This window comes from Mobula hypostoma, chromosome 27 (assembly GCF_963921235.1).
Source record: "Mobula hypostoma chromosome 27, sMobHyp1.1, whole genome shotgun sequence".
NCBI classification, from domain to species: domain Eukaryota; kingdom Metazoa; phylum Chordata; class Chondrichthyes; order Myliobatiformes; family Myliobatidae; genus Mobula; species Mobula hypostoma.
Window position 1 is genome coordinate 26,036,542 of NC_086123.1, and position 72,089 is coordinate 26,108,630.

General features: G+C 43.6%; 1 protein-coding gene across 2 annotated transcripts; it reads right to left on the reverse strand.

Annotated features, from left to right (window-relative positions):
• Window positions 1–6,927: 6,927 nt before the first annotated feature.
• Window positions 6,928–53,120, reverse strand: LOC134338315 (proline dehydrogenase 1, mitochondrial-like). Of its 2 annotated transcripts, XM_063034057.1 has the most exons (15): window positions 52,432–53,060; window positions 49,260–49,468; window positions 44,609–44,638; window positions 34,111–34,145; window positions 28,873–29,022; window positions 26,844–26,908; window positions 25,252–25,368; window positions 24,296–24,375; window positions 22,286–22,367; window positions 20,287–20,379; window positions 13,944–14,090; window positions 11,722–11,897; window positions 10,717–10,815; window positions 7,830–7,918; window positions 6,928–7,300 (listed from the first exon to the last, which is right to left on the reverse strand). In XM_063034057.1, exons 1-15 carry the CDS (start codon window positions 52,762–52,764, stop codon window positions 7,113–7,115), a joined length of 1,893 nt encoding a protein of 630 aa, XP_062890127.1. In that variant the 5' UTR covers window positions 52,765–53,060; the 3' UTR covers window positions 6,928–7,112. The 2 variants fall into 2 exon arrangements, with proteins under 2 accessions (XP_062890127.1, XP_062890128.1); XM_063034058.1 differs by lacking the exon at window positions 44,609–44,638 and having other exon boundaries at window positions 52,432–53,120.
• Window positions 53,121–72,089: the final 18,969 nt, after the last annotated feature.

Here is a 72,089-nt window from a genome sequence, read left to right on the forward strand (position 1 = left end):
TGTGTGTGTGTGTATATATAAAAAAAATGTTTTGTAACTTCAAACTATTACACTAATTCAAAGGAAGACACGGGGAGTCCAAAAAGCAGGTGTAACTTCCAGTTTTCTTTAAGCGAGGCACTCACACGTAATGTATTCATACACACACACACACACACACACACACACACACACAAAGGGTGAGGCCCACTCTGGCACAAACAAGGCAAGAAACTGCAGTGTATGTTGGCGATAGTACACCAAACAGTCTAAACTGCAGTGTTACCATCACAAGGATAAAGATTAACTCTATCTCAAACCTACTTGAAAATAGGAAATTGTTGCATGATAAAGAGTGACATCATTGAGGGAAAAAATAAATATTTGTATTATACTGTCTTTTACAACTCCTTGTAAAACAGGTTTTTACATTGAATTGTCCATAGAGCACAATCCTGTCAATAGAAATATGATAACAACCTGATAATCTGCCTCAATGATGTTGGCTGAGATAAACACTGGCCAGAACAGGAGGAAGCTCTCCTAGAAATAAACATAAATGCTGGAAATCTGAAAAAAGTGCAGTACACACTCTCGTCAGATAAAAATCACTCTGGGGAAAGCAGAGGTAAGCATTTAGGGAAAATATCTTTGCTGAGGATTTTCCCAGTTCTGGCAAAAGGCCTTCAATTTGAAACATTAACTCTGCTTCTCATTCCTCAGATACGGCACGACTTACAGAGTTTCCAAGAATGAGCTTGTATTTCAGTAACTCTCAAGTTCTATGTTGGCGTCATGTACACAACCGCGACATTTACAATCTATGCCTGTATACAGAAATTGTTGGAGTGGAATACACAAGATGCATGCGTTTGAGCAGTTCTCCTCATCCCCTGGTGGCCTTTTTCATCCTAGAATAAGCACCAACATACATAATTGGTATGAAAAGCACAGACAAATACAATCCATAGAATTATTGTTCTGCAAGTTTAAATCTCCTCCTTGACTTCTCAATATTCTGAATTTAGTTTAAAATACTAAATTAGTTTAGTTTAGTTAAAGTCTTAAAAGCATTATTAAAACCTAACATTAATACTTGAAGGAGATTAGGGTGACTGAAATCTTTCCTTCCCATCCACAAGGTGCTGGTGGAAGAGATAGGAGGTCATTGAGTTGGTGCCCCCCCAAAGATGACCTCCTTGGAGAATACCTTAGACAGCAGGCAGGGGATATGGAAATAGATTAGGGTGAAACAGAGCCAGAGGACCAGAGGCCATGGCAGGACAAGCCACTGTACCGTCACCAGACATCAGAGGTGGCTAACATAAGAACGTCCTCCCAATGGCTGGAAACGGCAGGGCTGAGGGACAGCACAGAGGCACTGCTCGTGGCTGCACAAGAACAGATGCTGAGCACAAAAGCAAGAGAAGCAGGGGTCTATCACACCAGACAAGACCCAAGGCGCAGACTGCGTAAGGAATCCACTAAAACTATCCAGCAAGGAGTAGCAGGGTGCAAGATGCAGGCAGGAACAGCATACACTGAACAGCACAAGCAAGTTGCAGGAATTGTGTACAGGAATATCTGCACATAATATAAATATTATATATATGGATTGGACACTCCCAAGTCCAAATGGGAAACACCGAGAAGGTAGTGGAGAACGACAGAGTGAAGATACTGTGGGATTTTCAAATGGAGATCGATAAGCAGGTACTGGCCAACCAACCGACAAAGTAATACAGCACAAGGAACGGAAGAAAGCGATAGTAATAGATGTGGCAATGCCGAATGACGGTAACATCAGGAGGAAAGAGTATGAGGAGCTGGAGGAATAGCAGGGCTTGAAAGAGCAGATGGAAAGGCTGCGGAAGGTTAAAACTGGAGTAATCCCGGTGGTGATAGGAGCACTCGGAGCTGTGACACCTGGACTGGGAGAGTGGCTCCAGCAAATTGCAGGAACAACATTTGATACCTCAGTCCAGTAGAGGAAAATACACATACACATCACCCATAAGGGGTGAGGAAAAGAAGAAAAATCTTATATATACATACATACATACACACACACGAGAGAGAGAGAGAGAGAGAGAGAGAGAGAGAGAACGAGAACACGAACGAACATAGAATAGTACAGCACATTACAGGCCCTTCGGCCCACAATGTTGTGCCAACCCTCAAACCCTGCCTCCCATATAACCCCCCACCTTAAATTCCTCCATATACCTGTCTAGTAGTCTCTTAAATTTCACTAGTGTATCTGCCTCCACCACTGACTCAGACAATGCATTCCACTCAGCAACCACTGAGTAAAAAACCTTCCTCTAATATCCCCCTTGAACTTCCCACCCCTTACCTTAAAGCCATGTCCTCTTGTATTGAGCAGTGGTGCCCTGGGGAAGAGGCACTGGATATCCACTCTATCTATTCTTCTTATCATCTGTACACCTCTGTCATGTCTCCTCTCATCCTCCTTCTCTCCAAAGAGTAAAGCCCTAGCTCCCTTAATCTCTTATTATAATCCATACTCTCTAAACCAGGCAGCATCCTGGTAAATCTCCTCTGTACCCTTTCCAATGCTTCCACATTCTTCCTATTATGAGGCGACCAGAACTGGACACAGTACACCAAGTGTGGCCTAACCAGAGTTTCAAGAGCTGCATCATTACATCACGACTCTTAAACTCTATCCCTCGACTTATGAAAGCTAACACCCCATAAGCTTTCTTAACTACCCTATCCACCTGTGAGGTAGCTTTCAGGGATTTGTGGACATGTACCCCCAGATCCCTCTGCTCCTCCACACGACCAAGTATCCTGCCATTTACTTTGTACTCTGCCTTGGAGTTTGTCCTTCCAAAGTGTACCACCTCACACTTCTCCAGGTTGAACTCCATCTGCCACTTCTCAGCCCACTTCTGCATCGTATCAATGTCTCTCTGCAATCTTTGACAATCCTCTACACTATCTACAACACACCAACCTTTGTGTCGTCTGCAAACTGGCCAACCCACCCTTCTACCCCCACATCCATATATATTTAAATGTACAATCTCGATTCTGATTCAAGTCCTAGAGAAATATAGCATGAAGACCATCTCCTCCATGCTGACCAAAATGTCCATCCAAACTAGTCCCATTTGCCTGTGTTTGACTCCTATCCCTTTAAAGTTTACGCCATGGACCCCTAACATTAACTGAGGAGTCCACGAACTCTAGTTTGGGAACACTTGCTAAACTTTTCCTATCCATAGAGTAATAATATTCAACATTATGCCTCCATGGAGAGTATCCAGTCAACATTTCGGGCCAAGACTCTTCATCATGATCAAGAAAGATCTCAGCCCGAAACATCATCTATTTATTCTCCGCCATGGATGCTATCTGACTTTCTCAGTTCCTCCAGCATCGGCAGAATCTCCTGCTTGACATGGGATTTGCACTGTAAGGATCAGGAGATGGTGTGTGAAAGACAACTCCATCACTTCCTGAACTCTAAGCACTGGGTTGGGAGGGATGCAGAATGCTGTTCATAGACTGCCCAGAGGCTTCTTACAACTGGCACAATGCCACCTTTCACTTCTATGCCCACTGAACTGCAAGCAAAATGAATGATAGGCTGATATGTGCCGGGCTGTATTGTATTTAACATTCCCAGAGAGGAAATGCTTTTAAGCAAGTTGATTTTCATGTCAAAGATTAAGATTTACTGCAACAGAATTGATAACTGATAATATGCTCATTTTAGATCAGTGGTTCCTAACCTTTTTTTATGCTATGGACCAATACCATAAGAAAGGGGTTTATGGACCACTTATGTCTTGTAGTCTAAAAAAAGCAGAATCAGGCAATCTGCCCACTGAGCCTGCTTTGCCATTTCATCCATTTCCCTCTCAACCCCATCCTCCTGCCTTCTTCCCGTAACCTTTCACGCTCTGACTAATCCAGAACCCATCAACCTCCGCGCTACACACCCAAAGGCCTGCCCTCCATGGCCACCTGTGACAACAGATTCCAGATTGACCACCTTCTAGCTAAAGAAATTCCTCTTCAGCTCTGTTCCAAATTGACTCCACTCCTCCCCCCCAGCCCCGCCACCATTCTGATGCTGTGTCCTCTGGTCCTAGACTTCCCCCAACACAGGAAACATTCTCTTCACATCCACTCTATCCAGGCCAATAGGTTTCAATGAGATCCCTCCTCAGTCTTCTAAATTCCTGCCAGTAAAGGCTCGAAGCCAAATGATCCTCATGCAATACGGCTTTCATTCTAGAATCATTCTCAGGAACCTCCTCTGAACTCTGTCCAATGTTAACAGATCCTTTCTTAAATAAGGGGCCCAAAAGTACTCATAATACTCCAACTGAGGCCTCACCAGTGCCTTATAAAGCCTCAGCATTACATCCTTGCTTTTATATTCTAGTCCTCGCAAAATGAATGCAATTCAGATTGAGGACTCCCAAGACGTTTTGCACATCAGATTTTCGAATTTTCTTTCCATTTAGAAAACATGCATGTTGACAGAATAAAAGTAGACTGACCATACACTTCCCACACTATATTCCATCTGCCACTTCTTCCCCCATTCTCCTAATCTGTCCAAGACCTCCTGCAGCCTCCCTGTTTCAACACCACCTGCCCCTCCATCCATCTTCATTATTATCCAAAACCCCAGCTACAAAGCCATCACACCAGCTCTGGGTTTTCCCCATTGGGATTTACTCCTGAAACCTCCCCCACGAATGGGTACAGCCTCAGGTAGCGGAGGTTTGAAATTAAGAGTTTTCCTTCTCCTAGATGAGGGGCTAACCACGACTGACGAGCCCCATCTCCCCGGAGCGACTGGTTTTAAGGTTCCAGTCACCTGCATTTGCCCCTTCTCCTGTCAGTAGAAACAGTTCTGCCGGGCTTAGTAACTAAGCTACACGTGAAGGCCAGAAGCAGGACATAATTGTCACAGGCTATTTGAGATGCACACTAGTGGGTGTTCAATAGGTAGTGGGAGCTTATCCCAACTAACACCCACCCCCCACCCAAGCTATGACAACCAGATTGTAAAACAGATTGAAGTTTTTAAAATGTATGTAGCATCTCACTTGTCATGGACACCAGGGAATTTGCAGCACCTTTTCATAATTAACTTGCAGACGGCTTAACAGATGTTCTTCTTATCTAGGAATGGGGAAAAAAAGACATCCTGCGACTAATACATACACAAATAAAATTTATTGAAAACATTTCTGGGGAAGACATACAGGATGGAACACCAAAGAAGACAAAAACAAAAACAGTGGAAGTAAGTAATTCTGCATGGGCTACACTGAAACCCCAAGCACTGGGTTCCTTACAAAGAAACTGCTTCCATGAACCACCGTTCGCAAACTAACCCCAGCGAGAGCCAGCAAAGCTACTCAGTTAATCGAAGCCCTTGGGTATCCAGTGATAGCTCCGGTTGTACCTTGTTATCAGATGACAGTACAACATTGGATCCACATTTCTGGCTGATAGTCGACACCTTGCTCCTGATAGTACCAGCCCTCAGCATCTCCCTGGATTTACAGAAAGGACCACTTCTTCTCCACCTCCCTCCCCCGCCCAATATACTAATCCGATCCAGCCCTTTTTATCCTCATGTCTCAATTTCACCCCAATCCCAAAAAGGTAAAGGACAATTTAACACCTTCCTCGGCTAGCAGGAAGAAAATTACTGTAACAGTACAGCAGATGAGACAACTGCTTAAGTGGTCCTGTCATGATCAGGCCTAGCCCCAGACTTTTAAAGAATCAGTTATCCTGCTGCCGGTATTAAAATTCCCCTATATAACCTGGTGACTGAACACACTTCTTAGAGAAAAGGTGAGCCATTTCACTGAGGTAGATCAAGAGGAACCTCCAAAGCACTGCTAAGCAGTCCACAATGCTTTATCAATTCAGATACATGAACCCTACTTCAACATGACAGTCAAGAGATAAGAACAGCAGGTGCACTGTTTACAGTAGGTATCTGAGATGGGAACGGTTGCTTCCCCACCATGACCATCACCGTAGCCTACCTGCTTCTATACTAAATTACAGCATTCAAGAGCTGAAAATTAAAATAAAAGTTGAGGTTGGAATTTTGCTTCTCCCTCCACAGATGCTACATAACCGGCTTAATGCTCTCAGCACTTGATTGTCCTCCACATCTGAAGAACCTTGCAAATCGTCACACAGAGCTGGCAAGTCAGGATGTGAATTAAACCAAGTGATCTACTCTTTTCTTGGGTTAGCTCTGCTTACGTCACATGACAAGTCCTCTGGTGTTTACTTTTGCAGTACGTGCTCCAAGTTAACGGAAAGGATTCATGCATTTGTGATTCAAGTGCAGCAAAGTGCTTTAATTCTGCCAGCCTGGGAGAGAAGCTGCACAGAACTAGTTCACAGGTCAGAATTGGCTGTGATCCTTTTGTGCACAATGCAAGGCCTTAACTTTTGAGTACAGAATGCAAGCCTGATTTGTGCAGAATGCAGGCCCGATTCTGCTTGCAGTTACATCTTTATTCAAAATTCAAACATTTCACGTAATAGAATCTGAGGAAATAGCAATTACTTAGTCCATTACCAATGCTGACAACTGGTGCTTGTTTATACAGTAATTATATACTGTATAAACAAATGTATACTTTATACTTCGGTCAAGTACATTTCAAATGGAGAATGCTGTTTGCATGGCTTTGCACACAGCAAACAGCTTGTGAAATGCCCTTGGCACTCAGTCCATGATCTACATCTCGTTGTAGAAACCACTGCTGCTTATAGAAGAATTATGAAAGGTCCCCTCCCGGCAAACAGTGGAGCCTCTTGCTTTCCCTGACAAGTATAATACATTAGAGAATGGGGGCTACCTGCACAAGACCAAGATGGCAAACAGCCATAGTCAACTTCTCTCATATTTAAAAGAAAACCCTGAAAAGTGATTAAATTTATTTTTTTTAAACCAGAAACTTTGTTTGAGGGGTGACCCAATACTTTGAATAACCCGAATCGAGTCACAGAACCGCACTCCCTTCCCCACACCTTCGAAGTGTCACATGCAGAGATCACATAAACTCCTCGCCAGCGGCCGCCCTGGAAACCCGATTCCACGGGTCCCTCTAAGAGACGGGGCTGAACAGTTCTCCCTTCACGATCCTGCGTTTCAGTTCATTCCACAGGAGCTGCCGTTCCCGCTGGGTTCCCGCCACCATGCCCTTGTTTTCCTGGGCGCGCCTGGACAGGTAGGGAATAACTTCCTCCACTGGACCGTAGGGAACGTACTTGTACACAGGGTATCCAGCATGGCCTGTGAGGGAGAGATAGAGGGTTAGCCTATAATACGGTTCCAAAGCCACAGTTTAACACTTCTCACATTATTGGCAGCACTTCATTCAGAATCAACTAAACCTGGCAAAGGAAATGCCTTAAGTTTTTCAACGTATCAATCCTGGATGCTGGAACAGGCCCCTGCAAATATCACGGACACACAGACCCAACAGGAAATCTGGCCAAAACTGAAATTAAAAGAGACCCTATATGGTGTTGTGTGACACTGAAGAGACTTGGGGTATCTGTTACGAGAATATTACCTGGACTGAGGAAAAAAAGATTTGCATAACATCATTCTCGCCCTCAGGCCTGCATTGGAATATCAGGCTAGATCTAATGGATCCATGTTATCAGCTTAGGTCCATGTGCACAAGTTTCTAGGGTAGGTGTTGAACCGACAACCTACAGAGTTACAGTAGGAGGCCAGGTCATTAACATCTGAGCTATACGAAAGTTTGCATTACCCAATAGTGGGTTGTAGGTTCACAGATTTACAGCTTACATACCAAGAGGGAAACTGATCTGATCAGACATGCCCAGCAACTGGCCGAAGTAGATTTTCCTCTCTGATGGATGAAGGCCCAGATCATGCATCCTAGGAGGAAAACAACTTGGAATTAGGAACTAACGGATGGGTACACACCAGCATAGCGAGCTCCAGTTTCTGGAGAAGCTGCATGCACTGTGGCTTTACAATCTCCAAAGATTCCCTCCAACCACTGACACTTTGATTATAGATTCCATTAGCCAAAATCATGGGTGCACTGCCAATTTTACATCACAGCCTAAAGCATCACACACAATGTGAACACACAGCAACAAGAATGGCAACACGAGGAAGTGCAAGCTGAAAATATATATTTTTCACATTTACCCAGGGAGAAGTACCAAGGAACGGCAATGAAAGATAAATCTCCAGCAATAACTACGCTGCCCAAAGCAAACACCACGAAGGTCTCGCTCCAGGCAAGAGCTGGAATTCCATTGGAAACAAGGTGGGGCAGCGGAAACCTGATTGGAAGAGGACTAACCAATCAGGAGGGATGGACGATGGGGGTATAATACCATCGGACTAGACATGCCCAGGCATCGTCCCTGATAAAGATGGCAGAGTTTGCCAGCAAGAAGTCAATTATAAATCAATACCTGTACCTGACTGGAAGCCTGAGAATTTTTATTTGTCAAACACTACTTGTTCTTGAAAGCTCCTGTAGAATTGTGTAAAGGTTAGCGGGGGAAAAAAAACTATATTTAGAGATAGAGTACAGTTACAGGCCCTTCCAGCCCAACAAGTCTGCGCCACCCAATTACACCCATGTGACCAATTAACCCAATAACTCTGATATCTTTGGAATGTGGGAGGAAACACACATAGTCATGGGAGAGATTGTACAAATCCCTCACAGAGAGTGGCGGAATTGAAACCGTGTCAGGGGCTCTACAATAGGGTTACGCTAACAGCTATGCTACTGAGCCGGCCGAATTTTAATCACGTCACCACAGCACATGAAGAATGAGACTGCACAAAGGGAGAGGGTGGGTACAGTGCTTTCAATGGAAAAAGAAAGCATGCGGGTTGTTCTTTTAAACAAAAGAGGCAGAGTGGAGATCCTTTGGATGTTTATAATTGTAAAAACGAGCTGAGAGGATCAACAACCACGGAACACAACTTTTGTCTCAGAAAACAGATGCAACAAGTTGAAAGGAGTTGAACAAAGGTCTTGGCACTGTGGGAGTGGTAAGGGTCTGGCAGAGATTGTGTTGCCCTTAAGGCATTTATTTGACTTTGTTGGGTCTACGCTTTAAAGGATTTGATTGTAACTATTTCCTAGTTAAAGTTAAAGGTTGATTATTAAATGACAGTATCACAAAGGTAAATTCATTGTCTGCGGTATATCGCGGCCGGTGATGATGTCACCTCCGGTTTCGCCGCGTCCCGGTTCGGAGAGGGTGCAAAGGTGGGTGCCATGCGTGCAGCATGATCGTGAAGAGCTCCGTTTCTACCCACAAAGAAACATTATAGAAGTAACGCCGTAAGTTCTTAAGAATATATTTGAAGTAAAAATATTAATGCGGTTTCTGTTAAGGAAGCAGCGGTTGGGGCGGGGCGCGTGCCGGCTTTTCAATTTCAAACGTGGGGTGGGCTCGGTCCCAGCGGCGGTTTGACGGGACCCCCTTGCCCGCTACTCGGGGTGGCTGCAGACACTCGCTAAAAGAAAAGAGCGCGCCTGGTCTCCAGAATGAAACAGACGCTGTATATGTTTGTATTTTTTTATCAACAGTTTTCACCATACAATGTTAATGTGGAAGAGTGAACAGTAAATGGTTAACCTTACTACGACTCTGTCTTCATTGGCTCCGGTTTAACTTGGTGTTTGGTCAGAGTTTCAACACACTGCACGAGAACACTATAGAGATATCAAAAGGTAGCCCTCACCACAATTCAAGTATTTGAAGGGATAATCTGCACAGACCAGCAGTGAATTGGGTCTAACTAGCTCTCTTTCACAGCTGGCATGGGCACGAGGGGAAGAACAGCCAAAACTTGATGCATAAGCTGTGATGATCCAATGGCCAATATCTGCGATCTGTAGTGAGGTGTCCAGAGAGAACACACCCTGAAAAAGCCAATGTCAATGTGGCTGAAATGCCAAGAATCTCCCGTTCCACTGGAGGTCAAATCATGTTGGGCACAGATAAAAATAATCCCACTCCGTTTGCATGTTATGAATGCAAGTCGTGTTACTTAAAGACAGGATGCCCACAAGGGTCTGTAGCAGAATAAAGGTTGGGATTCCTTGCCTAGAGGCAAAGGAACCAGAAGGGGTGGGGGTGGGGATACAGGCAGATCAAATTTTTCAGCCATCAAGTCTTCAATTCATGTTGTATGTGATTCTGGGTTCTGATTACTCCTTTTTTAAAATTGCTCTTTTGCGCAATTTTGATTGGGTTGGACAGGCTCTATGGCCTACACTCAATGAATGACACAGCACTAAACTGAATTGAACTGAACATTCCTGGACAGCTTCTGTGGTTTGAAAATTAATATTCTGCATGCCATTCTCTTGTTTTTTTTTTGCAGTTTGCCTGATTCGTTCGGTGCTCTTTTTTTGCAATTTGGGTGTTTGGTGTTTCCACGGTGGTTCTTTGTTTCGTGGCTGTCTGGGGGAAGACAAATCTCAGGGTTTTATATTGCATATATATTTTGATAATAAATGTGCTTTGAATCTTCAAACTTGCCTCAGCGAAGAACGGAAAAGAAGAGGGCACAATATATCAATCACATATTTTACACGATCGCCAGAACAGAGGGGTGTTAGCTCAGCAGCAAAGCAATGGAGGAGGATTTATTGCACGATGAAGTTAGAGCACCTGCGTGGCTCACAGCCATACCTCTGCAGCGTGTAGGTGACCGTCTGCTCATTGTGGGACGCCACCATCACACTGGCCTGTCTGCTCCCTTTAATTTCATCCAGGATGTAATCCAGGCACCTGCAATGCGAGAAGAGCAGGAGCCTCAGAAAACCGGGAGACACGGACACACGGGCAACAGAAGTTACATCACCACCCCAAAACTTCAGTTGGTGGCGGGCTACAGTGAAGTTTGATTCTACCCGTTCGAGATGGAAACCTGTGTTTTTTTTTTTTGGATCGCCAGCTTGCAGCCCACACTGTGAAAGCATGAAGGGGGAGGCATGGAAGCTAGGCAGAGGGATGTCAGCCCTTTACTGTGCTCCATTTATAACCCCATGGACACCCGGCACTGCCTTTCTGGTTAATGATTTTTATTTTTTATTTAGAGATACAGGTGGAACATGCCCCTCTGGTCCAATGAGCTACAGGCCTATTTAACACTAGCCTAATCACCCAACAACTTACAGTGACTACACAACCTACTAACCTGCATGTCCATGGTCTGTAGGAGGAGATCGGAGCACCCAGAGGAAACCCACGAGGCCACAGGGAGCACGTACAAATTCGTTACAGGTAGTGCTGGAATTGAACTCCGAACTCTGACCCCCCCCCCACCAAAGCTGCAACAGCGTCGTGCTGACCGCTACGTCACCATGGCGCCACGATGATGGAATTCGGTTTCCAGCCCGAAAGCTGGGCGGTACGGATGAACCCGCCAAAGGGGCTGCAGTTACCACCCCAGCTTCAGCTGACAGTTTCTTTGAATCTGAGAGTACAACAGCATTGTCAGGAGAGGCAGGACATATGCCACCAGCTAAGGAAATTCATGAACTAGCCTGACTGCCTGTTAGTGATTACGGAGAATTTCTAAAAAAGAAATGGCACTATCACCCATCGATTTACCCAGAGGATCTTCTCTCTGTGGGGCCAAAAGCAATTTCAGCTCTCCTCCTCCTCTGATTAATGAACATACACAGACAATACCTGTGGTACATAGCATTCGTTGTCTCGTAGTTTTCGTTGATGGGATCTTCGTATCCTATCTCTTTAGCACGCTTTCGTTCCTGGTCCATGTATGCTCCCCTCACCAGCTTTGCCCCAAAGTGCCAGGCTTCTCGGCGAGACAACTCCACGTCCACTGTCACATTATCATAAGCATCCTGGGAGCAGGCGGGAAAACAAGGACAGTGGATAAAGCATCACGGCCGGCCCTTTTCGCACAGTCAGTATGGATTAAATAAGGCACTGGATGTTAATTCAGTGACACAATTAGTCCTGTGCAGTGAGTTTCTCAACTGCTCCCCCGCCAACCCCTGTGATCTCTGCAACCTTCCCTTCCACCATGTGCTCATCCAGTCCAACCTATCCTTCCTGGGGGAACACGTCTTTGCCATCATCTTGTGCCACATGGCTTCCACGTCAGTTCTCAAGCTTCCCTCTGAGGACCCCACTTACTCGCTTCTCCCGCCACACCATGCTTTCCCCAATGACCATCTCGTCTAACAATCAAATTCCCAGCTCTTTACTTCACTCTCTCCTGGTTTCACCCTTCACCTACTACCTTGTACTTCTTCCCCCCAGTCCTGATGAAGGATCGCGGCCTGGAACATCGACTGTTACTCCATAGGTGCTGCCTGACCTACAGAGCCCCTCCAGCGTTTTGTGTGTGGTGCTTTGGATTCCCTGCAACTGCAGATTTTCTCGTGTTTGTGAACCTCTCTATCTATTTCAGTGACTCAAGGGATTATGCAGATGCTGGAAATCCAAAGCAACGCGCACACGAATTGCTGGAGGACCTCAGCAAGTCAGGCAGTGTCTATGGAGGGGAACAGACAGTCAGTGTTTCGGGCTGAGACCCACTGCCAGTCTCGAAGGGTCCTGGCCCGAAATGTCAACTTTTTAATTCCTCTCCATTGACGCTGCCTGCCCTGCTGAGTTTCTCCAGCATTTTGTGCATGTTGTTCATTTCATTGGGCAGTTAGCAGCCAATCACATTGATCCATCAGGGAGTCACACGTCGCTAAACCAGGCAGAGCTATCTCTCAGGTTTCGTCCCCTTAAAACCATTAGTGAACAAAATCGCTCTTTATAACAGCACAGTAGTTCATGTTCTGGAACGCTATTCCAGGTATTTTAATTAAACTCCCAGCTACAGTGAAGGGATTAGAATACCCTCCCCAGATCAAAGCCGATAATTTAACCATTGCAGCACTGTACCCCTACAATGACCATGCTGGATAGGTATGGGGGATGGCTTCCTTCTGTCAATCTCTTTTGTGCATGTATGTAATGATGAAAGTATAAGCCATCAGCATATTGTGCTGTGCAGTACCGTACCCACAAATTAATCCACACACCCAACAATTCTCTGGATGCTTCCATCTCCACCACTGTCGATTGCCTCCATGGTTCACATCCCTAGCCGGTGTCCTGATGCTGTAAGCTGTAGTCACACCCTAGCGCTAGGTAACTTCATGCAGACTGGCACAGCTCCCAGAAGTTGATACATTGAAGAGGCCTCAGAAGTCCTATCTGAAGCTGACCGCCTGTCTCCTAGGGGTCTTGGGGTGTTGAAGGTCGGAGTTTAATTCAGTCTGAAAGGAATCTTTGAACATCCGCCCTGTGCAATGCGTGGGTTTTGCCCGGGTGCTCTGGTTTCCTCCCACAGACCAAAGATGTATTGGGTAGGATAACCGGTCATTGTGAATTGTCCCATGATTATGTTAGAGTTAATCGGGGTTGCTGGGGCGGTGTGGCTTGAAGGGCAGGAAGGACATTTTCCAAGCTGTATTGCTAAAGTAAAATAAAAATTTAAGATTTCATAATGTGGACGGGGAGCCGGGAGTTGCTGGCCGACGCTTATCGCTGTTTGAGGCAGCTGCCGGAGAGCGACCCGACTGTCACGTTTCTCACGGTACAAACACGTTTGTGATTCACATGTACATTGGCTGTAGAGCTCGCAAGGTACACTGCAGTCACAAAAGGTACGAGATAAGGACAAGTCGCCATTCTGCTCCCCTCAAGTCTTGCCCATTGCCAAGCTGGGCATTTTACTATTGTCGATCAACATGATCGTCACCGCACAAGAACCAGGCAGTTCCTTTGGACATCAGAAAGGCCTGCACCAGAGGCCTTGGAGAGGGTCAGGAAACAGAAGGTTCTGAACAGTAGGAAAGGGAAACCTGGGATGCAGCTTCTGAGCCTACCTTCAGGTAGCACTGGTAGGTGTTGAAGATGACGGGTTTCTCCGTGTTGAACTTGCGTTGCATCTCCAGGGTCAGCCTGCTGATCGCTGGCTGGAAATAGGTCTGCTCGGCGTCAACCATGAGGCACACACCCATCTCCATGGCTTTCTGTAGTAGGCACAAAAGGTTCATTATTGTTGACCCTGTCCCAAAGTGCTGCTACATTTCCAACTGACTCCTGAGCCCAACTTTACCGGTGCCACAGCAAGGGTTGCCGACTGTCCCGTATTAGCCGGGACATCCTGTATCCATACGGGACCACCCTTGTCCCGTATTTCCCCCGCTAACGTAGAGCATTCCTATGAAACCTTTCACGCCGAAATGGCGTAAAGCAAAGAACCAGTTACCATTAATTTATATGGGAAATATTTTTCAGCATTCGTAGACCCAAAAAATGACCTACCAAATCATACCAAATAACAAATAAAACCTAAAATAACACTAACATACAGTAAAAGCAGGAATGATATGGTAAATACACAGCCTATATAAAGTAGAAATAATGTATGTACAGTGTAGTTGGGAAGATTAAGCCAAAACCGATTTGTGGAAAAAAAATTGGCACGTCACACATGCGCACACAGGTGCCCGCGCAAGGCTTCATGGTCATGGTAGTCTTTTTCGGGGTAAACACAAGTGTCCTGTATTTGACTGCTACTTTTCTCCCTTATTTGGGAATGAGAAAGTTGGCAACCCTAGCCACAGGGCCTTTTAGTGTCTTCTCTCACTAATCGTAGCAATTGGTTTACTGAGATCAGGTACAAGCTTCGTGAAAATGAACATTTCCGGGCATCAGAAATATAGTCACATGTCCAGGGATTTATAAAGTCAAAGGGACCTGTATAAGGATGGCCACAGGCAAGTTCCCCAGCATATGATAGTCCAAAAAACTATAGTCTGCCACAAGCAAGACTGCCCAGCGGCCAAACATTTTAATTCCCATTCCAACTTGGCAGTCAATGGCCTCCCCCTTGGGCCAAAATGAGGCCACTTTCAGGATGGATAAGTAACAGGTTCTCTCTGGCTGGTCTCCAACCTAATGGCATGAATATTGATTTCTCCTTCTGGCAAACAGACTTCCCCCCCCACCCCCTCCTCTGTTCCCCATTCTGCCCTTCTACTTCTTCTCACCTGCCTATTACTTTCCCCCTCTCCCCAGATCCACCCCTCCTTCCCTTTTCTCCTATGGTCTACTCAATCTCCCATCAGATTCCCTCTTCTCCAGCCCTTGATCTTGCCCACCCACCTGGCTTCGCCTATTACCTTCTAGCCAACCTCCTTCCCTTCCACACATCCCCAATCTTTTTTATTCTGGCATCTTCCCCCTTCCTTCCAAGTCCTAAAGAAGGGTCTCAGCCCAAAACGGTGACTGTTTATTCATGTCCATAGATGCTGCCTGACCTGCTGAGTTCCTCCAGCATTTTGTGCGTTACAATAGGACATACATTTAAAATATGAATGGAAAGGGTGTTGCCCTTAAGGCATTTATTTGACTTTGTAACTATTTTCTAGTTAAAGTTAAAGATTGGTAATTAAGTTACAGTATCACAAAGGTAAATTCATTGTCTATGGTATATTGCGGCATGTGATGACGTCACCTCCAGTTTTGCCGCGTCTTATGTGTAACCTCCGGTTCAGAGAGGGTGTGAAGGCGGGTGCCATGCGTGCAGCATGATTGTGAAGAGCTCCGTGTCCACACACAAAGAAACATTATAGAAGCAATGCCGTAAATTCATAAGAGTGTATTTTAGGTAAAAATATTAACGCGGTTTCTGTTAAGGAAGCGGCGGTTGGGGCGGGGCGCGTGCCGGGTTTTCAATTTCAAACGTGGGGTTGGCTCGAGCCTGATGGTGGTTTGACACGACCCCCTCGCCTGCTACTCGGGGCAGCTGGAGCCACTCGCTAAGAGAGCACGCCTGGTCTCCAGAATGAAACAGACGCTGTATATGTTTGTATTTTTTTTATCAACAGCTTTCACCATACGACGTTAATGTGGATGAGTGAACAGTAAATGGTTAACCTTACTGCGACTCTGTCTTCATTGGCTCTGGTTTAACTTGGTGTTTAGTCAGAGTTTCAACACACTGCACGAGAACACTACAGTGAAAAGGTGAAATCATTAGATGTTTCGACAAGTGGTACGATGGTTTCGCGATCAAGCATCAAGTCACTTGCACTCAGCGCCAAGAGCAGTAGGATGTCAACAAGTGTGGCTGCCTCGCAGGAGCTAAAGCAGAAGCCGCCAAGGTGCGAGCGTCATACGCTAACCAAGAAGCAAAACTGAAAATGGAAAAAGCTGCCAGAGAAGCAGAAAACCAGTTGGAAAAGGCAAGGGTAGATACAGAGTTAGAAGTGCTGACACTACAACGAGAAGCTGATGCTGCCGCGGTGGAAGCACAAGTGTTAGAAAACCCTGAAGAAATGCACGTTCCAGACGAAACAGGAAAATCTGTGTCAGAAAGAGACAAATTGGAATGCACCAGTGAACATGTCCAATCTCAAACTGACCTGCAGGTTCATTGCCCCTCTCCATACTTGCCTGTTGGCGTCCCATCTCATGTGAAATCACAGAGAAGCTTCGTTGCATCGCGTCCACCTGGGGAAGACAACTCACAATTGCACCTTGCCACAAATTCAAGTATGAAAGGGCTGACTACGAATACTTCCCGACACCAAACTTACCAGATCCGGCGAGATCAGCGACAAAGGCTGAAGTCAGAACATCAAGTCACATCATGAACGTACACACTCGGTCATATGTCCCCCAGCTAGCACACCACCTGCAGCAGAACCCTTGGCACAGTACTGAGCACGACGAGACCTCGTCAATTCAGGACTGTACCAGTTTGACGATAAGCCTGAAAATTACCGTGCATGGTACTCCTTATTCACCAGTGCCAGCGGCGGAGTCCAGCTCACAGCAACCCAAGAGTTGGACCTTATGACTAAATGGCTGGGAAAGGAATCAAGTGAACAGGTGAAACGCATACGCTCAGTGTACGTCAACAACCCCAAGCTAGCCTTACACAAAGCATGGGAGAGACTACGGGACTGCTATGCGGCCCCTGAAATTATTGAGAAGGCACTGTTTCAACGGCCGCACAATTTTCCTCGGGTGTCAGCCAAGGACCACACTAAATTACGAGGACTCGGAGATTTACTCATGGAGATTCAAAGTGCTAAAGAAGACGGCTATTTAACTGGCCTGTGGTATCTGGATACCTCACGCGGAGTTGGACCAATTGTGGACAAGCTTCCATTTGGGCTGCAGGAAAGATGGGTGTCTATTGGCTCAGAGTACAAGGAAGAGAACGGTGGTCGATTCCCTCCCTTTGAGTATTTTAGTAGGCTTGTGTGCAAGGACGTGAAGAGGCGAAATGACCCTAGCTTCATGAATCAAGGCAGCACCACCACTCACACCAACCCAGTCAAACCCATTTCGAACAATTTTGTCATCATTAAACTCGTCTCTGTGCATAAAACGGAAGTCTTTGCAATCAATGATGACTCTTGCAAGAATTGTCCATTGCACAACAAACCCCACTTCCTCAAAAAATGCAGAATGTTTCCAAACAAACCCTTTGACGAAAGAAAGGTCCTTCTCAAGGATAAAAGAATATGTTTTAAGTGCTCTTCCTCTACCTCCCACCTCGCTAAAGAGTGTACATTCTCCGTAAAGTGCTCGGAATGTAACAGCACTAATCACGATGGAGCCATGCATCCCGGCCCGTCACCGCAAACTGCCAAGGCTCCTCCACTCCCACAAGAGGATGGCGGACTGGGAGATACAATTATTGTCAGCTTGAGCTGCACAGAAGTTTGCAGTCCAGGTCCGTCGAGCCATTCGTACTCAAAGATCTGCCTCACTAAGGTATACCCTAAGGGAGGCAAAGACAAGGGCATCGAAGCCTATGTAATTCTGGACGGCCACAGCAACCACTCACTAGCGAGACCATAGTTCTTCGAGTTGTTCAGCGTAAAGGGTAATCCATTCCCATACTACCTCAGTACTTGCTCTGGCATCGCAGAAACCTATGACAGGAAGGCCAAAGGCTTCCAGCTCGAGTCGCTGGATGGCAAAGTCGTCATCAGTCTCCCTCCACTCATAGAGTGCAATGAGATCTTGAATAACCGATCCGAGATTCCAACGCCAAGCGCAGTGCTGCAACAGCCCCATCTCCACCACATTGCCAAGCACATCCCAGAACTGCATCCAGAAGCAGAAATACTCCTGCTACTCGGAAGAGATGTTCTTAAGGTGCACAAAGTCAGGCAGCAGGTCAATGGACCACACAACGCCCCCTTCGCCCAACGTCTGGATCTGGGCTGGGTGGTGATAGGAGAGGTAATTAAGTTACAGTATAACAAAGGTAAATTCATTGTTTATGGTATATCGCGGCATATGATGACGTCACCTCCGGTTTCACCGCGTGCTATGTGTAACCTCCAGTTCGGAGAGGGTGTGAAGGTGGGTGCCATGCGTGCAGCGTGATCGTGAAGAGCTCCGTTTCTACCCACAAAGAAACATTATAGAAGCAACGTCGTAAGTTCATAAATAGTAAAAACATTAACGCGGTTTCTGTTAAGGAAGCGGCGGCTGGGGCGGCGTGCGTGCCGGCTTTTCAATTTCAAGCACGGGGTCGGCTCGAGCCCGGTGGCGGTTTGACGGGACCCCCTTGCCCGCTACTTGGGGTGGCTGGAAACACTCGCTAAAAGAAGAGAGCACGCGTGGTCTCCAGAATGAAACAGACGGTGTATATGTTTGTATTTTTTTATCAACAGTTTTCACCATACGATGTTAATATGGAAGAGTGAACAGTAAATGGTTAACCTTACTATTACTGTCTTCATTGGCTCCGGTTTAACTTGGTGTTTAGTCAGAGTTTCAACACACTGCACGAGAACACTATAGAAAGACTAAAGAAAACTAGATCGGACAGGCTACCTTTCCTTGCTGAAAGTGGGTGGTGAGTATTTGGAACGAGCTGCAAGAGGAGATGGTAGAGGCAAGTCCAATTAGGGCTTATTTAAAAGAGATTTCGATAGGGAAGTTTTCTAGAGCAGGGAAATGGAATTTGCTCAGTTAAGACAGTTTTGTCAGCACAGACAAGTTGAGCCGAAGGGCCTGTTTTCCAGGCTATATATGTTAAGACTTTGTTCTTTTGAATAAAAGACACTGCAATTTAGATACCCATGCTTCACAATAAAATTCCTTCCCTGATTTTATCCCTGGCACCAAAGACTTGATTGGGGCCTTCAGAAAGGGTAAGATGAGGGAAAACACACCAGTCATCATTAGGGATCCGAAGTGGAAAGAGTGAGCAATTTCAAGTTCCTGGGTGTCACCACCTCTGAGATTCTATCTTGGGTCCAACATATCGATGCAGCTACAAAGATAGTATAACAGCAGCTACATTTCATTAGGCTTTTGAGGAGATTTGGTATGTCACCAAAGGCACTCGCAAATTTCTACAGATGTACCATGGAGACCATTCTAACTGGCTGTATCACTGTCTGGTGTTGGGGGTGGGGAGGGGTGCGGCTACTGCACAGGATTGAATTAAGCTGCAGAAAGTTGTAAAATGAGTCAGCTCCATCATGGGCACTGGCCTCCGTAGTATCAAGGACATCTTCAAGGAGCAATACCTCAAAGGTGGCATCCATTATTAAGGATCCCATTACCCAGGACATGCCTTCCTCTCATCACTACCATGAGGATGGAGGTACAGGAACTTGAAGGCACATACTCAGCAATTCAGGAACAGCTTCTTCCCCTCTGCCATTCAATTCCTGCATGGACATTGAACCCATGAACACTACCTCACTACTTTTTTTAAAATTTCTATTTTTGCACTACTTACTTACCACGTGGCCAAGTGGTTAAGGCGTTCGTCCAGTGATTTGAAGGTCGCTAGTTCGTGCCTCGGCTGAGGCAGCGTGTGTGTCCTTGAGCAAGGCACTTAACCACACATTGCTCTGCGACGACACCGGTGCCAAGCTGTATGGGTCCTAATGCCCTTCCCTTGGACAACATCAGTGGTGTGGAGAGGGGAGACTTGCAACATGGGCAACTGCTAGTCTTCCATACAACCTTGCCCAGGCCTGCGCCCTGGAAACCTTCCAAGGCGTAAATCCATGGTCTCATGAGACTAACAGATGCCTACATTTACCACACATAAAGATATATATAGATACACACACAGTAATTATTTTTCTATTGTTATGCATGCATTCTACAGCTGCCGCAAAGACAAATTTCATGACATATGCCAGTGATACTAAACCTACTTCTGATTCTTCCTACCTTTGCCAGAATATCCATTCTCTGCAGCATCCTTTTCATCTGCAGCTCTTCCTCCTCTGTGAACTTCAGGAGGAGTGGTTCAACCTTGCCTGTCTGCAAAAACACCACAGATATTACCTCTGCCCCTCCCCAGAAACACCCATTCTTCCTCAATGCAAGTTACCCAGAACAAATGCACAGTAAAGTGAAGCAATTCTGCAGCACCCAGCCTAGCTGGTCAAAGCACAGCGACCAGTTGTGGAATGAAGTGGGAGGCCCAGAGCCCGAAAGAGTACTGGAGCCCTGAGTTTGGAGACCACAGCGACAGGGAATAGCAAAGGCAAGAAGAAATCAAACACAAGAACGAAAATCTGACTAAAACTTGGTTTCGGTTGTCAATCTTGTCTCAAATGTCGAAAGGCGATTGTTGTTAGAAGGTCAGTAAGGAAGGCCTCAGGTAAATAAATACATCCCAAATTTATTTACTCTAACCATCATTTAGTCTACATGAGCTGTTCAGGCAATTCTGTTGGACTGGTGCAAATTTATACCTACTTCAAATCAAACCAAATTTAGGAGTGCTTGAAGGAAAATTGTGATGGGCATTTGATTTTGCATTCAAAACGAAGACCAGCCAGGGAACTGGAGTGAAAATAAGCAAAGTGAATGCAGAGACAACTGAAGAAATCTAAAGGGTATGGAACAGCACTATTCAGGCATTGGTTTTGAAGAGCAAATAACCCTATGTTAACTACAAAGCCTACTGGGATTTGGTCCCCTCTACTTGTTGATTTGTAAATTCAGAGGTTGTCAAAGGCCACCAACTTGCCTTGTCCAGTATCAAGACATGGGAAAGAGGTGACCTGGAGGCCTGGGGAACTTTTGCCAAGAAGATTCTGGGCCCAGGAAAATGCACGTCCAACATTCGTGACTGCTCTTACCTACTGTTGGCTTAAAATATGAAAATTCAGACTATTCTCCTTCCGTTTTAAAGTCAAAAATATTTTTGCTTGTTCCCTTGAAAATTGTTCTAAATACTGACAACACTGGTGACCATATTACCTTCATAAATATTACTATTCTTTCAAAAATAATCTGAACGTAATACTGGTCCTTGTCAAACTTTTGTTCAATTTCACCGAATAGTGTTATGACCACTATTACTTAGATGCTCCATCTTACAAATACAACACTGATTCATCATAACCTGAAGACAAATCCTCCTCCATCAGAATTAATACATGCTGTGTGGGACGCGCCTTACAGTTAATGATATCTTTACCATTATTAATACACAATATTCCCAAATATTTATACCCATGAACAGGTATGCGTCGCTTAACGCCCACGATACGTTCTGTGAAATCGAACGTTATGTGATTTGGACGTTGTGCGAACACCATTAGATACTTAGCAAACCTATATGGAGTACTGCAGTGCACCTGAATTGACTAAATCCATGTCATTAGCAATTTCTCCATATCCGATTATAGGTCCCTCTCGCGTTTTTGTCAGCCTTGTAGTTTTCAGTGAAGCTGATCCTTTAACAGCTTCGAGAATTTTTTTCTGTTTTTCAGGATCGTCGTGATTGTCGAGTGCGACATGCCTAAATCCCGAGCAATAGCATTCACTGGTTTTTCACCTTCATATTGTTTAATAACCTTTTGTTTTACTTCCAAATCAATACTTCTCCTTTGCCTCCTGCTGCTGCTATCACTAGGAGTGGTTTTGCTGCGTTTGGAACTCATGATGTACTTTATGGTAATATTTTCCAAAGAAAATTAAACAGAGAGATAACCCTACTACACTCAAGAGACGCACGATACATGAGATTGATTACGTCCGCTACGTCACGTTCTCTGTTCGGGACTATGGACGTATATGCGACCGGACGTTGTCCAAATGAATGTTAAGCGGCGCACACCTGTATTCATATACCATACAAAATAAGCCCCATTATCTAGACACATCCAGCAATCTAAAGATATCCCACACAAAACTCTGCGCTTAGGATTTCTACCTTCAGATTTGGAAACACGAAGAGCTTGGCAACTTTCGTTCGGTTGTCGATCAAATTGTTCCAGTCCAGGAAGTCCACAGTGCTGAAAACAAAGAAAGAGGAAATAAGGGTTAATAATATGCTGTTGGCCATACCCAGGCCAAATCAGTCTTGCAAACCAAGATTAAAGGACATGCAGGTCTTTAACTTCCCCATAGGAGATGGTCCTCTTTCGACCAGATCAATTTCCATAATTCGCAGCCTTCTCTGCTGCACGTTCTTCTAATGACACAGGGCATAGTTATTCAGCCCACTGAGTTCATGATAGCTTCTCAGGGACCAATCCCATTTCCTCTTCTCTTGTTAACATAACAATTCTCTCACACAAGCCTATCAACTGCCCTTAGATTCTTTTTGCCAAATGACCTACCAACATTTGTTTCGAAACCAGAACGCTCAAGGGAAAACTCACGAGGTCACAGGATAAACATCTTTTCCTGCAAGTTCCAGCAGTGGTTAGCAGATATCAGCAATGGGGCATCCATGTAGAAGATTAATGACTGAAGCATGGAAGAAAATTGGGCGATGTGGAATCAAATCAGACACAAAAGAAATAGAAAAGACAAAAAAATGACTGAATAATGAAAAAAAAACCACGAAAGAAAGAAAATCAAAATTTTAAAGTAAATAATCTCTAAAATCCACTTAGCACCTGTAGCATTGAAACTCCAGAGATTTAGCAATAAAGACCATAATACATACGAGCAGAATTCAGCACTTTAAGTTGCTCCGCCATTCCATCGTGGCTCGTGCCTTCTCCCCACAAGCTCTGACGCTCTTACTCATCACAAACGTATCAATCTCCATTTTAAATACACTCAACCACGTGGCCTCCACTGCCGTTACTGGCAATGAATTCCACAGATTCACCACCTTCTGGCTAAAGATTATCATAACAGTGTTCCCCCTCATCCCTGCCCTAGAGTTAACTCCTTCTATTTTAAATTGTGCCCTCTGGTCCTTAGACTCCACCGCTATAGGAAACAAACTCTCTCTATTTAGGCCTTTCAATATTCAATAGAATTTTTAAAAGGATAAGATAAAACTCAGCGCATGCCAGAGACACAGAAAGACAGAGCACTAATATCGACGTACTTACACTTGAGTTGCTCTACCTTCCTCAGATAAATGTCAATTACTGCGGCAGCTTCCTGGAAGATCAGAGACGACCCGCCATTTACACCGGTACAATCATCAGAGGAGCGCAAACCGCCCACCAGCTCTTTGCAATTCACCGGGTATTTCTCCACGTTTCAAGTTTGGGGAGAGTTTGCACTCCGACAACAGACATCAGAAGCTCACTGTTCCCCTGGTACCAAAGACTTGGGCATCATAAAATCGCTTGTGACAAAAACTCATAATAAATGCAGTTTAAAAAAGAAACTCTGCGGCAGGCCGCTTTGTTAAATTTTTAACACAGCCAGTGGGTTCCCAGATGGTGGAAGCTGCACAGCAGATGTCACCCAAATCCACTGTGTCCTCCAACTGCAGAGTAACTACGAGAGGTTCACCAATTACAAAAACTCAGTGCAGCAACCCTCAAAAGCAGGGGTACTTTAGTAAGAGGGGTGGAGGTCAGGTTGGGGTGTTGAGGAATAGGGTGAGGTTATCACATGCAGGAGTGTAAATGACCATCATGTTAATAGAGTTCGACCATACCTGTCAGAATACCTGGATTCTGATTGGATGAGGATACCCCTTTACGCTGGAGGAACCCCTCAGGCAACTGATTGATAAAACTCGCCCATGCATTACACTTCCTGCACTCGAAAAATCACATGTCCCCCACCAGCGGCTTTTGCTTATGTCCCAGACAGGATCTGAGTAATTAATCTTAATGTCAGCGCTGGAGGGCTACCACCCAGAAAACGGCCAGAGAACAATCTGGAAAAGCAGAGGATGTCAGCGAGCAGCACGCAGACCCGTACACTGAGCAAGATGCAGAGAAATTTGCCTCAAACCAGTGCCTACCCAGACAGTCCAATCTTCTCGCCGTTGAACCAGTGAGTGATTTCGGCCAAGGTGCCAATCCCAAGTCTAGCCAAAGACTCCTGAGTCAAAGAACAAAGAGAAAGTGGTTTAAATTGTGGTGTACGAGTGAATCCTTTCTTTGACATCCCAGAAACAAACTCATTGTAACCATTCTGATGGATTTAAAGGTGCTTGACCCCGAACTTGACTGAGGTCCTAGCAACTGGCATTAATACATGGCATGGTACCAAACTGCTTTTATGCCTCTCCTGATACTCACACTTTAAAACAGAGTAGGGCAACGTGGTTAGCGTAATTGCTTTACAGCACCAACTGGAAAATCGGGGTTCGATTCCCAACGCTGTCTGTAAAGAATTTGGACGTTCTCCCCGTGCCGTATAGGTTTCCCCCAGTACTCCAGTTTTCTCCCACATCCCAAAAATGTACAGGGTAGGGTTAGTAAATTCTGGACATGCAGTTAGTGCCAGAAGCATGGTGACACTTGCAGGCTGCCCCAGCCCTGTCCTAACCGATAATCTGATTTGATGCATTTCACTGTATGGTTCAATGTACATCTGAGAAATAAACTTTTAAGATAATTTAACATAAATTTTCATTGAACTTCAAAACCAAATTATGTTGCAATTGACTCTTGCTTTTCAGAAACCAGCACATGATCCCACTATCTGCAAGCTTGTTATTGGCTGTGAGAAGCTAATTGACTTGTCCACTTGATTTTGTCTTGGTGGTGTGACAATGGGATTGAGAAGCAAGAGCCAGAGGTCTGGAAGTGCAACCTAGACCCACTGTACAGCAATAACTCTCTACAATGCCTCCAAACGTACTATAAGCGCACTGGAGTTTCGTCTCATCATGGGCCAGTTGCTGATAAACAACCCGCTTCCTTCACCATCCCCATCCAGAACTCGTGAAACTCTCGCCAGCCACGTACTAACCCGCAAATGATCCAAATCCAACTTCGTGTCCAAGGCATCCTGGCCGCCCAGTCCTTGCTCAGCAGCGAGCTGACGGAAGAAACCGCGCCATTTCACCAGCACCTCAGAGAACTGGAGCTACCGGGGGTGCAAGAGACAGAAAGAGTCAAGACTTGCAGTTATAATGTTAGACCAGAATCAGCTGCCAATCAGCAGGCCCCACCCTCAACAACAAACCACCCAATCCCTATAAACTAGGTCAGTCCCAACCAAACAACCAATCCCTATTTAATTGGCAAAAGGAGGGGACAGCTTAATATTAGTTCAGGAATGTTACCAGAAGTGGATAAGAGAACATGCCCTCCCCACTTGGGAAGTGTGCCAATCACCGGGTGGTTTTATTTCAATCCAAAATCAACTTTATTCATAATTTTTTTTAAAAAACAAAATTACAAGAGTAAACCAGCTTTTCATTCTCATGTTCATAGAGGATGCATTAAGTAGTGTTAAGTTAAATTTTAAAAAACAATATGACTACTGCCACTCATGTGGTCACCTGGGGAGGTACAACATTACAATAATTGTGAAGCTTTCTCAACAACCAAGCCCCACCCCCACCCAACAGTGGAAGAATAGTGATCCTTCCCGCCGAGCCCTTGTGTGACCTGGAGAACAGGCCACAGATAAGAGAGTCCTCGGTCACACAGCCACTTCTGATGAACTGTGATAAAGGCCCTTGCACCTTCCTCCACACCCACATGAACTGTCTGAACAGTGATTTTAAAGATTAACGTCAGTCAGTGCACATTCCCTGATATAATCCATTCAGAAACATCAAGTGCTACTGAACTGGACAAAATGTTTAGTCACATATATATAGCTAGGGTGCCCAAGACTTTTGCACAGTACTATACTTGTCAAAGTGGAGCGAAATGTCTGTGATCTGGTGGGACCAAAGGATGTTGGGAATGGTGGGAGTGGAGCACCACGGGAGGGGTGGGGGGGGGGGGAGAGAAGGGGGTGGTGCGGATGCAGACACAGTCCTGAGACACCAGGCAAGGTCATTACAGAATGTCTCTCTAGTGCTTCCAGCTCCCTTCCCATTTTCTGAACAAAGATTCCCCTCTCCCTGCCCCCTCCCCACTCTCATATTAGAATCAGGTTTATCATCACTTGTATATCATGAAATTTGTTTGTTTTTTTGCGGCAGCAATACACTGTGATAAATAAATTTACTACAGTATTGTGCAAGTCCTAGGTATGTAATTTATATACTTATATATATCCCAATATAATATGCCCAAGACTTTTGCATAGTACTGTATAATCCACATGAGGATCCATTTTATAGAGGGTGGTTGGAGCATGATATGATCTGCCTGAAGAGATGGTGGTGGGGATACTCACATTTGAAAAGTGTTTAGCAGGTACTTGAATTACCAAGGCATTCAAACCTTCGGACAATGTGGATAAATGGGATTAGTGTACATAGGGAATATCTCTCTCTCTCCCCATCATAGTTCCGCTACAGTTCCTGAAACTATTCCACATCAGCCAATGAATCAGTGACCTAACAGCCCTCCAACTTTTGGAAAAAGAACCTGGGGTCCTACCAGAAACTGTGGCCTCCCAAGGGCTGTCAACTTGATGGCAGAAAATCCATCCTCAGAGCTGCCACCTAGGGAGTACATTCAACAGTTACGATCATTTGTTCCAGAGAAGTCCAAGCAGCAAGAGCTACTGCCAGGAACAGAGGCCACACAGCCAGCAAGGAGCAGGGCACCTGCTACAGGGGCAACAATGATCCAGGCGGAAGGTGCCTGGTACACAAGCAAGAGTATAATGAACTGTGAGCTGCACACTGTAAACTACAGGGGCAAAAGTAACCCAGCTTCCGAGTAGCAGGTTGTAAACTATAGAGTTGAGAGTAAAACAGCCAATGAGGAGCAAGGCATGTGGTCCAGAACGAGAGCAATACAGCTTGTGAGAAGCAGGTGACAAAAACAACCCAGGTTATATGCTAAAGAGGTGCTTAACTTGTCCAACCTGCTTCACAACAGAGGAGTTATTTATTCAAAATGTTGCACTCAGTATTAATTTAACAACTACCCAATACACATTGGCTTGGAGTTGTGGAAATATATTTGACACTTTGAAATGTTTAATGTATCTAATCTTATAATGTGTACAAAATTGAACCGGTATAATTCCAAATTGCTTCACTATATGCTAAGTGTATACATGACTGAGGTACATAATGTTCTGATCACTGTGCAGCCAAGGGGAGATTGGTACATTGAGGTCTTGACTAGAAGAGAAACAAGACTAACAGTTGCTAAGTGGGGGGACTGAGCCAGGCAGAAGAGATAATAGCCAAAGAATTGTGTAAAATTCTTGTATAAATTGTAGCTGGATTTACTCCTGCAATTATTGAATCCTGTTGACATTTTCCAGTTAAGGTGGTGCTACTGAACGTGTGCAACAGCTTCCTGGTAGTCAGAAAACTAAGAAGTCCAACTAAAAACTTCACTAAAAATATCTTTCTGGGGTAATGTGCTAAATTATCATCGTAAACAGTGAAAGGCAAGCAATGATGAGATGAATTCAGGGGATGAATTGATGCAGATGGAGTTCCAATGCCCATACAGCTGGCTTACTCTGGGCGTCACAAGGAAAACTCGGGGCCCAGGCAGAGAAGATTCGCTTTCAATGCTGATACGGGTGGCCTGGGAGCGAGGCTAGATCGTTCTGGGTGCTGAGCTGATTTGAACTTGAGCACGGCTTTGGGTTGGGCAATGAAATCCGTGCCCGGAGCGAGTCACTGGGTAGCGTGGTCTAAAGCACACTGCGTTTCGCAGGAGCGGCGCCTGGGTCCAAGTGCAAAGTACAACGCGCTGTTTTAGACAATTTAAACACTGGCCCAGATCGGAGGCAAGAGCCAATTCGCTCCCTCTCTGCAATTTCCACTCCTCTCTCCGTGGTGCCAGGGCCTTTCACTGTTCCATTGGTGGGTCACTTTAAACGCCAGCCCCGACAGACTGAAAGGACAGGGTGACAGTCTGGATGAAAGCTGATTTCGCTCGTTCTCTGCAATGGTCAACTCCAAGTTACTGAGGCTATGAAGACTCCCCCAACTGCTGTGCTCTGTGCCCGCTAGTATGATGAATTGATAAGCGAGGCCATGGGCCTACTCTGGGCTGCTCCAGCATTCGGATTCAAGGACTTATTTTGGTTCACTTCAGTTGTTTGCATAATTTGTATTTTTTTTTCCTTTCTCTTGCACTTTTATTTTTATTCTTTACTTTTCTTTAAATTGGGTTCCTTTGGGTGTCTTGCTTTGTGGCTACCTGTGAGCAAGCAAATCTCAAGGTTGTAAAATTTATACATTCTTTGAAATAAATGGACTTGAGTTGAAAAGTAATAAATGTGCGTTTCAAAAGATCCACTCTTGCATATATCATTCTTCTCTAAAGGCCTAGCAAAAGGACATGACAGAGTGCTGGAATGGGGAAAATGCTCTCCAGTACTAGGGACAGAAGTAATTTATTTGAACAGCTAGCTCAAAGGTATAGAACATGTTTAAACTAGAGGTTATTTTGTCCATTATTCATTCTGTATTAATATACCAAGATTATTTTGTACCTGAAGCAATGATACACTTCAAGAAGGTCTCCATGTACTGATCACACTTGGACTCATCTGCGTAAAAGTATGTCCGAGCACTGATGACACTTTCTCTGCGGTCCCCGAACTGCCGATGAGGTTGGAATTTCTTCTCTCTTTGAACTTCTCCTGCATAGAAAAGAAACTTCAGAGCAGCCTGGAAATACTGCCATCTACAATAAAATGCAGACAGTGCCTCGATCTAATCTATACATGGCAAGTACAAACTATATAACAAGTCTATAATGCAGCTTTTATTGACTACAGCTCAACATTCAACACTATCATCCCACTGAAACTCATCAATAAGTTCCTAGACCTGGCCCACTATACCTCCTTGCGCAATTAGATCCTCGATTTCCTCACTGGCAGGCCCCAGTTAGTACAGATTGGCAAAAACATTCCCTCTAATCACCATCAGCAGCACAAAGATGTGTGATTAGCCCCCTACCCTCACCACTTTACATGTATGATGGTGTGGCTATGTACAACTCCAGTGCTGTGTTTAATTTGCTAACAATACCGATGTTGTCAGCCGAATAGGTATATAGGGGGAGACTGAAAATTTGGTTGAGTGATACCACAACCACCACTCACTCAACGCCAGAAAAACCAAAACGCTAATTACCGACCACAGGAGGAGGAACTGGTGGTCTACGAACCAGTCCTCATTAGAAGAGCAGAGATGGAGAGCGTCAGTAACTTGAAATTCCTTGGCATCAACATATCAGAGGATCTGTGCTGGGACCAGCACATAAGGATTGATAGTACCTCTACTTTCTTGGAAGTTTATGCAGATATCATGTCAACAAAAAAGAACCTCTTGGCAAACTTCTATAGATGTACAGGGGAGAGTAACCCAACTGGTTGCATCTTGGCTTAATGTGGAAATACCAGTACCTAGGAACAGAGGAAGCTACAGAGAGTGGTAAATGTGTCCCATTCCATCACACGCAAAGCCCTCGCCACCATTGAGTACATTTGCAAGCAGCAATGCCACAAGGAAAGAAAACTTCCCACGCACCTCCCACCACCGCAACCACCATCCAGGTCATGTCTTCTCACAACTACTACCAGGCTAATGAACCACATCAGGTTCAGAAACAGTTATTACCTTACAACTATCGGGCTTCTGAATCACTCACCATTACTCTGAACTGATTCTACGACCTGCAGTCTCACTTTCAAGGTCTCCTCGCATCTCATGTTCTCAATATTATTTTTATTTTAAGTTTGTCTTCTTTTGCACATTGGCTGTTTGTCAGTCTTTATGTATAGATTTTTGTAAAATTATAGCATTTTTTGCTGTAAATGCCAGGAAGAAAATGAATCTCAGTGTAACATACAGCAATAAACTTTAATAAGTTTACATTGTTTGAGTCATAGTTCATTATTTGTGTCACCAAAAGCAAATCAGATAGTCCAACATCTCACCCTGTTGTCACTTCCCTCTTCTGATTTATTTAATTCCCCTTCGAAGACTTTTCATAAAATCTTTACACCTCATCTTCATGTGTCAACATGTTCCAAAACTAACTACTTCTATATAACAATTTCTGCCTCACATAACCACAAATTATTTTAAGTTTATTGACCTTACAGCCATTGGTAATGTCTCTCTCTGTTCATTCCACAACCCTTCTTGTTAGTGCACATATCTTAGCCTTCTCTGCTGAGTACCCCGACCACTATTTCATCAGTATGGAAGTAAACAGAAGATAAAACCAGAAATCAGTCTGAGAAATCTTGTCCAAAATAGTCATTCTCTTCCAAAAGTGGGGTGCCCAGATGGACTCACTGATTGGGACCGAACCAGTGTTTGCTGTGGATTCTATTAAATGGCTTTAAGCCCATGAATTTCTGTATCTTGATTTTAAACAACCCATCCCCCTTCACAGAAAACAGTGACTCATGCCGAGTTGAAAAACCAACATTACAACATATCTAAACCTTAAATGCTGCAGGCAACTTGAATATAATAAGCAGCCAAGCCGGTGCTGTCAACCACATACAGCTAACAATATTACTATCCTTGATAAAAGGAAGCACACCTCAATTTATAATGTAAGCACACATCACCCTAAGCATTGGAAATTATCAAATGTATTTCAAATAAAATCAGAAAATGCTGAAAATACTCAACAAGTCAAGCAGCATCTGTGAAGAAAGAAGCTTGTTGTTTCAGGTTTGGGACCCGTCATCAGAACATTAGTTAATTGTTTCTCTTTCTATAGGTGCTGCTGACCTTCTCAATGTCTCCAGCATATTCTGTTCCTATTTCAGATCTGCAACAGCCGCATAAACAACCTTGAGATTCTTATCTTGTGGGCATCACTCAACAAATCTATAAAATAGTAACTATAACATGATCGATGAAAGATCAACCAGAGTGCAGAAGACAACAAACTGTGCAAATGCAAATATAAATAAAAAGCAATAAATAATAAGAACATAAGATAATGAGATAAAGATCCTTAAAGTAAGATAATTGGTTGTAGGAAAATTTCAATGATGAGGCAATTGAGAGAAGTTATCCCCTTCTATTCAGGATCCTGATAGTTGAGGGGTAGTAACTGTTCTTGAACCTGGTGGTGAGTCCTGAGGCTCTCGTACCTTTTTAACTGATGACAGAAGTTAGAAGAGATCATGACCTGGGTGGCGAGGATTTCTGATGACGGATGCTGCTTTCCTGCGACAGTGATTGATGTAGATGTGCTCAATGTGTGGAAGTGGTGGACTGGTCCAAATACTCAGCTTTTAGTACTGAATTTAGTCATACCTACTTGGTTTCATTCCATTCCCTCACTCCCCATTATTTGTCCATGTCAGTCATAGAAACAGCTTTTCACTCAAGGATTCAGTGGCTTTTCTGGGAAGTTCGTGGTTGAAGCTATTGATTTGAGCCTGCAAGCATTTTCTCTTGTGGAGTTAACCAGAAAATTAAGTGTCAACTGCACATGCCCAAAGAACTCCAGGGACTGACCAGAGGTCAGTACCATCATTAGCCATCTTTCTTCTCTATTCACGCACCGAGTTTGACCATTCTCTCTACCAGGGCCTGGAGCCTAATTACAGAACCAGCTGAGAGCAGCCAAGAATGCCATTTACCTCAGAAATTTCTTTCACTTACAGGAAAAATACAATCAAGAACACAAGGCAGGAATGACTCAGTTAACGAAGTCATTCTTGTTTTGAAAGAGTACATCTGTTCTTTGTAAGCTTTGCCACTCTCACAGCACCACACATTATACTGGTGATTTGCATCAGCGGCAGACATCAGGTGCTAGCACCAGTAGAATATTTGGCCAGCTGTTGATTTTAAACAAGCCAATTCCCCAACATGCACATCTTCTGACCACCTGCACATACAGAGAAGGAAAGCTATCAAAGCAAACAGTATTCGCCTTTACATCAAGGAGGTTGGACAGCAAGTATAAAACTGAAATTGAGTATGGCTGTGGCAAGGTACACTGAGCATGCTGTGTACTTCTAGTCTCTTTAGAATCCAAAGAACTTCTCAGAGTGCAATAAAAATCCACTGGGGTGTATTCCTGGAAATGAAATGGTTACTGTGGAAGGAAAAATTGAGAAATTGAGTAGAGTTGATCTCCACTTTCTGGAGACCAGAAGAATCCCAGCAGGGGTTTAGAGAGGTGTTTCTCCTGGCTGGTTGGTCCAGAATTTGGGAAGTAATATTTCTGGGATGAGCTATCTATTATTTGGGGCTGAGATCAAGTAATATCTCCTCACTTCAAGTTACAAAACAGTGGAATTCTCTTTTCAATCTTTATATTAAGTGCACTCAAGGCTGAATCTGATCTGTCTTTAAAACACCAAAGGTATCAAGGAACATAAGAATAGCACGTGAAGCCAGACGTTGTATCTTGTCACAGCTTTACTTAAAGGTGGAATAGGTTCAAAGGCCAAATCGTGTTGTTCTCAAGATTTACTTACTTCTCCACCCTACATACCAAACAATTAATTTAGATTAGAGGCTCTTCTGTTCAGGTAGGCAGCTCAGGAACCTGCACTCAGAAGTTGCCTAGACTTTAAGGAAAAGCACTATGCAATTTTAAATTTGTAAGAGGGCTCACAAATTCCCAGTAACAGCCTCTATAAAATATGCATCAAAATACTAATCAAGAAGTAAATACATGTCTTATTTAACGGTAATAGCAGCCCCTGTTCCCTCTAAGCTGCCCTGGTGCACGGCTGCACAGTAACTCAAATGCTCCCGCGCACATAGCCTTTGTTGCCTTGCAGCTGGAATTTTCTTTTTGATAATGTCTTATTAAAGTGCCGCGCAGTTTTCAGTCCATGTAAAAAATTTCCTACTGAGAGCAATGGTTGGTCCACACAGCTACACATAAGAAGATTTAGAGGGAATGTTGATGACTGCTAATGATCTTGGGGCTGGAAGGTCTTGCCTTTAATCAGGGGTTCCCAACCTGGGGTCCACTGACCCTCATCAATAGCAGGAGTCCATGGCATAAAGCTTGGGAACTGCTGCCTTAAACCAGTGGTCCCCAACCTCCGGGCCGCGGACCGATATATTGCCATGAAGAATGCAGCACTGCAGCAGGAGCCGGAACACACCCAGCACATCTTTAAGAAAAAAGCCAAAATAAACAAGCTAATTAATTAAAGCAACACACATCAAAGTTGCTGGTGAACGCAGCAGGCCAGGCAGCATCTCTAGGAAGAGGTGCAGTCGACGTTTCAGGCCGAGACCCCTCGTCAGGACTAACTGAAGGAGGAGTGAGTAAGAGATTTGAAATTTGGAGGGGGAGGGGGAGATCCAAAATGATAGGAGAAGACAGGAGGGGGAGGGATGGAGCCAAGAGCTGGACAGGTGATTGGCAAAAGGGATACAAGAGGATCATGGGACAGGAGGTCCGGGAAGAAAGACAGGGGTGGGGGGGGTCAGATCAGAGGCGATAGCCGATTGCTTCGCCACTGATCTGGGCCGACATTTACATGCCGGGCGACACCTAATTAATTAGCTTGTTTACTTCGTTTTTTTTCTTAAAGATGTACTGGGTGCGTTCCCACTACCGCTGAACTGCTGCATTCTTTGCGGCAATCTATCGGTCCGCGGCCCGGAGGTTGGGGACCACTGCCTTAAACTATTGACTTGGAAACTATGTCAAAAGGCAATCTCTAGTCTAAACCCTCCTCAATGCAACATTCAGACAAGCTGCAGAGATTCAGACTTACCTTCAACATCTTTCAGTCCAACAGACTCACAAGATCTAAAATAAAATATATAAGGAGAATAAAATTAGCATTTTAAACAAGGATGATGCTGAACAGGGAGCCCAGAAAAAAAAAGCGAAGAAACAGGTCTTGGAGTGGAAATAAAAGGAACATTATGCAGTGGAGGTGACCTTCTCATTACACCGTGACCAGGGAAAACATGGCAGTCAAACTGGCAGCCTTAGTTCTACGTCATCAAGCTAACTGGGACTATATGCCGTTCAGTAAAACATTGGAATTAGGGGCAAAGGATTCAACAGGCACTCTATTTAAAAAAAAAGAGAAATCAGAAAATGTATGAATTACTGGGATGCACAGTAGAACCAGCAGCTGGCACTGAAGTAAATGCTGCAAGACAATTAAAGTGTTTTTCAAACTGTTTCAAATGTTTCGCAAAGCAAGACTACAACAGGGATGTGTAACATTATTATCAGCTCTCTCCTATTTACTAGAAAGCTGGAACAAAAGTTACTCTATTCCAGTTATCCATGACCTTTCTTGCCCAACTCAGATTTCAAGTCACAAGACGGCGCATGTGACAGGCCACGAGCACCAGCAGGCACAAGATTACATTCCAAACTTATCAAAGGTGGAACCATCCCAAAGAAGTGTCTTGGAAGAAGTGGAATGGGGAACATAACACAGGACCTGGAAGTTTTTCCAGTATCGATACTAACACTAAACTACTTACAAACCAAGAGACTGCAGCCATGATCCAATTCACGTAATTAATACTCCCTGAATGATACAAATTTAACTCCATTCGTTTTGGTTGCTTGACTTTGTAAGACAAACTGTAGAATTTTTCCCCCTATTGCTTGGTGCCACGCACTATTCCAGTGGGAAATACCCAACATCCAGCAACCAGAGTACATTCCTACCAAAGAACACCCAGCCATGGTATGTGTAGCTAGGGGAACCTTACACACAAAAAATAGGCTTCTCTATTTCAGTCACTAGTAATAATAGCACACATGCTCAATAACTGATCAGTGCAGACAAAGATAAAACGGTAAAGTTCCTGTTCACGCCTTAATTGGCGCATTGGACGGCACTCCTCCCACTTCTTTAGCATTTGGGTGGTGACGAGGCCAAGTTGCCAGCTCAACACCCAACCCAGCACAGATGGAAAAGCTGCTAGGAGCTGGTCAGGTTCAAACGCAGGACATCTTGTTCCGAAGCCCAGACGTAGAAATGACTACACCACCAGCAGAGACAGTACACACAAAACACCTCAAGGTAGGTATTCAAGAAAGTCTCGAGTGTTAAATTTTCCAGACTACAAACAAAGCAAAAAAAAACACAATATTGCTCAAATTTCAGTGGTTTACATCCAGACTCTGCTTCAGAGTGACTGGTTATATAAACTGCATAACTTACCATGCAAATCAGTTCTATTCAAAACTGTTACGCTCACAGTAACAAAAATAACCAGTGTGGAAATGTTGATACGGGAAATCTATTTTGATGGCTGGCTCTCACTTGCCAAATATAAAGGAAGCCACAAGAATTGCCAAAGTTATTAAATTAGTTTATAAATGGGTCAAGGAAGTCACAAGAGGCAGACCTCAACTTCACCTGCAATAAGTAAACGTTAAGAAATTACCATAATCAGAACAGAAGGAAAACAGGAATAGTCTGCACAGCCCCTCAAACCCCTCCACTGAATAAAATCATGTGCCTTGTCTACTTTCCCTTGCAGATCTCCACATGCTTGCCTACTTTCCTCCACTGATCTCCACATCATCAAATTCCCTTCGTGCCAGTAAACCTAATGGCCCAGACCAGTGACCGAGCAACAAAAGAGTTTTTTAAAAATTGTAACATCTACACAAACAAAAGAAAACTGCTAAACTCAATCCCAAATGGCTGCTCTTTAACCCAAGGCCATACCCTCTGCTTCTACACTCATTAGCCTGGCAGATCCATTTCTTAACATCTATTCCGCCAATTCACGAGATCTCTCAAAGAAACAGTGCCAGATATTGAACCCCAATCTTTCAACCTCTGGTGCTGTGAAATGCTACACTCTTTGTTACAGTGCCACTTTCATTATCTTTACTAAAATTGTTTCTTCCCCATCACCCTTTTTTCGGTGAATAACATGACTTTTCCACCATATACTCTTCCTGGTGCTGTCATACGTGTTATAGACTTTGAACTCCAAATAAAAAAAGAGATCGAGAAAAGAGCTATTACAGGATTCAAATATACCAAGCCCCCTCAAAACCTGAGGACAAGGTGATGAACAGTTGTAGAGCTAGATGTATACTCTGGGTTGAATGGTTTCAAAGTTCAAAGTAAATTTATTATCAAAGAACAAGTATGTCCCTATATACAATCCCGAGATTCATTCCTTTGCGGGCATACTCAATTAGTCCTTAATAGAATAATGACCATTATAGAATCAGTGAAAGACCACACCAACTGGGCGTTCAACCAGTGGGCAAAATACAAGGTCTTTTATGGCCTTGTACTTACCTCAAAATGGTTGCCATGGAAAAAAATCAGGTGAAGGCAAAATTAATTTCTTCAATATAATAGTAATCTTTTGTAGACTTAATGAGCTGGAAGATAAACTTGGAGACCAGGGGTTCCCAACATTTTTTATGCTACGGACCAATACCATTAAGCAAGGGGTCCATAGACCCCAGGTTGGGAATCCCTGCTTTAGACATGTTCCAGAGGGCTGTGACAACATCCAAGGATTTCTACTAAACTGACAGCAGGAATTAAATGGCCATGCCATCATAGCACACAGCAACAATGTTCAAGGAAATAGTGAAACTGTATCAAAAATGATGGCCACCGTTTAACAAGCTGCAGTAAAGGTCAGAAGCTTTAACAGTATCATCCCATTAGCTCTCAGGCCCATAACTACACTTGACACTAGACAATCAAATCTCCCACACAACCAGCCACATTCACACTCGTAAACTCAATCTGCTCAATTCATCACACCAATCAGAGCTTGAAGGTCTCCAAACTGCAAATAGACACAAGGCTTTAAGAATTAAAAATGCTTTCCTAGCCATCAATCTCATTAATGCCACCGTCTATGCTGGTCAATTAGCCGGAACAACAATTTCCATCTCCTGAAATGGCTTACAATATGTATAATTTATTTATTGAGGAAGCAGCAGAGTAGGCTCTTCCAGCCCTTCGAGCCACATCACCCCAGCAACCCCCGACAAACCCAATTGACCAGAACCTAATCCCAGAACAATTTACAATGATCAATTAACCTACTCCGTAAGACTGTAAGATATAGGAGAAGTAGGCCATTCGGCCCATCGTGTCTGCTTCGCCATTCAATCATGGGCTGATCCAATTCTTCCAGTCATCCCCACACCCCTGCCTTCTCCCAATACCCTTTGATACCCTGGCTCGGAGAAATTCCAGACATTCCACAGGGAGGACTTATTGTTGTCATTCCTTTATGCAGCTTGTGGCACATCAGGCAGCATTTTTGCCATTTCCGTAACATTAGACTTGTGTGTTTTTTTTTAAACGAGGCCCAGTTGCTAGCTCGACACTCAACCCAGCACAAACGGAAGGAAGCAAGGTGTCGGCTGGATTTGAACTGGGAACCATTCGCCTCAAAGTCCAGTGCTGATACCACTACACCGACTGGCTGGCTAAAAGGAAGGACTTGCAAAGACGCCTTACAGAACAGCACTGGTATTGAACTCTGAACTCTGGAATGCCCCGAGCTGTAATAGCCTCGTGCTAACCGCTAAGCTCCTGCGGCGCCCAAGCTCGAACAATTACTGGGAGTATCTGTCCTTCGAGTCTACATTACAAGTAGGTTAGGTCTGATAAACAACAGTTACCTCCAAATAGTTAGTGCAAGTTTCAGCATTCAACAGGGAACTGCGTTGGGATGGTTTGCAAAGAAGTCTACCTCCCACGGCAAGCAGAGTTGAGTGCACAGAACCATCCCTAACTGAAGTGGTGTAGAGAGGGTTTACATCAGTGATGACCTACATCAACAGGCCCTCAGCTCTTGTGTGCCTTCTGCACCAGCAGCTTAGAAAATTAAAGAGAGGTAGAACCTTCTCATTTGGCGTTAAACCAGGGATTGTGCAGCTCTCAGGTACTGGCCACCATTGAAAGCATTACTGCTCTTCACCTGGCTTTTCCCTTCCTTCCTGTCCCCCTCCCCATGCCAAAACAATCTCCCCTCCTCCTTCCTATCATTCTACCATCTGCCAACCCATTTCTGGCCAGATAATGAATTAAAACTGCTCATTCCCAGCACACCTGAAGAACTTTTCCTTTTCAAAACAGATTTGCATATCCAACATGAAAATAATTTTTCCCCAAAGCCCTCCCCCCTTCCTCATTCCATCACGCCTCAGCGTTTCTCCGAGCCTGACATTGTTAGCTTACCAGGGGGACATGTCAGCATTGCAAACCCTACCTTGTCATCCCTCAGATCACAATGAGATTGGAAAAACATCATTAAAAACCACAGTAATTGTCAGGTAATTCATAATTAAAATCATACAAACCATCAACAGGTCCTGACAGATTTTTGTCTGCGAGGCGGCAGCAACAAGTGCTCGTCTTTAGAACCCATCAACGACGATGTGAGGCTTGTGCCAAATTAGAGCCCAACTAATCCAACTGCAAAAAACTAAGGGGACGATAAAACACTCCACAACTTTCAGCACACAAAAAAAACATTCTGTGCACATAATATACATTTAGCAGGTGATGACACTGCCTTAAAGGCAACTTTATTGGCAAAACTCACACTGAGATGAGCAGCACAGTGGTTAAATTATTGCACCAAAACCTGAAGTTCCAGATCATTGATCCGGAGGTGTGAACTTAGAACTCTTCAAAGCAGTTCAAGAATTTAAATTGCTGGTCAGTTATACTTGGACTTTTAGTCTAATTACTATTACAAATTTATATTGTTTTTTTCAAAATACATCAGTAAAGATGATCTGCCAACACATGCGAAACACTGGAAGCTCAGGAAGTCAGCCAGCATCTATGGATGGGAATAAACAGTCTTACGTTTCGTTCGGGTTGAGACTTTGGGTCACAGTTCAAAACATCAACTGTTTACTTGCCTCCATGGGTACTGTCTGACTTGCTGAGTTCCGCCGGCATTTTGTGTGTTGCCCGAGATTTCCATTGTCCGCAGAATCTCTTGTGATTAGACAGTCTGCCTGCCTTGGAAAGCAAAATGATCTGTAGATCTGAACAGGAAAATCCCAGAACAAAATGCTGGAAGCCTATGCAAAGAGAAATAGTGTTAACATTTCAGGAGAAATATGCTTCACCTGAAGCGGGTCTTCAGCCTGAAATTTTAACTGTTTCTCCTTCCACAGATACTGCCTGACCTGCTGAGTGTTCCTGTCCTTATTTCAATTTGCCAGCACTACCTGGTGACCTATGACCTGTGTTGCCACTCTACTGCCCTCAGAGTCCACAGGTAGTCAGAGATCACAGTAAGTACTAACATTGTCAGCAACTCCCACATCTTGTGAACAAGGAAGAGACAGAGAAAAAAAAAAATGCAGGCTGTTAAAGCAGTGAAATCATGTATCAAAAATACTGTTGTGACGAAAGACCAAGTTATCAGAAGATTGATGCTGATGAGAGAGATAAGAGAGACAAAGAGAAAAGCGTTCAAAATGTTAATGAGAGAGAAGAGAGGTTAACGAAAAGAGACACAGTTCCGAGTATTGACAGACCGGTTGCTTTGAACCTGAACTGTTTGAAGTTTGATGGACAGGTAATACCCCAGCAGGGGGATAAAAGGAACAGGTTCGCTAAGGCACGACAGACACGAGATCACGAGATAACGAGACCCTGGAAGAGCGGTGTGCTCCTGCAAGTTGGTGGGAGTTTGGAGGTCTGGTCGCGGGACCGACCATAGACGCACAGGGTGAAAAGGTACGATTGGCGGGAACCTGGTATGTGTGTCCGCCTTTGCCTGGGTGCCAGGTTCACCGCGGAAGAACGATCATATCCGGAACGGAGGGTTCACAGTCGGTGACCTCAGAAGACATTACAAAGGGCTCACCCGAAAGCTAACTGCAAGGAACATCAAAGGTCTGTTTGAATCAGCAATTTGCATATTCGCTCTCTCTCTCTCCAACGCAACAGCACAACAGCGATTACTGTGAACTGTACTCAGCTGAACTGAACTCTACGTCACTTGAGACTGATCATTTTACCCCTAGACTGCGATAGAGCTTGATTGATTCCTATTATCCTAGTTCTGTGTACGTGTGTTTTACCATTGCTAACCTGTTGCATTTATATCCTTACGATTAGAGTACTGTGTTACTTATTTCTTTAATAAAACTTTCTTAATTCCAGTAATCCAGACTCCAACTAAGTGGTCCATTTCTGCTGGTTTGGTGACCCGGTTACGGGGTACGTAACACTGTATATTCCCAAGTAGAGGAGGCTAGAATTACTCAGTATTAAGAACACTGAACAAGGTAAAGATGCAAAAGTATTCCATAAAATTATTGATTTATTTTATATAGAGAGCTGCTCCAGAGTTATGCTTACATAACTCTATACAAAAAAAAGAGTAAAATATCAATCCTGCACCTTAATAACTTCAAAATTTCAAGTCGGAATCACATATAATATCACTGGCATATGTTGTGAAATTTGTTATAGAGTAGCATATTGAAAAGCATAATAATAAACAAAATTACAGAAAATATAGATAATAAAAAGTTTAATTAAGTAAGTAGTGCATAAGGAAGGGGAAAAAGTAGCGACCTAGTGTTCCTGAGTTCAACATCCATTCGGAAATCTGGTGGTAGAGGGGAAGATGCTGTTCCTGAATCGTTGAGTCATTTTCAAGTGTAAAGATAGACAGAGGGAGAACATAATAGAAAGCAACTTGGGTAGGGTAATAAAAATGAGCTTGGAAAAATCTGCAGTAAAATAGAAATATAATGGAGATGATAAAGAATTGAGAGGTGTTTGATGAGTTGCCGAAAGAAAAACCAACGGAATACATCCTATTTGAAAGGTGGTTAGTATTGCCTATGAGGAGTTACGGATGCTAGCAAGGACTGACTACAGACACCCCACCCTGCAAAAACTCATTTCAGGGAGGTAGCACCATCAATTTGCGGGAGACTTCCGGGAGAGGTGGGATGTCTGCAATAGAGTAGCTCCTTAGCAGCTAGCCAGCTAGTTTAAATAACGTTAGCTATGCTAATGAACGAATGGCACCTGTTAAACTCACCTCAGCATGTCTTTTACAGTCTTAACCCACCATGGGCAATAGAAAAGTCACTGTTGCAAACAGTGCAGCAAGCAACACTGTCATTATTTTTGACCCCTATTAGGCAGGGGTACACTTTAGTGTAGACCGGGGTAACATACGTTTTTTATTTTCTTTTTTTGGAACATCCTCCCATGGCACCTGCGCTCTCTCTCCTGGTCGCTCTCCCTCTCTCTTTCACGCCCTCTCTCTCTCTCTCAGAAAAATTGATTTCCGGGATATTGTATATAATTTGCGGGCATCAAGGAGCCACTATTAATATGCGGGAGACTCCCGGAACTTCCGGGAGAGGTGGGATGTCTGTGACTACTGGAAACTCTGTGCATATGAGTGATATGCTCTTGACGTGTGAAAGACAGGCTAACATGCATTTCTGTAAGGTCGCCCAGAATAAAAACTTCACAGAATATTTACAGAATACACAGAGAAAAGAGGCATCATAGCAACTGGAGTGTAATTTTAAATATGCCCTAATTATATCAGCACAATGCTGACACACCAACCAAGTCCCTAAAGATCACAAGATATAGGAACTAAATTAGGCCTCTTGGCCCATTTTCCCTCTCAGGCCCAATTTCTCCATATCCCTTAATGCCCCAACTAATCAAGAATCTATCAACCTCTGCCTTAAATATACCCAATGACTTGGCCTACACAGATTCACCACTCTCTGGCTAAAGAAATTTCTCATCTCTGTTCTAAAAAGGACATCTCTCTACTTTCAGGCTGCATCCTCTGGTCTTATACTCCCCCACCATAGGAGACATCCTCTCCACATCCACTCTACAGAGGCCTTTCACCATTCAATAGGTTTTAATTAGGTCACCTCTCCCCTCACCACCCCATTCTTCTGAATTCCAGGGAGTACAGGCCCAGAACCATCAAACACTCCCCATAGGACAAGCTCTTCAATCCTGGAATTTTGTAAATGTCCTTTGAACACTCTCCAATGTAAGCACATCCTTTCTTAGATAAGAGGCCCAAAACTCCTCACAATACTCCAAGTGAGGCCTCACCAGTGCTTTAGAAAGGGTCACCATTACTTCCTTGCTTTTATATTCTACTCCTCTCAAAATGAACGCTAACATCGCATTTAAATGAATGCCAACATTGCAAAGGCAGACACAAAAACCAGTTTGTCTTTCTACTCATCTCCCTCCTGCTTCAGGTGCTTCTTCAGACCCCTCTTCTTCTTGGACATGCCTTATTCTTGATTATTCCTCAGCAGAGGATCACTGTTACATGTTTAAAATGTTGAATGATGCAAATTCAACCTTAACCAATTTAAGAGACCCAGCTAATCCACATCCGTTGCTCCCACTTCCACACTAAACAAACTTCAAATAATCTGTTTAGTCTTTAAAATTCATCGATTTATTGTGGAACCTCTCAATATCTGTTCGCCTCCTGCTCCTCAGAATGTAGCCTCCTCTGCATCACATATTAGCACGTCAATTCCACTCTCCTTTAAAGCTTTGTTGTACGATTAGCTTATAAAACTTCCCAATTTATATCACAACATTACACGCTTGGGTTGAGTTGCTTTCCAAATCTTGACAAGTTACTTGCAAACATTTTATCACCATGTGTAGAGATATCATCAGTTGCACTCTTCATTGTAGTGCGTCCTCCAAACGCTTTGCCTTCATATACTGATTGGTCGTCACTTCAGAAACTCAGTTGTGACGTGGGGAGGAAATCTTGTTGCTGATGGGCTGTGAGGGAATCTTTTGTGTGCTTTGCTCTGGAATCTTTCCCGCATCAGCTCACAAATGGGATAGAGGTCTGCGTGTTTCCCAAATTGTTTGCGGAAAACGGCGCTTCTAAAAATTCACTTGTATGCTGCATTTTCGCTTACGCCATGACTTTAAATATTGCCCAGTCGAATTTGTGCCCCTCTCAGTCTTCATGGGCCAATTTATAAGCTGATGCGGGCAAAATTCGTGACAACGCATGAAGTTCACCTCACAGCCAATCAGCGATGAGATTTCCTCCCCATATCACAATTGAGTTTCCAAAATGCCAACCAATCAGCTGTCTGATAAGTATTCAAAAGCCAAGCATTCAGAGGATGCCACAATCAAAAGTGCATTGACGATATCTCATGGCAAAACATTTGCAAGCAAATTGTAAAGATCAGAGAGCAACTCAACCCAACCATCAATCACCCAAGCTACACATCTTCCAAATTATTTCCAACAAAATTACATGCTTAGACAACCTCTCCCCCAGCAGCAGCTGTTAATATGTACCTGGCCTTGTGTAGCACAATATGACACGCTACAATCCTGAAAGCACTGCATGAAGGGAATTGCTTTGTTCTTGTTTGGATCTCAGACAACATAGGAAGATCAGCCACATCTAGAAAGGGTAAACAGTAAGATCAATGATAACAGATTAATTAAGTAATGCTTTTTGTCCAAGGTACAAATGTGAGAGGAAGACAGGGTTGATGCCAGAACACTCCAAATGGCTGACTCCATTTCAGGTCTCAGGGAAGGAGAAATTACCTCAGAATTATAAAGATTTGCAATTATTATTACTACAAAAAGCCAATGATGCTCAGAAATTCAGTGTTGAGATCAACGCATTTATCGCAGTCAAAACAGATGGGCGTCAGATGGGAAGCTGGATTTGAGACACAGAATCTGCAATTATGATACTGAACTACACAGATGGCTCAAGACTCTATGAGACCCTCTCCCACTTCTTGTGTTCGTGATTGACAAAGTAGTGACTGAAAAGAAAAAGTTGCGAACAAAATGAAAAGAAAATCAATTTGGTTTAAAATTTCCTTCCAATCTCATCCTTCCAGCAATAAATAGGACCAATTACAATCCCAGAATCTGTTGTAGGAAAGGATAAAGAACTTCAAGATTAAAGATTGACCCTTATTTTTAATAGAGTTGCACTTAGCAAAGTAATGAAGCTAACATTGATTTAGGGATACTTCAAAACACCAAGAGCGAGAGGCAGATTTTTCAATGAGGTAGCAAAGAAGATGCCCAGCTCAAGCAAGGCTCAGGGAACTGAGAACAGGAACAAAATGTGAAAACAAAGCATCATCCTGCACAATGAACAATGACCTCATTTGTACTCCAAGTGTAGTTGAAGGAAGTATAAAATGAGCAAAGAATACCCAAAAGATCAATGCTGGTGTATTGATGACATAAGGTTGCAACTCACCCTTGCTTTGATTGTCTTGAAAGAATGGTACTGTTGAGAATGTAAAAAAAATCAGTATTACACAATTACCGCAATTAAACCATAAAGTCCCTTCAAGAAGTAGTACTTACTACATTGCCTGCTAGGTATGCACACGCCACACTGGAAGTCACATCTAAGGTAGTGTTGGAAAGGCAAGTAGCTTGTTCTTTCCAGCACCTCAGCAAAGAACCCTTTCTCCCTATCCTGGGCCCCCAATTCTATGCTGAATGAATTCATAAAGTTAATTGCACCAAATGTGCAATAATTTATTATTATTTTTATCTATTTAAAGATTCAGCATAGTAACAGGCCCTCCCAGCCCAACAACCCTGCACCACTCAATTACATCTACGTAACTAACTAATTTACTAATCCGTAGGCCTTTTTAATCTGGGAGGTGATCAGAACACCCAGAGGCAACCCACATACAAGCTCCTTGCAGACAGTAGCAGGAACTGAACTTGGGTTGCTGGCGCCATAATAGCGTTACCGCGATGAACAAGATTCTACTGTGACAGGTGTGACGAAAAACCAAGTTATCAGAAGATTGATGTTGATGAGAGAGATAAGAGAGACAAATACAGAAACGTTCAAAATGTTAATGGGAGAAGAGAGAGATAACGAAAAGAGACACAGTTCCGAGTATTGACGGACCGGTTGCTTAGAATCTGAACTGTTTGAAGTTTGATGGACTGGCGATACCCCAGCAGGGGGATAAAAGGAACAGGTTCACTAAGGTACGACAGACACCACGAGATCACGAGACCCTGGAAGTGCGGTGTGCCCCCACAAGTTGGTAGGAGTTTGGAGGTCTGGTCGCGGGACCGACCATAGAGACACAGGGTGAAAAAGTACGATCGGCGGGAACCTGGGGTGTGTGTCCGCCTTTGCCTGGGTTCCGGGTTCACCGCGGAAGAACGATCGTATGCGGAACGGAGGGTTCACAGTCAGTGACCTCAGAAGACATTAAAAGGGATCGCCCGAAAGCTAACTGCGAGGAACATCAAAGGTCTGTGAATCGAAATTTGCATTCGCTCTCTCTCTCTCTCCCCAACGGCACAACAGCGATTACTGTGAACTGTACTCAGCTGAACTGAACTCTGCGTCACTTGAGACTGATCATTTTACCCCTAGACTGCGATAGAGCTTGATTGATTCCTATTATCCTAGTTCTGTGTACGTGTGTTTTACCATTGCTAACCTGTTCCATTTATATCCTTACGATTAGAGTACTGTGTTACTTATTTCTTTAATAAAACTTTCTTAGTTCCAGTAATCCAGACTCCAGCTAAGTGGTCCATTTCTGCTGGTTTGGCAACCCAGTTACAGGGTACGTAACACAGGGTTTGAGCGTTCTTCCATTTTCCAACAAGCCCTTTGGGAAGCAATCCAGGAGGTTATAAACTTGTTATAAAATGACTGTGTGTTCACAGGTTAAGGTTGCTCCAACCTGTTCCTACCCAAGCTCTGTTCGGTCTAGAATACAAACAAAACATTTCACATAGTTGACTGACTGCAGTCCCAGAGGCTACTGGAAGGTACACAATCTGCTTGCTCTTCCCCAGTTATCATGTTGTTTATCATTGAACCAGAAAATCTGGAATAACCTAGCCTGACGGCTGTCTTTGAGCGAGCTTTTATCCAAATAGAGCACCTTTATTTTGTGCCTGAAACTTGCAGAATGGGAAGTTTGCAACTCAAAGAGTTTTGGAACTCAAAAGTGTATAAATCCCAGACTGGATTTTGCCAATATTACTCTCTTTAGCCACAGAGTGGTGAATCTGTGGAATCCATTGCCACAGGTGGCTGTGGAGGCCAAGCCTTTATATACATTTAAGGCAGAAGTCGATAGATTCTTGATTGGCCAGGGCATGAAGGGATACGGGGAGAAGGCAGGAGACTGGAGCTGAGAGGAAGAGTGGATCAACCATGATGAAATGGCGGAGGACTCGATGGGCCAAATGGCCTAATTCTGTTCTTGTATCTTATGGTCTTATTATCAATTTGCTTTATAAGATTATATAGAGACATAAATTGGTAGACTAGATATTGGCTCTTCCCTCAATTGTTCCCTTCTGCATAGGGAAGCGAGGATGGAGAGGGTAGCTGGATTCAGATACATGGAAAACATCACCAGGCCACATATCCTTTCAATGGTGATGAACATGGGAAAAAAATCACAGCACTGAGAACTACACTGTGGTGGAGCAAACACATCAGGAAAACCATTTGTAAAGTGTGGACAAGAACTGCTAGTTCCTGAGACTTGTGCCTTTTCTTGTGGTCCCCTCAATATTTCAGATTTTTTTTTGTCCTCATGCACCAAACCTTCCCCCAACTGGTTTCTTTCAGAGCCAGCAGACAGCCCAATAGTTTTGTCCCTTGTGAAACTGGAAGCAGCACAAAAGGAAGCGAGGAGAACCTGCTAGAGTTCAGCAGGACATCTGCAAGTCTGACCTTGGAAATTCTTCACCCAATTTCACTTCCCACCCAACCAACCCCCTCAAATACTGGGGTTTGTTGGTCGTCAGATGCTTGATGAAATACATCAGGTATTCATGTTAGGATATCCTGGATTTCAATGAATACAGCATAGAATCAGGCCCTTCGGCCCATCTTGTCCAGGCAAAAACTATTTAAACTACCTACTCCCTTCGACCTGCACCAGGGCATACCATATAAAGTATGGACAGTACCTATCCAAACGTTGAAATCGAGCTCACATGCACCACTCGAGTTGGCAGCTCGTTCCACATTCTCACGACCCTCTGAGCGAAGTAGTTTCCCCTGATACTTTTCACCTTTCACCCTTAACCCATTACCTCCGGTTGGGGAAAAAGCCTGATTACATTTACCCTCTCTATTCCCCTCATAATTTTGAATACCTCATGGGAGAAATAAGGACAGAGTTAACCATTCAAAATGGCAAATGGTACAACCAAATTGTACCCTTATCTGATCAGATTAATTAGTGACCAACCAGATGGCACAGCCATAGAATTTCACTTTAGTTAAATGTAATGCATACTAGAGCACAGGGTTTTGGTCCTATTTTGAAATCATTAGCAAAGAATACAGCTGTCACTATCAACCACTCACTGTAACTTTCCACTCAAAATTGGTCATCAAACACAACACTCTACAAGGGCACTCATCTGAGGTCATACTTACTATGCAGTACACATTGCCGATCAAATTTTCATTCATTCTAGCACACAGGAATAAAGGTTATATAGAGAGTTTTGGAAAGGTGACTTTGAGGAGTCTACTGCTTGGAAACAAAGGAATCTGTATATTGCAGCCCCAATAACAATGAATTTATTGACAGTGAAGAATGATCATGTGAAATGTACTTCAGCATTCAGGCTTTTATAAACATTATATCTGCCTGTGTTTTCATTCAGAGGAAAACCAAGTGTGTTAGGTCTAAGGCAGGAAAATCCTACAGTCACTTTGGAGGGGTGACAACCTACAGTACAAATTCCATTACAACACACACAAAAAGCTGGAGGAATTCAGGACAGGGAGCACTTGTGGAAAAGAGTAAGCAGTCAACATTTCAAGTCAAGATCCTTCACTTCGATGAGGAACGTGAAATAGGGAGGGTAGCAGAAATCAGAAGAACAAGTTAAACAAACTCCGACACAGCTAGCATCTTTTTCCCAGGGTAGCAATGGCCAGTAGCAGGGGGCATACGTACAAGGTGAGCAGAGGATTGTTTAGTGGAGCTGTTTAGATAGGTAGATCTAATGATCCCAAACGAAATTAAAGTGTCACAGTAGCATTACAAGTACACCAAAATACAAGTAGTAGAAGAGAAGAAAGAAAGAATAAAAACAAGTTCCCTCAAACAGTCTAACAGGAGGGGGTCATCACTTCCCCAGCTATAGATTGGCTCATTATAGAGCCCATGACTTCATATAGCGCTCTTTAGAGCAGCACAGTTGTCTTAGTCTATTACTAAAAGTGCTCCTCTGTTCAGCCAAGGTGGCATGCAGAGGGTGAGAAACATTGTCCAGGATTTTCCGTAGGGTCCTTTGTTCTACCACAGCCTCCAGTGTGTCCAGTTTGACTCCTATAACAGAGCCAGTCTTTCTAACCAGTTTATTGAGCCTGTTGGCATCACTCATGCTAATGCCATTGCCCCAGCACACCGCCGCACAGAAGATTGTACTGGCGACAACAGACTGGTAGAACATGTGAAGGAGAGGCCTGCATACTCCAAAGGACCCCAGTCTCCCCAAGAAGTAGAAGTGACTCTGGCCCTTCTCACACACAGCCTCTGTGTTGATGCCCCACTCTGTCATCCAGGTGCACCCCTAGAGGTAGTAGTAGTTTTTAAGTTTACACAGAGAGTAGCGGGTAGCTGCAACATATTGCCGGGGGTGATGGCACACAGACTGATGAAAAAGGAGAATTTAAGACTCTTAGACAGTCACAGGGACGTATGAAAAATGGAGGATTATGGGCTGAGTGGGAGGCAAGGATTAAATTGATTGTTGAGTGGGATTACATTGCCAGGTACAACACAGTGGGCTGAAGGGCCAGTATTAAGCAGCATATTCTATGTTCAGCCCGTTAGTGTCTTTCTTGACCACACATGGTCCAATGCAATTTTAACCTAACTTACTCCATTTCCTTTTTCTCCGCTTCCTCCTGGGTCAGGTCTTCTTCCACACTATAATCCAGGATGGAGCCCACACCAAATGTCTGATTGCGGCGAATCAAGGGTTTGATGTCTTCTTGGTCCTCTCCTGCTACAAACTGTCCGTAGAAGGTCATCTTCATGAGCTTCCTGAAGAGCCATTTTCCCAGCACAATTCTGCTGAGATTGATAAGCTGTAAAATCAAACCAGTACATCATGAGAAACTCACAGTTCACATCCCAAACAAATAGCTTCAAGATGACCAAACTTTATACTCCAGTGAAAACTATCAGCTTACAGCAGGCATTTACAAATCTGAACTTCAAAGTTCAAAGTAAAATTTATTACCAGAGTACATACGTGTCACCACATACAACCCTGAGATTCTTTTTCCTGTGGGCATACTCAGCAAATCTATAGAATAGTAACTGTAAACAGGATCAGTGAAAGAGCAAGAGCAGAGAAGACAACAAGCTGTTGAAAAGCAACGATAAATAAATAGCAATAAATAACAACTGCATGAAATAAGATAAGGGTCCTTAAAGTGAGATCACTGGTTGTGGGTACACCTTAATAGAGGAGTGTAGTTATCCCCTTTTGTTCAAAAGCCTGACGGTTGAGGGGTAGTAACTATTCTTGAAGCTGGTGGTGAGAGTCCTTAGGCACTTGTACCTTCTACCTGATGGCAGCAGTGAGAAAAGAGCACAGACAGGGTGGTGAGATGTTTGATGATGGATGCTGCTTTCCTATGGCAAAGATTCATGTGGATGTGCTCAATGATTTTACTCGTGATGTACTGGGCCAAATCCACTACTTTTTGAAGGATTATCTGTTCAAAGGCATTGGCATCCCATAACAGGCCATAATACAGCCAATACACTTTCCACTATACATCCATACATGTTCATCTAAAGAACATAAAGACAAACTAGAACTCAGGAAAACGATTCTACATATGACTTCAAAGAAATACCATTTTTTATTAAACAGGCCTCTCCTGATGAAAAATTTATGACATTTCAACGATCAGAATATTTTACTGTTCAGTTTGGAATTGCCTTGCCAAATGTCAACTCCAGATTAATGAAAAAATGGTTATGTCATTTAAATTCAACTAACACGCAAAGCTCTCGTGCTTCCTGTTGTCTGATCAGTGTCCGTTTCAATTAGCAAAAACAGATCCTCTGCAGGATGTACTCTGTGCAGGTTTACCCCTTTTATTGTTCCAGTGTTGTACAAAAAGCTAAATAAAACTTAAGTGCAAAATCCAGCAGTGCCATTTATAATTTTATTTCACACTGTGGGAATGGGGGAAATGGATCACTCTGGAGGTTTCAAAAAGAAATCAAGAAGCTGAAGGCTGCAGTTTTCAATTTTGCAAAGCAAAGAATGCTGACCATTGCAAGGTCCACTGCCTGCTGGGTGGAAAATGTATTAGTGGTTTTGGTGACCAGATGTGGGTTCGTTTGCAGTGGCACATATATGGTGGGTACAGCTCCACTGGTATTACTAAAGTACTGCAATGTTTCCAGAGATCACAAGACCTCTGGTCCCCCTCAGAACACATTCTGCACATCAATCCTCGACAACGGTAGTAATAGTGCGATCGAGTCGAGTACGACTTTCTCCTAAGGGGTTGTCTATTGGTGGGTCCCCAGATGGGTGTAGAGGCCAGTCCTGGATCCACATATTCTTGGTGCAGCTTGGGCCAAGAGTAAGTGGTGTCAATGCAGGTATCCCAGCATAAATGACGTGCCATAACCTCAGTGGCAGCACCATGCAGTGGAAGAACATTCTTAGTAAACACACCAACGCAAGTGGAAATGAACAGTAAAGAGGAATAACAAGCCCAAACACATAAATGAGCATGAATGGAACCAATCCCCCGCCAGCTATCCCTTGATGGGATGGCGGGGTGATGATTCACCTCTAACAAATGTCACCTGCAAGTCACCCTTGGGCAAGGTGTAGCACCTGCTTAGGACCCCCACCCCACCCCCGCCGGATCAGGGTCACGTGAAGCCATGGGAGCAGGTGGTGGATGGTCGTACGAGCAGTCGGTGCGTGTCACAACTCCTGGTTATGCAACCGCTGACACCAGGCGGGCAATCTGTGAAGAGTATTGATAATGGTTGGGGGCACCCGTCTTATAAAGACGCTGCCCAGCAGGCAATGGCAAATCACTTCTGTAAAAAAATTTGGGCAAGAGTGATCATGGTCACGGACAAGACCATGATTGCCCACATCATACGTCACGGCAGATATGAATGATCCCCAGACCTCACAGCCGACATCCAGCCTAAATGTACACCCCTCCAAAGAAGTCTTATGTTTAAATCCATTTTGGGATGTTGGTGTAAAGTTGGATTTATCCTTAAATGCACTCAGGAAGGTGGTGGTGGTGAGCCAGTAGAACTAAACCAACCGTGAGGGTACTAATGCAACTAACCTCCCCCCCCCACCTCCCCCGCCACAAGTAATCACCAAAAACACTGCCAGCACAGCCTCATTTACTACTGAACGATTACCCCAGCATAACCATTACTTCAACCAGAATCACAGCTCCAGATTGCCCCTTGTGTGTTTTGGTCTACTTCGACCACAAAATCATTGAACTGACTTTGAAAGCACATGTGATTGGCAGTGACGCAATAATTTAATATGGCAAAATACTCAGCCGCACCCCGCCCCCTCCCCTCCCCTCCCCTCCCCTGGAAGGGCAAATACTGAGAGGAAGCCAACTCCAGTTGCTATTTTCTGTCCTCTGTCCTCTCGGCATGAATACAGGGATGTGGTCATGGAGAGGCGGCACCAGAGGACAGTAAATCAGCGGCCACTTCTCCAAAATCCTTAAGGGGGGGGCAACAAAAGAAAGGCGCGCGCCATATCATTTACAACGCAACAAAATCTGCCGGAGATCCTCGTCGGGTCGAGCATCAGGGCTTGTGCGGGGCTTCGACCGGAAACGTCGACAATTATTGCTCCTCCACAGATGCTGCTCGGCCCACCGAGTTCCTCAGGCAAACTGGCTGACGCTCCCGATTTCAGCACCTGCAGATTCCTTATTTGCAACGCAAATGCATCCAATGCAATTTCGCGTGTAGTTTTAAATGTTAACAATCACGTTGAAGGCCGTCCCCTGAGACTCTCCCCTACCTCCTTTTGCCTGTTCACGAAAATGTCGTAAGAGCAGAGACGAAACACCAGAAGGCTCCGCACCACCTCGGCACTGGTCTTGTTGCGATAGGCTTCCTGGTAGTTATTGAAGTCCGGGATATCAGGTGAGACCTGGGCTGGAGCCGGATGCACCCGCGGGATGTCCCGCAAACGGCGGCGACCGTGTGCTCGATCAGAACCCTCTTCGGTGGGCGCCTCCTTCGGCTTAGGTGAGGCGGCGGTGGAGCGGAACCGGGCACGGCGGCTGCCGACTGGGGCTCGGCCGGGCAGCAAGAGCAAAAGGAGGGGCGAGCGAAAGGCGCAGCTCGCCATCTGCTCAGGAGCAAGTGACCACTAGCTACGAGACACCGGATTCTGCAACCTAAGCCGCACGCTTCTCATTGTATCCATTTTCTGCCGCTGCGACCAATCAGATGCGAAGGCGCGGCTCTTCCATTCACAAAAGCGGGGAAGCCCACCCATCACAGGCGGGGGTAAAGAGGCGGGTCGTCCGTTTGCCCGCGAAGCCAATAACGTTTGATATGTGAGGTCTCCAATGCACTTACTCTTTAAATCTGGGACATTTAAAGTCATTTACGTGCAGCGCGAGACAGGCCCTTCGGCCCGCCATGTTCATGCTGTAATCATCTTCCGCTACTGGACAGATTGGGTGAGGAAGACCCTCCATCATTGTCCTAGTGCACCCACAGTAGTGGGCCACATGAGTGGCTACAGACCTATTGGTTTTTTTAAGGAATGTAATCGAATACCACTTAACGTATTGACCATGAATGAAAGGGCGTTTTAATTCCTTTAAAAAATGTTTATTCTTGTAAATGTGTTTTATTACGAATAAAGTTTATTTTGATATATTTTTTTTAAAAAGCTGACATTTTCTAGCACTTGGCTTCAATTGTGTTCCATCAGCATCTTCCTCTTCCCCACTCATCCAGCTTTGAGTCCTAGATTTCAACTACCCTCCGGATGGAAAAGATCTTATCTCAATCTCCTAGCTTTTCTTTGGTAATGGGAATAGTTGGCCAATATAACTCTATTCACCCTCAGCTTTCTCTGTATCAAATAAAAATAAGGAAGCCCAGCCCCGCCATGTGGCTGAAACACTCCAAACCAGGTAACAAGTCATTGTTGCAATTTTCTTTTCCTCCTCAATTATGTTAGAACATAGATCATAAGACATAGAATCAGAATTAGGGTATCCGGCCCATCGAGTGCTCCACCATTTCATCGTGGCTGATCCAATTCCCTCTCAACCCCATTCTCCTGCCTTCTCCCGATTACCTTTCCCACCCAGACTAATCAAGAATCTATCAACCTCTGCCTTAAATGCACCCAGTTACTTGTCCTCTGCAGCTGCTGGTGGCAACGAATTCCACAGATTCAGCACTCCCTGGCTAAAGCAGTTCCTCCTCATCTCTGTTCTAAATGGACGTCCCTCTATAGTTCCCCCGCCAAAGGAAACATTCTCTTCACATCCACTCTATCGAGGCCTTTCAACAATTGATAGATTCCAATTAGATCCCCCTCTCAATCTTCTAAATTCCAGCGACTACAGGCCCAGAGCCTTCAGTCGTTGCTAACGTGATAATCTTTTCATCCCCAGAATCATTTGTTAATGCCCTAACAAATGAAAGCAAGTATCCTGTATGCTTTCTTAATAACCTTACTAACCTATTGCTGTCTTCAGGAATTTTCAGATTTATCTTCGAAGTTCCCTCTATTCAAATTGAATTGGATTGACTTTATTACTTACATTTTTCATATACATGAGGAGTAAAAATCTTTACGTTATGTCTCTGTCTAAATGTGCAATGTGCAATTATAGTAATTTATAATAAATATTTTGTACAACAGGATAGCCAATATAATATAGAAATACAGTTGTGTCAGCATGAATTAATCAGTCTGATGGCCTGGTGGAAGAAGCCTGTTGGTCCTGGCTCTTATGCTGCAATACCGTTTCCCGGATGGTACTTACCTTACTTTGTACTTTATTGTCGCCAAACAATTGATACTAGAACGTACAATCATCACAGCGATATTTGCTTCTGCGCTTCCCGCTCCCTGGATTATAAATCGAATTTAGATGTTAAAAATTTAAATTATAAATCATAAATAGAAAATAGAAAAATGGAAAGTACGGTAGTGCAAAAAAACCGAGAGGCAGGTCCGGATATTTGGAGGGTATGACCCAGATCCGGGTCAGGATCCGTTCAGCAGTCTTATCACAGTTGGAAAGAAGCTGTTCCCAAATCTGGCCGTACGAGTCTTCAAGCTCCTGAGCCTTCTCCCGGAGGGAAGAGGGACGAAAAGTGTGTTGGCTGGGTGGGTTGTGTCCTTGATTATCCTGGCAGCACTGCTCCGACAGCGTGCGGTGTAAAGTGGTAGCAGCTGGAACAGTTTGTGGTTGGGGTGACTCGGATTTCCAATGATCCTTCGGGCCCTTTTTACACACCTGTCTTTATAAGTGTCCTGAATGGTGGGAAGTTCACATATACAGATGTGCTGGGCTGTTCACTCCCCTCTCTGTGGAGTCCTGCGATTGAGAGAAATACAGTTCCTATACCAGGCAGTAATGCAGCCAATCAGGATGCAGCCAATCAGAAAGTTCCTAAAACTTGGGGGCCCATACCAAACATTTTCACCTCACAGCCGGTATGTGCAGAGCATGTGAGATCCTCCGTGATGTTTTTGCAGAGAAACTTAAAGCTGTTCACCCTCTCAACCCCAGATCCATTGATGTCAATGGGGGTTAGCCTATTCCTCTGTAATTTCTGGAGTCCGACCATTAACTGTGCATATCTCAATTTTGTTTAGTCTTCCCAAAGTATCGCCTATTTTTCAGTATTAAATTCCATCTGCCATTTCTCTGCTTTCTTGACCAACTGATTAATATCATTCTGTAACTAAAGTGTATCTTCCCTGATTATTGTAATATTGATGTGACTCGGACACTGCTGTAGATTGAACAACCACATTTATTCAACAGACTTCCATTTTTTACTTCTCTATGTCCTGACGTCATACGCACTCTGAAGCTACGAATAATCACACAATACATGACATCCCCTTTCTCAAGATTTTGTTTCTTTTTACAACACTGTGAATTACCAAAACAATGCCTCTAGGTTTGCCCTTCTTACAGTGCAACAACCATGACATAATCTAAAATAATCTTAACTTGTACTGTATTCTGCATTGTATCTTACAATACTAACAGCAGTGCATTTTCTTTTACTAACATAGAATAATAAACCTTTTATTTCACACCTTCGAACTTATAACATGTGTGACTTTGCCTCAAACTGTGTGAGACTGTACGTATGTCTAATCTCTGTATCCAGCTGGAAGTTTGACTTGTCTCCCAGACCGTGTGTGATACAACTGTGACTGTGCTTGTCCTTCATCAGTGCCAGTCTCTCGAGTGACCTCTGTGTCTTTGCAGTCAATAGACAATAGACAATAGGTGCAGGAGCAGGCCATTCTGCCCTTCGAGCCAGCACCGCCATTCACTGTGATCATGGCTGATCATCCACTATCTGTATCCAGTTCCTGCTTTATCCCCATAACCTTTGATTCCACTATCTTTAAGAGCTCTATCCATCTCTGTTTTGAAAACATCCAGAGACTTGGCCTCCACAGCCTTCTGGGGCAGAGCATTCCATATATCCACCGCTCTCTGGGTGAAAAAGTTTTTCCTCAACTCCATTCTAAATGACCTACCCCTAATTCTTAAACTGTGGCCTCTGGTTCTGGACTCACCCATCAGCAGGAACATGCTTCCTGCCTGCAGCATGTCCAATCCCTTAATAATCTTATATGTTTCAATAAGATCCCCTCTCAGCCTTCTAAATTCCAGAGTATACAAGCCCAGTCGCTCCAATCTTTCGACATATGACGGTCCCGCCATCCTGGGAATTAACCTTGTGAACCTACACTGCACTCCCTCAGTAGCAAGAATGTCCGTCCTCAAATTTGGAGACCAAAACTGCACACACTACTCCAGGTGTGGTCTCATCAGGGCCCTGTACAGAAGCAAAGGACCTCTTTGCTCCTATACTCAATTCCCGTTGTTATGAAGGCCAGCATACCATTAGATTTCTTCACTGCCTGCTGTACTTGCATGCTTGCTTTCAGTGACTGATGTACAAGAACACCTAGATCTCGTTGTGCTTCCCCTTTTCCTAACTTGACTCCATTTAGATAATAATCTGCCTTCCCGTTCTTACCACCAAAGTGGATAACCTCACATTTATCCACATTAAACTGCATCTGCCCACTCACCCAGCCTGTCCAAGTCACCCTGCATTCTCATAACATCCTCCTCACATTTCACACTGCCACCCAGCTTTGTGTCATCGGCAAATTTGCTAATGTTACTTTTAATTCCCTCATCTAAATCATTAATATATATTGTAAACAGCTGTGGTCCCAGCACTGAACCCTGCGGTACCCCACTGGTCACCGCCTGCCATTCCGAAAGGGACCCGTTAATCGCTACTCTTTGTTTTCTGTCAGCCAGCCAATTTTCAATCCATGTCAGTACTCTGCCCCCAATACCATGTGTCCTAATTTTGCCCACTAATCTCCTACGTGGGACTTTATCAAAAGCTTTCTGAAAGTCCAGATACACTATATCCACTGGCTCTCCCTTGTCCATTTTCATAGTTACATCCTCAAAAAATTCCAGAAGATTAGTCAAGCATGATTTCTCTTTCGTAAATTCATGCTGACTCGGACACAATCCTGTCTGCATCACTCTTGGTGTTGTTTGTTTCCATGTCTGTATCTGTGGAAATGTCCTGTGCATCTGTACGTGGAAACTCCCTCTCGCCTGTCTTCAGCAGATGCTTCCTGTTCCTCCTGTAGACTCTTCCATCCAGCATGCGAACTATGAAGGATCTTGGTTGCTGATGTCTGTTCATAACCACAGCCGGTTGCCAAGTGTCTCCTCTCTGTATTCTGTCATTTTCACCTGTATGCAGATCTGGCAACTGTATTGTACGTCTGTCATAGTAGCTCTTTTGCTTTGTTTGCTTGTCATGAACTTGAGTATTACCTTCAGGAGACAGTAGAGTTGTGGATGTAGGCAGTTGGGACTTCAGATGACATCCCATCAACAGCTGCGCAGGAGAGAACCCCACACCCTCAATCGGTGTGTTGCAGTATTCAAGCAGAGCAATGTAAGGGTCAGCGTTGCTGCTTCGTGCCTTCTTGAGCATGTTCTTGACAGTTTGTACAGTTCTCTCTGCTTGTCCATTAGACCGAGCGTGCCCTGGACTCGGAGTAACGTGTTGGAATTCCCAGCTTTCCGAGAACCCTCTGAACTCACCATTGGCATATTGTGGACCATTGTCACTAACGGCAATATCAGGAATATCATGTCTTGTGAATGTCAACTTCATTGCGGTAATGACACCTCGACTGGACGTGTCACTTAACCTGGTGATCCCCAGATATTTTGAATAGTAGTCCACACAAAGCAGATATTCTGCACCATTGCAGTGAAAGAGATCTGTGCCAATCTTCTCCCATGGTCTTCCTGGTAGTGGGTGGGGAAGCACAGACTCTCTTGGATTGCTGTTTTTGTTTTCATTACAGACAGCACACTGAGACACAATGTCCTCCATTTGAGTTGACATGCCTGGCCAATAGAGAATGTCCTTTGCTCTTTCTTTACATTTCACTATCCCCAGGGGTGACTCATGAATTCTGTTGAGCACTTCCTGTCTCATTTGGTTTGGTACGATGAGTTTTGCCATTTTGAACATTAGTCCTGATGCATAGCTGATTTCCTCTTAAAATGTCCAGTATTTCTGCATTTCCTTTGGAACATCTTTTCTTTCTGTTGGCCGTCCATTCATCGTAATGTCTCTTAGCATTTGCATTTCAAGATCATCTGCAGTCGCTTTCCTGAACATGTTCAACTTCTCCTCAGAGATGGGTAGCTGAGGTGTAACCCAGTTGACCTCCAGCTCTCTTCCTTCCGCTCTTTGAGGTAAACACAGCTCAAAGCATCAGTGATGTACAGTTCTTTTCCTGGCTTATAGGTGACTGTGGGAGTGTACCTCTGTAGCCTGAGAAGCATCCTTTGCAGCCTCATAGGAGCTTGGTGGAGTGGCTTTTTGAAAATGCTCTCAAGTGGTTTGTGATCACTCTTAGCCTGGATTTCTTTGCCATATACATATTGGTGGAACTTCTCACACCCTTAAACTATTGCGAGTAATTCCTTCTCGATTTGAGCATATCGGCATTGACAGTCCATAAGTGCTCATGATCCATACGCCACAGGCCTCCCATCCTGCAGTATAACAGCTCCTATTCCCTCCAAACTGGAATCCATAGGGATCATCACCGGTTTATTGACATCATAGAACTTGAGTGCTGGTGCATTGGTAACCAACTGCTTCAATGCGTCAAAACTTTTCTTTTGTTCGTCCTCCCAATGCCATTCAGTGTTGCTCTCTAGTAGCTTTCAGAGTGGAGCGCTGACCTCTGATAAGTTGGGAATGCATTTGGCAAGATACTGTATCATGCCCATGAACCTCAATAGTTCTTGCTTGTCTTCGGGTGGTGGTAGCTGCACCACAGCTCTGACCTTTTCATCTGGTTTTAGCCCATCAGCACCGAGCACATGACCTATGCATTTGATCTCTTCAACCGTGAGCAGTGGATAGTGCTCTCTTTTGATGGCTTGGTTGAGATCTTGTGGATCCATGCAAATCCTCGTCTTTTTTTCTGTGACCACTGTCACCATACTATTCACTCAGTCGGCCAGTTCTATTTGTCTTGTTATGACTCCCATCTGTTCCATTCTGTGTAGCTCCTCCACTACTTGATCCCTAAGAGCTAATGGAATCTTTCTCGGGGCATGCATGACTGGTACAATAGTTGGATCAATCTGAATATGGTGTTTCCCTGGTAAACATCCTAATCCAGAAAACAAGTCATTAAAGTCTTTATGAATGTCATTTTCTTTTTCAACACAATAGATTCGCTTCGCCAGGCCTAGCTTTGTGCATGTTGCTTTGCCCAGTATTGCTGAAACATGTTACTGTACTATTTCAAACTCCATCTTGTATTTTTGTCCTTTGTACACGCAGGTGAGTGTTTTTTTTTGCCCAATGGCACCGTTTTGTGGCAGAAATATGCAACAAGTTTACAGGTGGATTTTCTCAGTCTTCCTCTGACGTCCTGTGAGTTGAATATTTCTGCTGGCATTACATTGCAGTTTGCTCCAGTGTCAAGCTTAAATGTCACATTCCTTCTGTTTATTATCAGATCTTTTTTTAATAATTTTTTTATTCAATTTTCAAACTTGATTACATAGAATAATAATATCTACCCTCCCTCTTCCCCTTAACCCTTCCCCCCGATACATACCCCTACCTAAAAGAAAAGAAAGAAAAAGAAAAAAAACAGAAAAAAAAGAAAGAAAGACTGCCTGGATATTGGAAGGTCTCCACATGCTCCATGGGATTCGAAATAAATTTAATATATGTATTTGTTTCTTTCCCCAAAGGACCAACATCTTTATCATCGGAGCACCTATATATACAATCCTATCTTTTGTAAATAAGGGTGCCAAGTATTCAAAAATGTATCATATTTATTTCTTAAATTATAAGTAATTTTTTCAAGTGGAATACAGCTAAAAATTTCATTATTCCAACGATCCATACTTAAATACGAATTCGATTTCCAAGTAACTGCAATAGCCTTTTTGGCTACTGCCAATGAAATTTTTATAAATTCTTTCTGACATTTATTCAATTTAAGTTTCATTTTTCTCTCTTCAATGTCACCTAATAAAAATAATATAGGGTTATGTGGAAGTTGAATTCCAATAATTTCTTCCAATAAAACTCTTAAATTTATCCAAAAAGGTTGAATTTTGGAACAGGACCATGTAGAATGTAAAAAAGTACCAATTTCTTGATTACACCGAAAACATTGATCAGATAAGTTTGAATTTAATCTATTTATTTTTTGTGGTGTAATATATAATTGATGTAAAAATTATATTGTACTAATCTGAGTCGAACATTTATTGTATTTGTCATACTGTCAAGACGCAGTCTTGACCAACTTGTTTCGTAAATATTAATATTCAAATCCATTTCCCAATTTTGTCTTGACTTACGGATTCCTTGTTTAAGTGTCTGTTTTTGAATCAGATTATACATAAAAGAAGTAAATTTTTTAACTTTTCCTTTTTGAATTAGAGTTTCAATTTCATTAGGTTTCGACAATAACATTGTTTGACCCAGTTTATCTCTTAAATAAGCCCTTAATTGAAAGTAACAAAAGAAAGTGTTATTTGATATTTTATATTATCAGATCTTGAGTCCAATCATCTTCATCCTCCATCTCTGCATGGTCAATATTCTTGATGCATACCTCCTGTTCCACTTCAACTGTGCCAATGAACATGTCATTGTTGCCCTCACTCTGTTCCACAGTGTGCATTTTCCTTGCATGCTCCTTCGATTTGCACATCTTTGCAAAGTGACTTCTTTTCTGGCATAACTTGCATGTCTGACCAAAGGCTGGACATTTTCTGTATCCATGTTTATAACCACATCTGTTGCAGTTAACTTCCTTTTGATCATCCTGTGGAGCTGGCTTGGTCCTACTCTTGTTAGTTTTCACAGTTTTTATTTTGTGCACTTCAATCTCTTCATTGAGCACTTTAACCTGACTTGACGTGATCTCGCTAGAACAGCAAACATCAATTGCCTTTTCTAATGTAAGATCTGCCTCTCTCAAAAGCCTGCCTCTCACTTGATCATCTCGTATGCCACATATAATCCTGTCACGTATTAAAGAGTCATGCAGTTGTCCGAACTCACAGTCTTTTGCCTTGTTCTTCAAATCTGTTACATAGGCGTCTATGGTCTCTATTGGTCCTTGAGCCCTCGTGAAAAACATGTGTCGGATGTACGGTAGGTTTTCTTTCGGTTCGCAGTAATCTTGAAACTTTTTCCTCAACACTTCAATTTTATCTTGCTCATCATCTTGGGAGACAAACGCATTGCAAACCTTTATTGCCTCTCCTCCCTGCCACATGCAGAAACGTAGCACATTGCACTTCCTCCGTCTTTTCAGCTACGCCACTAGTGATGCAAAACAGCTCAAACTTCTGGATCCTTATTTTCCAGTTCTCAGCAAGATTACCTTGTATGCTTAAACTCGACGGTGGCTGTAACTGTGACATCTTTTACATGTCTTCTCTTCCTTTTTTTCGCGATTTCTTCTGACGCCGTGTAATATTGATGTGACTCGGACACCGCTGCAGATTGAACAACCACGTTTATTCAACAGATTTCCATTTTTTACTTCTCTACATCCTGACGTCATACACACTCTGACGCTACGAATACTCACACAATACATTACAATTATCTACAACACCAGCCAGCTCCGTATCATCTGCATTCTTACTCATCCATCTTGCATTCACACCCGGATGACTCGGGTATATTCAAAACCGAGGATTCGTAAAACTAACCCTTTTTCACATCACAGGTCGTAGGGTAATTATCACGAGATAAGCCTTTGACCATCAACCTCTGCTGGAAGCAAGTTTCTCATTGTCTGTGCACATAACAATAAACTCAACTTGTCTGCTTCAGCTGTCATTCTGCACCTTGCCTCCAATAACCTTCCAGTTAGAGTGAAGCTAATCTATAGAAGAACAAAAAATTGTCCAGTCTTCGTCACCTTCACTCTCAAATCAGTTCTTCCATCGTCTCAGTTAAAACAGTTTTCCGTATGTATACACACTTTCTGAATGTGCACACTTAGTCTGACCACTAAGTCACTGTAGACTCCTTCACTGAAGCCAACAAATGGATAAACATTATAATATTACAACATAATGTAATTTATTTCATGTTTTATTAACAACATTAAACAATTAAAAATAAATTGTAAAAAAATCACACAGCTCTAAAAAAAAATTGAGTTAATTGATGCCTTAATTGCATTTAAATGATATAATGGCAAAATTGTGTAAGGGGAAGGTACTTTGTCTTTGACAGGGAGGGAGGGAGAGTAGTGGGGGAGGTGGGGAGGGAGTGAGGGCCTTGGAGAGCCCCATGACCAAATCAAGTTGAGAACCTAAGTTGGGTCTCCTCCTCCCTCAGTCCCCTGTGTCCATTTTTTTTCTCTTCCTGCTGCCTTCTCTCCATTTAAATGTTCTAGAAAAGTTCTTATTAAAAATGATCAATGGAGGGTACAATCATTAAACTCCAAATTAGTGGTAAAGCTAAATTAATAATGATTGCATGAAAGTATAGCAATGTTGCCGGTGTTGAGTGTGCATTCTGGTAGAGACAGGTCACAGAGTGATTCTGGCCCAGGTGTAGATGGCACCAAGGGAAAAAGGCATCAGTGGAACTGAAGGCCTTGATTATTCCCACTCTGGCGGGACCTGCCAATATCACTCAGGTCTGATCACTGAGTAAGTCCTTCCACTTTCATGCTACCTCCTTCCATAAGATATAGGAACAGAATTTGATCAAATGAATCTCCTCCACCATTTCATCATGGCTGATCCATTTCCTTCTCTCAGAATCCTTTCCAAATACCCAATGACTTGGCCTCCACAGGCACCTGTGGCAATGAATTCCACAGGTTCTCCACTCTCTGGCTGAAGATATTCCTCCTCATCTTCATTCTAAACGGACGTCCCTTTATTCTCTGGCTGTGTCTTCTGGTCTGATTGTACAACCCAGAATGTACCAGGTGACCAAGACCAGGTTATGGAGCTGAAGTCTTGTTGGAAACAGGCTGCCGCCCATTTGAACAGAGGAAGAAGGCTGCAGCTTATACTCACCATATAAATGGAGTTCAGCAGGAAAGAAATGGCAGGCAGGTGGCAAATGAAAAATACAGTTTCACATTTACGTTTATTTTGAAGAATTGAACTACTTCTCACGTAAACAAAGAAATCCTAGGGGAAAACTTGATCAATAATCAAGTTGCTATTGTCATCATGTGATCCATCCAATTATAATTGTGTTGCTAATTGATCATTGTAATTTATATCTATCAAATGCTATAACCTTATAAAAACAGGGAAGCAGCATGATGGGCCAAATGGCCTAATTCTCTTCTGCCTTATGGTCTTATAGTAGCACAGTGGTTACCGTAATGCTATTACAGTGCTAACAGCCTGGATTCCATTCTTCGCCACTCTCTGTAAGGAGTTTGTATATTCTCCCCATGACTGCATGGGTTTCTTCCTGGTGCTCTGGTTTCCTCCCACCTTCCAAAGACATCAGGTTGGTAGGTGACTTGGTCACATGGGTGTAACTGGGCGGCATAAGCTCGTTGGACTGGAAAAATCACTGAATAAATAAACACGGCAATTGCCTGAACCACACGTGCGGAATTCTGGAGGAACACAGCAGGTCAGGCAGCATCTATAGAGGGGAGTAAGCATTTCAGGCCAAGGCCCTTCATCAGAACACCTGAGCCAGATAAACCACAAAGTGAACAAGGAAGAAAAAGAGATTGTAAGTACAGTAGCAGCAAACGAAGATTCTTCAAATGTGAATCCCGCACGGTGTAAGCAATTTGGTTCTTAAAAAAAACTAACAGAAATGAAGAATGTGCAGCTGATGTATCCTTGTGCATTTTGAAGCCAGCTGATAAAATTAACAGGGGTTCCCAGCCTAGGGACTATGGACCCCTTGCTTAATGGTATTGGTCCTTAGCACAAAAAAGGTTGCGAACCCTTCATTAAAAGGACAACATCAAAATGGATAACATAGTGGACAAGAGACAGAAAACAAAGCAATATTGTTCAGACCAGAGTGAAGTGTTTTGGATATTTTTGATGTAAATGATCTACACTTGAGCATAAAGTACATCATGTCAGAGTTTGCCAATCATACAAAATGTGAAAATGCAATCAAAAGTGAAAAAAACATTGGTGGAACAGGCAAAGAAATTATAGCACAAAGTGAATGTACCATTGTAAGAACATCAAGGAATTATAAACTGGTAAAGTTTCAAAGGCATGTAAGTACAAATTTTGAAGTGGTTCATATTTTAGTATTCTATTAAAATGCAAAATGGAGTAAACGCGAGGAAATCTGCAGATGCTGGAATTTCAAGCAACATACATCAAAGTTGCTGGTGAACACAGCAGGCCAGGCAGCATCTCTAGGAAGAGGTACAGTCGACGTTTCGGGCCGAGACCCTTCGTCAGGACTAACGGAATGCCCTCCCACTTTCAAATCTCTTACTAGCTCTTCCTTCCATTAGTCCTGATGAAGAGTCTCGGACCGAAATGTTGACTGTACCTCTTCCTAGAGATGCTGCCTGGCCTGCTGCGTTCACCAGCAAATTTGATGTGTGTTGCAAAATGGGGTTTTGGTTTTATAAATTGTAGCATAGAGTTCGCTAGGATTGTTATCGGGGGAGGTAGTGGGACTATGCTCCCAAACGGCATGCGCCTCAAATAGCCTCTGACAACCAAGACCAGCTCCTGGCCTTCACATGTGGCTTAGCTACTAAGCCCAGCGGAACCGTCGCTACTAACAGGAGAAGGGGCAAAGGCGGGTTATCGGCATCTTACAGCCAGTCGCTTCGGGCAGATGGGGCTCGTCAGCAGTGGTTGGCAGCTCATCTAGGAGAAAGAAAACTCTGATCTCAAATCTCCGCGGCCTTGCGGCTATACCCACTCATGCGGAAGGCTTTGGGAGTAAACCCTGAAGGAAAAATCCGGAGCTGGAGTCCCTAAGGCAGTGCTGCGTTGAGTTCAATGCTGACTGGTAACTTCGGCAATGCTGCTGGTGCCAAAATGTATCAGTCCCTGCCATTCCTTTGGGCCCATCTGATGCACAGAGAAGGGCAGCTTGCTCTCCATATCGTGCTGCCCGGGCTTGGGTGCTGGCTTTCATATCACGTAGACAGCTGGAATGCAACATCCACGGTCGACCGGGACCAACAGAGGGCCACACAATAGAGTGCAAAGTTAAGGAAGTCAAACTAAATATTTATAAATCTCGGGACTCGGGAGTCGATTGACTCGGACTTTTGAGACTTTATCTACATGCCCATGGTTTGTTCTTCATCAAATTATGGTATTGCTTTGCACTGCTGTAACTATATGTTACAATTATGTGGTTCTGTCAGTGTTAGTCTTTGGTTTGTCCTGTTTTCTGTGATATCACTCCAGAGAAACATTGTATCATTTCTTAATGCACATATGCATTTCTAAATGACAATAAAAAGAGGACTGAGTGTTCTCATAATGGATACAAAAAATTAATCTATAAATCATGTGTATTGTCTCTATTTTTAAACATAAAGGCGTTGGAGAGTGTGCAGAGATCTATTACAAAGTTACCAAACATCATTGGCTGCAATTAAAATGGATAAACTTGAAAATCTGGGATTACAGCAGAGTATGTTTTGGGGTTATTTAATAGAAGTGTTCAAAAGTAAGTGGGTATTTTACAGAGTAGAAAAGGAGGAGCAATAATCAGAGACAGATTTAAAATAATTAGCAAAAACGATGCCAATTTTAAGAAATAGGACTGAACAAATTGTTGGGAGACTCAGTCATGTGACATGGGTCTGTTATGCCAAATGGCCTATTAAACGGCATTAAATTTTATGATCATCGAGGCTACAATAGACCCGGAGGTGACAGAAAGAAAATGCCAGCCGTGGAGTCTTTGGAGAACCAAATATGCATTCCCCATTTCCCTTAACACTTCCCGATGTCACATTTCAAATTGTTCATGAGCTTCACGCAGAATATTGTTTCCTGAAAGTAATCAATTTAGCTTTGCATATGAATGAAACCAGCTGTTTCTACTATCTCCCAAGGGTGTTCGTTGCATAGACTATCACCAGATGAAGAAGTACCATGGGAATTCATTAATCTTAAATGCCAATAACATATCATTTGCAATTTAAATGCGTTTGCATAAATATTCACAGGTCCAAATTAAAATTGCTAACTCCAGAAAGGAATCACCAGTAAGAAATAAAAATTGAATTTTCAGCAAACGAAAGCTGAAGGACATGGAACCATTGAAGAGGAGTGTCACACAAAGGGGGGAAAAACGTAGGGACAAAAAATGTAGGGACATTAGAGAGCCTTAAGCGACACATTAATCCTTCAGCAAAATTTGGAAGAGTGATGAGAAAAGCATTCAGAAACTGGAATGTCCAAGAGACCATAACATATAATATTCAATCGCAAATGTCGACAGATGTACCATGGTACCGTGGAGAGCATTCTGACTAGCTGTACCACTGTGTGGTATGGTGGGGGGGGAGGAACACTGCACAGGATCAAAATAAGCTGGGGAGAGTTGTATAATTAGTCAGTTCCATTATGGACCCTCCATGGTATCCAGGACATCTTCAAGGAACAATGCCTCAAAAAGGCAGCGTCCATCCTTAAAGAGCCCCAAAACCCAGGACATGCCCTGTTCTCATTGCTACCATCAAAGAGGAGGTACAGGAGTCTGAAGGCACACACTCAGCAATTCAGAAACAGCTTCTTTCCTTCTGCCATCCAATTTCTGAATGGACATTGAAGCCATGAACACCACCTCACTACTTTTTTATTTCTGTTTTTGCACTACTTATTTTATATATATATTTACTATAATTCTAAGTCATGTTTTATTATTATGTATTGTATTGTACTGCTGCCACAAAGACAACAAATTTCATGACACATGCTGATTCTGATGAGGCGGAAGTACCAATGCGATACACACAAAATGCCAGAGGAACACAACAGGTCAGGCGGCATCTATGAAGATGAATAAACAGTCGACAACTCAGGCCGATAACCTTCATCAGGACTGGAAAGGAAGCGGGGAGAAGCCAGAATAAGAAAGTGGGGGGAGGAGAAGGAGCACAAGCTGGAGGGTGATAAGTGAGGAGGAATGTGGATGGGGTTGAGGAGAAGAGATGAAGTAATAAGGTGGGAGATTATAGCTGGAAGATGTAAAGGACTGAAGAAGATTTACGATAGGAAAGGGCAATGGACCATGGGAGAAAGGGAAGGAGGTGGGGCACCAGAGGGATGTGATAGGCAGGTGAGGAGAAGAGAAGGGATAAGAGGGGTCTAGAGAAGGAAATGGATAAAGAGAAATCGGTAGGGGGAAGAAATTACTAAAAATTAGAGAAATCTATGTTCATCCCATGAGGTTGGAGGCTATCCAGGCAGAAGAGAGGTGTTAGAGCTTCGGCCTAAGTGCGGCCTGAAACCAGTGGCTATGCTGCTTACCTCTTGGGCTCCACTCTGACACCCGGAGAGAATTTCTTCTATGGTACCATCACTGAACAGAGAGTGATTACAGGTAAGGCCATGCTTAGGGTCACAGTCAGCTGCACACCAGCTGAATCTGTGCTGTTGGCTGCCACTGGTATCTTTCTATTGCATGCTTCTGCTGAACACCCTCTACTGCTGGACACATTGAGCTACGTACAGCTCGTTCTCAGAGTATCTCCCAGAGTCTGCAGAAAATGTCAGTGCGACCTAACATGTTCAAACAAGCATGAAAAACAGTGAACCATCCTTCGTGCACTCTCAGGGAAAGAATGATAGAGTGTGGTGGAGAGGCTTCTGAAGATCATTGTATCCCAAAAGCCATCCATGTCTCATTGTGGCCTAGCACGAGCCTGCTAGCATGCCATCAATGTCTGCACTCCTTCTCTTCACTTCTTGAGGTCCATTGAAAGCACAGGATGACTGCCAGGCTTGGAAAGAGCCGGGGGTTGAATAACCAAGGTGAAAAATCTGTTAAGAAAGATATGGGATGCTTGAATTTTTTAAAGTAGAGACATGGGGACTTTGAGTGCTTCCAAGATCAATTTACTGGGCAATGTGAATTACTCTGGAAGTGCTGCAGCACTTGCACATGGGAAATTGAGTGCTATGAACTTGGATTCAACACCAGGAAACTGCGCTGATCCGGTTAAGCTTCCGCAAGGGCAGATCGCTCATCTCTGGGCACCAGGCTAGGAGTAGGATGTCAAGGTCTTTAAGGAGGTACACTTGAGTTTTACCTGAATGTGTGAGGGATGAGTGACTTCAGAAGACAGGAAAGCCAGGAGAGCTGTCCTTAAGCCGAAGATTTGGCAGAAGTAATCACACTAAAGCTGAGTTACATGGGATCTATAGGAGAAGCAGTTTCAAGTGAGAATTGGGGATCTGGAGAAATAGTTTATTTCTACCAAAGATCTGGCACCATACACAATACCGCAGATGCTGAATTACATACTCTGATTCTATGGCCTGATTATTCGAAGGAGAAGTAACTGGCGTCGGGAGGCAGTTAGGGTGATTTGGACAGGAAATCTGCACTGTGTTTCATTGGACTTGATGTGTCTTCTCAATGGAAGTCAGTCTGATTGACAGGAATAACTCTTAGTTGGGTGAAGTGATCTCCACAGCAGACCGCAGGAGGACTTAGAATTAATCTGGAACAAAGAAAGAGTGTGAGGCGTGATTCCAACAGGATTGATCCTCAAACCTAGGGGACATTTGTATTGTTGTAATGATTAATGTTGGTGGGTGGAGACCGATAGGAAACTCACTCCTGATTCTCTTGTGACCTGAAGCCACTCTCGCCTTGCTACAATGCCAGCTTTCTAGACTCTTGGGAAATCTTGCATTGTTAACCTTGCAATGCTGGTTAAAAGTCAAGATCAACTTAAATTGCTGAAGTGACATAAATGATTTCCCCTCCCTAATTCTCTCCTGTTTCCTTAAAACCCGGGTGACACAGTCACGTAGTGGTTTGCATATTGTTCTTTCAGCGCCAAGGACCTGGGTCCAGTTCCACAGTTGTCTGTATGTTCTCTCTCTGACCACATATATTTCCTCTGGGCGTTCTGGTTTCCTCCCAAATTCCAAAGACCCGCAGGTTAGGGTTAGTGATTCCTCCCAAATTCCAATACCTGAAGTGACATGACTGTGGGCATGTGATTTTGGCGCCGGAAGCAGAGCAATGTTTTGTGGGTCGCACCCAGCGCGTCCTCAAACTGTGCTGGTTGTTGGCACAAACAATGCATTTCTTTGTATGTTTTGTTCTTTCAGTGCCATCATCATCATCATTATGTGTCATGTCGTTATGACATAGGCAATCATGGTCCCATGACCATGATGGTTCCAGGCAAATTTTTCGTCATTGCCTTCTTCTGGGCAGTGTCTTTACAAGACGGTTAAGTCCAGCTATTATCAATACTCTTCAGAGATTGTCTGCCTGGCTTCAGTGGTCGCATAACCAGGACTTGTGATGCACACCAGATGCTCATACGACCATCCACCAGCTGCTCCCTTGGCTACACGTGACCCTGATCGGGGGGCTAAGCAGGTGCTACAGCTTGCCCAAGGGTAACCTGCAGGCTAGCAGAGGGAAGGGGTGCTTCGCATCTCCTTTGGTGGAAATGTGTCTCCACCTGCCACCCACTGTTTCAATGTACATGTGACATGTACAGCGAATTACTTTAGTTAAATATTTAACTCAAATGTGGGTAGGATGGATATAGTATTGAACTTTTGAAAATGTTAGCATTCATTAACAATGCTTAGACCTCTTAAGTACCTGTTTGACTGCCCATTGAATGCCAGGCTTCCCAACCAGAGTTCTTGGGTGTATTGGAACCTTCATGCCCTGTTGTCAATATTGCTGATGCACCTTTTCATGTCCCACTTAGAATACATTAATGAAGCACCTGCCTGCTTCAAGTGTGAGGTTCAGGTGCGCAACTAAATTCATTGGCAAGGGGCCACAGCCAGTTTAGCAGCAACAAGAGTCAAACTAGCAGAGTGAGTTACACAGTTAGTAAGACTAATCTACCCCAGTTATTTCTGAGTGTGAAAATGGAAGTTGTTAGTTGTTATATCGCATAAGCAGTAAATGTAGCCTTAGTTTACTGAACTCAAAAATAATAGCAAAGCAGAATTGAAGACTCATCAGTGTGAGATATTAAAGCAACAAACACAAAATGCTGGAGAAACGTAGCAGGTCCGGCAGCATCTATAGAAAAGAGTAAACAGTCGACGTTTTGGGCAGAGGCCCTTCTTCAGGACTGAAAAGGAAAGGGGAAGATGACAGAATAAAAATTTGGGGAGATTATAAGGAAGATAGCTAGAAGGTCACAGGTGAAGCCAGGTGGGTCGGAAAGGTAAAGGGCTGGAGAAGAAAGAATCTGATAGGAGAGGAGGGAGGACCATAAGAGAAAATGAAGGAGGAGGTGATAGGCAGGTGAAAAGAGGAAGGAGGCCAGAGTGGGGAGCAAAAGAAAAGGGGAGGGGGAGGGAAATACTTTTTTTACCAGAAGGAGAAATCGATATTCATTCCATCAACCCAGACAGTATATGTGTGAGATATTAATTCTATTTCTCTCACCACAGATAGTGCCTCATCTGTTAAATATTTTTACCATTTCTGTTGATAGTTTACATTTCATGTGTTTTTCTTTTTGGGTTCAATTTCAAAATGAGGTGCCTAAATTAAATATTGCACAACCAAAATAACAGGATCAGGTAAAATATTGAAATATGCCACTTTCAAAATTAATTCTAATGATTAAGAAATATCTTTCTTTGTCTTCAATTCATGAACAATACTGTAATGACTGTGATTGACATTTTAACGTCAGTAGAACCAAACCTAGCCTCTGTTATATTGTTTTGGCAGTTTTCCTCTTGGGCCTCTCTGTCATAGTGATAACCTCCCAGCTTCATCGTCCTCTGTTCTGAGCCAGTTTCTCGAAGGTGGACCAGGAGTGACCTTGACTAACTTCGGCCTTGACGTCTCTCCTCCATGTTGTCAGTGACTGAAGATAAATTTCTTCCCAAGTATATTAATTAAATTGTGGTTTTATTAACCACAAATATAAAGGTTGTTAATAAATAGCAGTCTGATGATTATGTGAAATTTGTCTTCTTAAATATAAACAGAAATATTTAAGTGAATAAATTGAAATAGGATTATCCATGTGTAGAACCAAAACAAATGGGGGAGACCTTAAACAAATGTTTTGCATTTGTATTTACTCAGGAGATGGACATGGGTCGATTGTTGTGAAGCAAAGCAGCATCGACTTTGTGGACCCTACATAGATTACAGAGGAGGAGGTGTTTGTTGTCTTGAGGCAAATTAGAGTGGATACATTTCCGGGGGCTGATAAAGTGTGCCCTCAGACCCTGTGGGAGGCATACAGAAATTGCAGGGGCCTTAGCAGAGATATTTAGCAATAAGTGAGGTACTGGAGGATTGGAGGATAGCTAATGTTGCTCTGCTGTTTAAGAAAGGCTCTAAACACAAACAAGAAAATTATAGGCTGGTGAGTCTGACTTCAGTTGTGGGAAAGTTATTCGAAGGTATTTTAAGGGACCGGATATATAAGTATTTGCATAGACATGGACTGATTAAGGATAGTCAGCATGGAATCGTGTGCAGTTGGTCACGTATAACTAATTTTATAGAGTTTTTCAAGGAAGTTCCAGGAAAGTGAATGAAAGCAAGCCAGTTGATGTTGTCTACATGGACTTTAGCAAGGCCTTTGACAAGGGCCTGCATGGGAGGTTGATCAAGAAGGTTCAGTTGCTCGGTATTCAAGATGAGGTAGTAAATTGGATTAGACAT

Coding starts and splice junctions, on each gene's coding strand:
- LOC134338315 (XM_063034057.1), bottom strand. CDS start 52,764: ATGGCGAGCTGCGCCTTTCGCTCGCCCCTCCTTTTGCTCTTGCTGCCC. Junction 44,639..49,259: donor GCGGAGAAAAAGGAAATGGA/GTAAGTTAGGTT, acceptor CATTCTCAACAG/TACCATTCTTTCAAGACAAT. Junction 34,146..44,608: donor TCAAGACAATCAAAGCAAGG/GTGAGTTGCAAC, acceptor ATTTTATTTTAG/ATCTTGTGAGTCTGTTGGAC.